This window comes from Oryctolagus cuniculus, chromosome 2 (assembly GCF_964237555.1).
Source record: "Oryctolagus cuniculus chromosome 2, mOryCun1.1, whole genome shotgun sequence".
Lineage (NCBI taxonomy): Eukaryota > Metazoa > Chordata > Mammalia > Lagomorpha > Leporidae > Oryctolagus > Oryctolagus cuniculus.
In genome coordinates, this window is record NC_091433.1 from 27,901,308 (window position 1) to 27,973,396 (window position 72,089).

Sequence of the window (72,089 nt, forward strand, 5' to 3'; positions counted from 1 at the left end):
CACACCCAGTGTTCCCATCTACTGGTTTACTCTTCAAATACAACTCAGGTCTGAAGACTAAAGCTAGGAACCAAGAATGCAATCTAGGATTCCAAAGTGGGAGACAAGAACCCAGCCACTGGCTGCTTCCAAGTCTTGTTAGCAGGAAACTGGAGCCAGGTATTGAACTCAAGCATTCTGAAATGGGATGTGGGCGTCTTTTAACTAGCATGTTAACTGCTAGGCCAAGCACCCACTCTCAAGGTTAGTTTTTATTTTAGCAGTCAGACAACCATGTGTGATGTACAATATTCATATATAGAAATCCATTTCTGGCCTTCACGGATCTCCACCGTGCTCTGGAGAAAACTCAAGGAGTGTGAGCTGCAGTGGAGGGTGGTAGAGCAGTTGGGTCGGGGGCATCTCACCTATGAGTTAGAGAGGATTTGCTTCTCTCTATACCCTGTATTAATATTCTGAAGTACTCCAATCTTGAAGAAAAACATTCTTAGGATTCTATAGGATTATGTGCCCATACCATTCTTAGCCATTGGTTTGACAAGGGTATAAAACAATTTTTCCAAAACTACATTTGTAGCAATATGGATACACAAGAATTTCCTTTTTCCTTCCTTCCTTCCTTCCTTCCTTCCTTCCTTCCTTCCTTCCTTCCTTCCTTCCTTAAGTCCTTCCTTCCTTCCTTCCTTCCTTCTTTCCCTCCTTCCTTCCTTCCCTCCTTCATTATTTGTAACAAAATTTAGCTATACCATATAAGGGAGGAAATGCAGTATTTTTCATTCTGTGTCTGACTTCTTTCATCCAACATGATGTCCTCCAGTTGCATCCATTTGGCTGTAATTTATAAAATTTGATTATTTTTCATAGCTAAATAATATTCCATTGTATATATATATATAATATTTATTTATCCAGTCAGCTGATGATGGACCTCTTCATTGATTCCAAATTTTGGCTATTGTGAACAGTGCCACTATGAAAATGATGTTGCAAGTATCTCTTTGACATGAAATTCCTCCTGGGTTTTATCACACGGTGTTATCCGTTTGAAAAGCCCCTTTGATGCTGGGTCAGAAAGAATTCCCCTAAGGAGAAGCTGATTTCTCCATACACCATTGTTGGACAGGGACAGGACTGTTAATTTGTAAATGTTAGGATATTTTCATGGTATAGTTCTAGGGTCTTCTATGTCCCTCTCCATGTGAACTTCATATGTTCCACCCTTTAACCACTTTCACAGACATAGGCTAAGAAAAGTAATCTTGTGGAGTATCGTAGAAGTAGATTTATCTTCTGCAGCTTCTTCAAGCTGTTGTATACATGTGGAGCTCATTCTTCCCTTGCTATCTATCCAGTGGTGTTTGGATGCTTGAAAGTGGCTTGATGGCCTTGGCAAGTCCAGAGAGCTATCATGTTGTCTGACAGGGTAGCTGAAAGCTTTGCTGCATGATCCATCTGGAGGCGAACAAGTCGCATTCTGTTACAAACAAATGAGATAAGGACATTAAAGACACATGGTCCAAAGAGAAATAGTAAGAGTATGAAAGTTATAGGACCATGGAGGGAAGGAAACAAAGATTTATGACACAGATGACCATTTGCACAGCAGTTAGCTGTCTAAGACCTGCCTGTTTTGAAAGATAGCACAGCTTGGCCAGCGCCTTGGCTCACTTGGCTAATCCTCTGCCTGTGGTGCCGGTACCCAGGGTTCTAGTCCCGGTTGGGACACTGGATTCTGTCCCGGTTGTTCCACTTCCAGTCCAGCTCTCTTCTGTGGCCCAGGAAGGCAGTGGAGGATGGCCCAAGTGCTTGTGTCCCTGCACCCACATGGAAAACCAGGAAGAAGCACTTGGCTCCTTGCTTTGGATCGGTGCAGTGCTGACTGTAGTGGCCATTTTGGGGGGTGAACCAACAGAAGGAAGACCTTTCTCTATCTCTCTGTCTCTCACTGTCTATAACTCTACCTGCCTAATAAATAAATAAATAATTAAAAAATTGAAAAAAAGAATTGTGTATGAATGAGAGGAACCAAAACCAACATGGGTGACAGAAAAAAAAAAAAAAAAGATAGCACAGCCAAAGAGTTTATGTGATTCAGGATGGTAAAGAATGAGGCTAGAACCTGGTTGGTAAGTCTAATTAATTCAGTGGGGAGGTTAACAAAGATCTTCTTTGCTGAGACTGTTCCAGTTGTTCCTGTGATGATTCCTGCTCTGCTGTGCAGAGTGGTAATTCCCATTAGGATGGGGAGCAGTGGATTGACTCTTTTAGATACCAAAGAATCGATAAGTGAGGGAATTGGCATGAGGGCTGAGACATGCGCAACACACAGAGTAGATAAAACACATAGGCCTGTTACACATAGCCTTGTCTAATTAGTGTGTAAGCTTTGGTAGGCAGAAGTTTCATGAACCCATGAACCTACTACACTTTTTCTGTAGGAGGGAGACATTCTGACAGGTGATATATATATATATATATATATATATATATATATAATTGGAATTTATTATATATATATAATATATGTATGTGTAATTGGAATTTTGGTTAATGGTATATTTGAAGAAGTATGTTCCAGTAAAGAATGCTGTGGTCAGAGAACCAGAACAGAGGCTATCACTGTGGGAGGTATCACTCGTCTTATCGTCTTATCTTACCTGAATATTTCACACCAGGTGGTGACAATGCAAACCTGGGCCATTTTTACCATCCTTATGGATGATGCACCATTTATCTATCTGTATGCTGCCCCAATAGGAGTTTCCCATCAGAGTTAAGTGTCTACATGACTGGTGTGTGCACCAGCACAATATTCCAGCATATTATACTAATGAGGTACTGTATATATTTGTCAGGGATGAGAGATTAGAAAGTAGCAAGGGAAGATTTGAGGGAGAGGGTCCAATTAGTGTGTATAATAACCATGAGTTTACAGAAACAGTTATTTAGAGATCCCACAGGATATTTCTGGGAAAATTTAGGTGAAAAAAGGCAGAGGATGCTGTAGACTTTAAATAGATCTTTGTATAAATAAGCCCTATAACAGGATGTAAGAGGCTTTCTTTCTTGATTTATGCTTTTCTACTAGTAAAATTATATAATATGAGCTACTGGATCTGAACTCATTCCCACAGAGAGGTTGGTCATGCCTCTCTGCATGAGCCCCATGCTTCTAAACAAATCCAATAATTACTGTAGAAGGAAATGTTGGCTAGTAGATCAACTATGGCCTGACGTGGCTTGCTAAAGGGAGGCATTAGCTAGGCATATGAATTATAAGAATACTGGCAGAAAAAGAAGAGCCTGTTGGAGGGCATTTAACTTATCTGGGCTCCTTTTAAAGAATAGGCCCACATCTTCCAGTGTTTTTTTTTTTTTTTTTTTTTTCTAGATCACAATTGTTACAGATTCTTCTTGGTCTTAAGAGAAGTACGAATTCACCATGATATGGCAGATCCAGTTGAGAATGTCAGATCCCTTATCAGTGTAGGTGTAGAAAGTAAGACAGTATATGATGCTTTTCATATAAGAATAGGTTGGAACCTAGGGAAGCCATGCTTCCAGTTTTTAAGTAGAAATTGGGTTTTGGGTTCATATAAGTGGGATAGGCTTGCATCCAGGCCCGTTACAAATCCCAGAGTCTCAGATTGCCTTTTGAGGTTGAGCTAAAGAAATAAAGTATTTGACAAACTGTTTTTTTTCTTTATCTACCAGGATATCAGAATGAAGAATTGACCTTCCTTCACTAAGCCTTGAAGAGTCTTGAAGGGGGTTTAAGAGGAGCTAGAAAGTGGGCTTGTACTATTTATGAGCAGATCAATTGGAAGAACTTAAAACCATTTTTGATTTGTTTCCTTGAAAAGTTTTACTATATTTTTCTTTAGCATCTGCTTGACCTTTTCTACTTTACCAGAAGACAACAGTCTTCAATTATAGTGGAGATACCAGGTTATCCTTTAGCATAGCAAATTCTTTGCGTAGTCTTTGAAATGAAACAGGGGCTTAGGAAGCCAAAGCAAGGGATACTTTCATTTAGGAGCATTTTGGCTAATTGTTGAGATCTCATCCAGTACAGGCATCTCTGAGAAAAAGAAAGTATTTATGTTTCACAGGATGGCATCTTTATAAAACCTATTTAGCAATCTTCCCCATCTTAAGTTCCCTTCTCTGCATGAGTTTAATTATGGATGGAGGTCAGGATCATTGGGATTATTCATAGTGCATAGCCTATAATTTTGATAGATTCTTAGGACAGGTTTTGTCAGGCTTTTTCCAGAAAACAATTTTGCACATAGTTCCTTGTTTGTCTCTTACCAAAAGGCAGTAATAGTGTAATCATTTTGTAAATTTTCAGTATAATGTCCACTGATACTGTCCATCCCTTGCTTTGGCATATCCCTGCTCTTTGACTCAGATATCACCTCTAGGTAGTATAGAGGGTTGATGTTCTTTTGCTACTGATGAGTTAAAGGCCTTAAAATGCAGACCAAATAGTGGCAGCCCTTTGATCCCTTGAAATTGTGAAGGACTTACCTAAAAATGTCATTAGATCTCTTTTAATGGCCTCTGTAGTGGATGAAGGAAATCTCTCTTGGCAGACTCACTGTCTTGAGAAGTCTGAGAATTTGAGGTCCAAACTTGACAGAATTGTCATGGACTCTTAAAGCTCCCTTCTCTCTCCAGGTAGCCGCATGGGTGTCCAAGACCAAACAGGTATATTTGGAATCTGAATATAAACTGTTTTGCATTTGCCTAGTTCTAGTTTCCTACTTAAGTCAATCATTTGCAAAATGAGCTGTGGTTCATGGGGAAAGAACATGGGCTTCAATAACCTGTCCTGGTTTGACTACTACATAATCATAAAAGGGGGATCCCATCTCTGATACAACTGCACCTGCCTGAGAATAAAATGTCATCTGACTCACTCAGCAGTTGGTGTTTAGGTCCCTACTGCTAGGACTGGGCAGAACAACAGCTTCAGTAGAAGAATCAAGGGGGTCATTTTTCTCTGGCTTTGGCATGAATGTAGCTAAGTTTAAGTGGGAACAGTGTATTCTTTTCTTTTGAGGATTTTCTAAGAGGAAGCTCTGGTATCTGAATATTCTTCTACGTGAAAGACAATGTTAGCCCTTTTATTCTAGTAGAGAATTTATTTTATGGAGGGTATGAAATATTATTTTTGTCCTAGTATAATTTAAGCAACCTCTTTTGTCAGTAAGACGGCAGCTACTATGATCTATATGGAAGTGAGACCATTCTTGTGCAGCTATGTCCAAAGTTTTGAAAAAGTAACCAACACTCACTTAACAGATTTCAAATTCAGAATTAGAATTTCTAACATGACCCTTTGTTTCTTGTGTCATATAACTGATGAGGTGTTTCCAGGTTTGGCATCCCAAATGTGGGTCATGACCTAGCTCGTGACGGCATTTAACATGCTGGATACTGTATTTTGTTCTCTTTTTCAAAGAAGTTGGCTCTAATCTGTCTTGTTCTTTGGAGTATAATACAGGGGTTTCGCTCTTTCCCAGATCTAGAGATCTATAATCTGTAATATCCTATTTTCCAAAAAACTCCAAGGATTTCCTTAAAGTTGTATGGATAGAATTTTCTTGCACAAACTTTATATTCTTCAAGGCCAGTCTCCATTCCCCGGTGGTGAGGGTATATCCTAAAATAAAATTCCTGGCAGCATATCTGTGCTTTCTCCTTATATACCTGGTAGGCATATTCTACCAGTAAGTGAAGGTACAAGATAAATGTCTAAAACTAGAGTCCTGGGGTGGGGTGGGACAGATGAGCAAGTCATCTACATATTGGATTTTCTTTCTACTGCTCCCTTAACAAGATAAGTCCTTGAGTTCCTCCTAAGGGTCATAACAAACAGTTGGGGGCTATCCCAAAATCCCTGTGGCAACAGTATCCAAATTAGATATTGCTTTAAGCATTGCTTGCTAACTTATTTAAAGGAAAATAGAAACTAAAAGGAGGTAGCTATAGATAAGCAGAAAAATTCATCCTCAAGATCTAAGATTGAAAATCACATAGTTCCACAAGGTATTTCTGCTAAGATACTGTAAGGTTGGGCATGATATGGTGAATGGATATTAGAGCCTCACCAATGATCTGAAAATTTTCAACAAATATGTATTCCCCATTTTTCTGCTTTACTGATAGAATGGCTATATTGGAAAGAGAATTGCAATCAGTTAACAGCTCATGTCGCAGAATTCACATATCAAGAGTCTTAGATCCTCTCTGACTTCTGGCTTTATAGGGTACTATTTCCAATTTGGAAAATATTAGTCTTTTTAAAATATTTTATTTATTTATTTGAGAAGTAGAGTTACAGACAGAGAAAGGGAGATACAGAGACAAAGACCTTCCACCCATTTACTAGGGAGCCAGATGTAGTGAAGGGCTTCCTAAGTTCAGGTTGAACAAAATTTGTGGTTTCAACCTGGGAGTCCTTCAATCCTTGTGGCAGATTGATGTCCAGTGGCCAAGCTTATGGCAGAGTGACCAAGGCTTTTGGAGAAGCCACATTTTGTCCAATGTCTTGTCTTCCCAAATCCAACAGGGGCTGTTTATGAGTAAACGGCCCTTCTTGGGTAGCTGTTGTGGCAGATCACCATGTAAAGCAGCTCTCAGCTGGGCCTGCCACCTATCTTTTTGTTCAATCCTTTGTGCATGCCGTCTTATCTTCCTCTTGGGCTCAATTAAAGTAGACCAAAGAGGCAGACTTTAGGATATCATTCAAGGTAGGGATGGGGATGCTTGGTTCCATCTCTAATTGTTGAAGCTTCCATCCAACATAAAATTGGCCTGAGCTAGAGATACCCTTTAGCACTATTTCCTGAACTTTAGTGAATAAAGATCTAGGTCAATATATTTTGTAAGGCCGTCTTTTTTTCAAATTTACTTATTTTTGTGAAAGAACTACACAGAAAGAGGGAGAGACAGAGAGGAAGGTGGGATAGATTTTTCATCTGTTGGTTTAGTCTTCAGATGGCTACAACAGCCAAGGATGGGCCAACCTGAAGCCAATAACTTCTTCCATATCTCCCACATGATATCAGGGGCCCCTAACATTTGGACCATCTTCTGCTGCTTTTCCCAGACCATTAGCAGGGAGCTGGCTCAGAAGTAGAGCCAGGACGTGAACCAGTGCCCATTTGGGATGCCACGATTGTAGGCAGCTGTCTTACCCATTATGCCATGATGATGGCCCCTTGCAAAGGACTTTTTAAGCCTCTCTAAAAAGGAGGTTGGATTTTCCCTGGATTACTTTCCTAAAGTTGCTAATTTGTTAAAAGTTTTTGGCCACATCTTTCTTCACAGAATTCTGCCAGTATACAGACAACATATTCCTATAATATTGTCCATGAGGAGTCATATAATCTCATTTAGAGAAACCCATTGGTAAGGTTGTATTTACAATTAGGTACATTGGGTTTTCTCTATGTTAGAAGGTTGCATAATCATGGTCATGTTCTGACACTGTCTTTCCTTGTTGTTTAAGACAGTGCTCATGAGAACTGTGCTTTTCCTGATGAGGTGAAACATGATAACCACCTTATACTTCCTGTTTATGATTTTTTTTTTTTAGGATCATCAGTAAAACTATCCACCTCTCCTTTAATTTGGTTTAGATCCTGAATTAAAAGGAGTACTTGTATTATGATGGGGAAATTTGATCTTGTTGTCTCTTGTAGGGGGTACATTTAATGACTTTTATGTTCGGGCTTTGGACTCATTTTCTAAGGAAAGGGGAGTGGCCTCCTTATCAGGAAAAGGAGGTATGGGGGGCATCTAATATTTATAAGAATTCTGTGGTCCTTTAATGCCTGAGGGATCCTTAGGTTTTTTTAGGGGTATTTTCCTATTATGTGAGTTCTTTTTGTTTCTGTCTCACAATGGGTTCTTGGCAGTTGATTAAGTAAAGCTAGCATGGCCATTTCTAGCCTACAACTCTTGCAGAGTTCATGGTCTTCTCTTATTGCCATAAAGGCCTGTGCATAGGGACCTCTGTCCACTTACCACGCCCATGGCAGGATATATGCAGTTGTAAAATGGGATTATATTTCAAGCTCCCATTTTCCATGTTGTCTGATCCACTAATGTATATTGTGGCCAGCCACTGTCACAAAAAAGTCACTTTTTTGAAGTATAAGGGTCAAGTTTTTGAGAATGTATGTCAGTAGACAGTCACATGGTATAGAGTGTAGATCTCTGATGGAATTGGAAGAGAATAGAAATGGAGTGGTGGTGGTGGAATGAGTCAGATGTTTTTTGCCCATTCCCATGAAACAAGGGGAAAACATGTATCCTTGTCTGACTTTCCTATATGGGGAAGTAGTAGCCTGCCTCAGTTCTGGACTTTCGGCTTTAGTCAGTCTTACTCTGTAGTGTAATCTTGATTAACTCTAAGTTTCTTCTTTTTCAGGTTTTTTCTGCTGTATGACTCAACCTTCACTTTTCAATCATATTCTGACCTGAAAACACTGGGCTATTTAATGTTTTCCTTGCCTGAACCTTTATCCAACCACTTTAAAAGGATAAAAGTATTTGACCTTCAAGGGCCTGGATGATGGATGCACATTTTTTCTGCACTCTTGTTTTTATTTCAAGTTCGTGCAGGTTATCATAGCTTGCACACCACGTGAGGTAGATCCCTTTCTGATCTGAGCACCCTGCCCAGAGGGGAGATTCCCTGTGGACACACTGGGCTGATCCCTAAGCCTAAATGTGACACCTGTCCTCTGAGGTGTCAAACCTACATACTGGGTACCTCCAGGGGATGGGCAGGTGAGGATAGATGTGCTGTAAAGGTGGTACCAGAATGTAAACTCAATGCAAGAAGCCATGGTCAGGAGCTGAAGATGAGAGAAATAGCACACAACCCAGCTACCAGCCACACAAATGCAGCCAACAAAGCATGACCTCTCTCAAATCTTTTTAAATTTTTTCTTCTTCCAGAGCTTGTAGGGGAAATGTTAAAGAAGTTAAGACAAATCATGTCCTGTATAAAGCCATGAGGGAGGGATCTACCAGGAACCAGATCCCGAGAGCAGGTGATTAACTCGTGTCCATAGTTAGCATTATCTGTAGTGTCAGTCTCAAAGTTTTTAAGGGGCTCCAGATCTCTTTTTATTTCCTTTATAAAATTAAAATGGTACCTGTTAAATTTTCATCAGGAACATTGGATCTCTATATATGTTATAGAATCTCTAGAATATTTATATTACAATAGCATTCTTATATAAAAACAAGGTAAGATTGTCATCATTTTATAGCCTGATAATGCATTTTATACAATCCTAGTTAACTTAAGTATCTATTGGCTCTTCAGGAAGAGGGTGTTACTCCTAAAAGATTTTCAAAGATGTAGCTAGGAATCTCATAGTAAAGAGACTCAGAAGTTTAAAACATGTGATCAAAATTGCATGAATAGATATAATATAGAAGGTGTAATATTAGAATGGTAGCTGCATATCATTTGTGAAAGCACAGACTATACAAAACAAGGAATGGACCCTAATGTGATCTATATACTTTCTGTGATAATGATGAGTTAATACAAATTAGCTGTACAATATAAATTACAAACGTGTGACTCTTCCGTAGGATGTGACTAGCAAGAAAGGCTGTGCTCACATGGGAGAAGAGACTATACAGGAACCCTTTACTTTTGGATCAATCTGAGTTGTGAACGTAAAACTACTCTCTAAAATAAATTATATCTAAGAAAATAAACAAGAAAACAGGCATGAAAGGAAGAGACAAACAAAAGTAAGATAAAAATTGAGGCAGAAGTGAGGAACACAGAGATGAGGAAGTGAAAAAAAAAAAAGCCAGATACTAGCAAGACAGCAGATGTATATTCTTGTACCTAACTATATAAATAATTACTTAAATGTAAATGATCTAGGTTTAGACAAATGAATAGTAGAGATTATCAGATTGGATTAAAGAAGCAATAACATTTATTCTGCCAACAAATAGAAGAAGAAATGAAAATTCAAATTAGCAATATTAAGATAAGAAAGCTCTCTTTTAAAATATGATAAAGGATTTTATTATAAAAACATTCTTCCATTTAATTTAAAATTTTAATAAAATGGAAGGTATTTTTTGACTGACTCCAGAACTGAAAAATATGAGAAATTAAAGTTTAATCATATAATTAAAAACATTGAAAAGATAATTAACAATTTTTAATAATGAAATTTGCAGGCCTATTGAATTCACTGTGAAAGTATCACCTAAATAAATAAGAAATAAAGCATATTTTACCAACCCAGAAGTAAAAGGTAATATATCCTAAAAAATTTTATGAGACTAGAATATCTATCCATTGTACCAAAGCCAGATAAGAATGTTACAACAAAAAAGAAACCTGTAGCTAGCCGGCGCCGCGGCTCACTAAGCTAATCCTCCACCTAGAGGTGCTGGCACACCGGGTTCTAGTCCCGGTCGGGGCGCTGGATTCTGTCCCAGTTGCCCCTCTTCCAGGCCAGCTCTCTGCTGTGGCCAGGGAGTGCAGTGGAGGATGGCCAAGGTGCTTGGGCCCTGCACCCAATGGGAGACCAGGAAAAGCACCTGGCTCCTGGCTCCTGCCATCCAATCAGCGCGGTGCGCCTGCCACAGCGCGCCGGACGCAGCGGCCATTGGAGGGTGAACCAACGGCAAAGGAAGACCTTTTTTTTTTTCTTTTTTTTTTTTTTTTTGACAGGCAGAGTGGACAGTGAGAGAGAGAGACAGAGAGAAAGGTCTTCCTTTGCCGTTGGTTCACCCTCCAATGGCCGCCACGACCGGCGCGCTGTGGCCGGCGCACCGCGCTGATCCGATGGCAGGAGCCAGGAGCCAGGTGCTTTTCCTGGTCTCCCATGGGGTGCAGGGCCCAAGCACTTGGGCCATCCTCCACTGCACTCCCTGGCCACAGCAGAGAGCTGGCCTGGAAGAGGGGCAACCGGGACAGAATCTGGCGCCCCGACCGGGACTAGAACCCGGTGTGCCGGCACCGCTAGGCGGAGGATTAGCCTAGTGAGCCGCGGCGCCAGCTAGCTACAGGTTTCTTTTTCTCTCTGTCTCTCTCTCTCTCTCACTGTCCACTCTGCCTGTCAAAAAATAAAAATAATAAAAAAAAAGAAACCTGCAGCTCAGTAATCCTAACAAAAATGATTCAATATCCCATAAATTATTGAGGAATACAATCTACCAAAATATTAACATTTTATGCTTAAGTTACCATTGTCACAGTAATGCAAGTTTAACCCATTATTTGATTTCCATTCAATGTTATTAGTCACATTAATACATTTTCACATAGAAATTTGCGTTAATGGATGTTAGTTTACAAATACTCTCCCTAAACAGCCATTCCAGAGGTCATGAAGCTAAAACTTTTATGAAGAATGCTCAATGTTCAAATGAGATGGCTAATTAAATCCACTAAAAACACAGTGAAAAGCAAAGAAGGATACTTGGAATAAGTTACCCTTTTTTGATAGTGTGCAAACAATGAAAAGTATAGGCCTGCTTGATTCTTAGGATAAGCAAAGCTTCTATGTGTTCTCTCACTCTCTGTTGTACTAACCTGCGTGTGTGTAATAAGGACCAGAATGGAGGTTTGAACAGAGAGACCCAATGATAGACTATGTCCTGAACCAACACAAATGCTTTCTCTATTGGAAATATGAGAAAAATCTGTCTTTGGCCATGATTGTAAATTATAGACTAGAATCTGTCGACTCTGTGCTTCCTTGTTCTTAAATTGAAGAGTTATTGGGCTAAAACAAGCATCAGTGAAGAGAAATATTTTTTGATATAAGGAATGATGAGTGTCTCATTTAAGATGTTTATTTTCCCAAACTGATCTATTGATTCATGGGGAAACCAAGCAAAAAATTTCAGCAATTTCTTTTTTTTAAAATATTTATTTATTTATTTTAAATTTATTAGAAAGGCAGCTAGTGAGAGAGAGGGAGAAACTGGAAGAGAGCAATAGATAGATAGATAGATAGAAAAGCACTCACACCTACCAGTTCACATCCCAAATTCCCAGCAACAGCCAGGGTTAGTCCAGGCATAAGCCAGGAACCAGAACTCAGTCCAGGTCTCCCATATGGTTGGTAAAGACTCAAGTACTTGAGCCATCATCTCTACTTCCTGGAGTGCAAATCAACAGGAAGCTATAATGGGGAGGTGAGCCAGAACTGAGGCCTCATAGGATGTGGGCATCCCCAACAACATCTCAATTGTTATGCCAAATGCCTGACCCTCAGAAATGGTTTGATTATAATTGACATGGTAATATTCTAATTCATTGGGAAACAAAAATAATAAACAAGGTCACAAAAATTTGAGAAACAATCAAACATGCAAAACTTATTCTAACTGAATCCCAGATAAAATAATCTAGAAATAATCACACACATGTGTGATCAGTTTTTCAAAAGAGGTTACATAATTTAATGGAGAAACAAAAATCTTCTCAATAAATGGTAGTGGGATAGCCAGATATAAAAAAGGGAAGATAAAATGAACTTCAGTTCTTACCTATTACATAAACCAAATTTTTCCAAAAAATTAAAATAATAAGCTTCTATAATAGATAATATTTATGGCATTAAATTGTCAAGTGTATTTTTACAAAAATCTATTTTTAAGCACAGGACTCAGTAAGCATGAAGAAAGCTGATATATGAGAAAAATACAATTTGCTATCTTCAAAAGATAGATTTAAGAAAATAAATATTATTTAAATAAATAAATCTGTTTCTAATGAAGCAAAATATGCTCCACCTTTCTCCCAGGAATCCATTAACTTCTCCATTGTGAATGGACCACTTTCACTAGCCAAACAGAAACACTGTCCACAAAACTCCATGTACGTTATTATTTATAATAATAAAAAACAGGAAGCAGCCTAAGTATCTAACAGCAAGTCAGATATTCAAAATATGATCTAAGAGGGAACAAATTACTTATACACACAGGAAAATGGATGAACCTCAAAAATGATTATGCTGAGCTAAAGAAGCCTGGCATGAGAGAACATACTACATAATTCTCATGAAGTCCTGGAATGGGAAAATTAATCTATAGTGATAGAAATCAGAATAATAATTCAACATAGTAAGCCCAAAATTGTCAGAGAATGAGTGCCATTTATTATGAGAATACAAAAATCTATATAATCCAGTCCTTGAATTTCTAAAGCCACAAAAAAAAAAAAAATACTGCATGTTTTACCTTATATACAGGAACTAAAATTTAAAGAAAAAAACAAAAATACAAAACAGAAAGAAATACCTGTGCGCACTATTACTGCTGTAAATGTAGTTTTGTCAAACTTCACTTTATATATATGTCAAAACAATAGTGAAGAAAAATATACTACTATAGTCTTACTAATCTGTGAATATTTAGAAATTTACTGTATATGGATGAAATGGCCATGTTTCCATTTGATCATTGTTTATAGCCCTTGCATATATTCCTACTTAACTTGAGTCTTTTTACTTTTTGCCTGCTGAATTGTTTATATTTTGGATCATTAAGCCTTTGACTGTAATATAAATTAAAATATGTTATCTCAAAAAAGAAAGAGAAAGGAAGAAAGAAAACAAGAGGATAGAGTGAGAGAGGGAGGGAGGTAATATCATTACTTTCTTAGATTGTGTCTATAAAAATGCAAATTAAAAATAAAGATGCATGCAAAATATATTTGATACATGCAAAATGAACATGTTATGTATGCATAGGTTATATATGTTTGTATTAATTCACAACAAGCAATAATATACAATCAATATCAAAAACATCAGTCTCGAGTCTTTTGCAATTTTGAAATTAGTTGTTTTGTTCTACTTTCAGTGGGTATCATTGCTACATATTTGATGTTCCACTGAATATAAATAGCAGCTATGTAGTACCTGAAACTTTTCCATGTCTTTTTACACTTTTTTTTCTCCAAATATTCACCACCAGTACGTGAGGGAGAAATTATGACTATTATTTGTGGCTGACACAAAAGAGGTTAAATTTTTTCCCCAAATCACACAACCAGCAAATGACCAGTTTAAAAGTCAGATTCTTCTTGTTTGGCTCTAGAACTCCTGGGCTATTCATTTCCATGTTTTCATTTACATAACTACTCACATTTCAACATATTTACATCAATATGAATATAATGTGTTTTTTAAAAGAAATAAAATTAAAACAGAATCTCATATTGGCTTTAGCAGCAAAAGCAAAGGAAATCAAAGATGTAATGTAGGTAAAACATTCAACAGCTACAAAAGGGGGAAAGGAGTCTCTTGATCATTCTGAAATCTTGTTGTGGCACAGATCCCAGAACTCTATCACTGATTTTGTTTGTTCAGCAGATCAAAATTTGGAGCCAAGAGGACTGGTAAAATTTAATTTTAAAAAAAGGATAAAAAAAGTTGCAAGGAAGGATTACACCTGCCAGCCATGGAGGACAAAACGACTGGTATTACAGAGCAAAGTGATGATTAAGGATATGTCAAAAATACTTAAGTGGTACTGCACTGTCTGAGATCAGGAAAATGTGGGAACTGATCCTCAGGAAAAAGCTGCCATTTCAAATTAGAATAGGCAGATACAGTCAACATTGTGGCTGATTTCTTTTCTATTATTCTACCAAACATTTTTTTTTTCCATCCTTTTAATCTTGTCAGTTTTCCAAGTTAATTTTATATAAATCCTCATGGTATCTCTTTGAACTATTGCATAAATGAATTATCTACTTTATTAAACAGCTGACTTTGCAAAGCTTTGACATATTAGACTAAAAAATTTAAGACAAAGGTGAGACAAGCTGAGTAAAATGGTGCTTAACATACTTGCACCATTTCTCATGATGAAGTTCCTCAGGTCACAAGAAACTCATACGTAATATATAAGAATACAATTTTTATATTTTTTAAAAAAGAAAAATCAGTATTTTTATATATTTAAGATATTAAAAAGACATCGTCACTGCTTGAGTCAGCAAGAAAACAATTATACTGATTTTTTTCCTAGCATGGGTTAGCAGATTTTAGCCCTGAACCAAGACATAGGAATACAGTTAGAAATTTTATTAAAATTTTAATGTGTAGTTCAGGTTGTTATTTTCTTTTAGTTGAGAGGCTTAGAAGAGACAGAAAGAGAGAGAGACAGAGAGAGTGCACTCATTACAGGATTTAATCCTGCAATGGCTGGGGCTGGGCCAGACCAAGGCCAGAAGCTGAAAACAATCCAGGTCCTCCATATGGGTGGCAGAAACTGAAATACTTGAACCTCCCAGTGTCCATACTACCAGGGAGCTGGATTCAGGAGCTGGAGCAGGTATCAAATTCAAGGACTCCAATGTGATTCAGGTATCTTGTCTGGCATCTTAACAGTTAGACCAAGCACACATCCTTCTTCTAAGTTATGGAGGATCAGATATAAGATATCATTTCTCCTTTTCTCCCGTATCTATTTGGCTATGGCTTTCACTTCTACAAATCCAATATTTCCTTTACTTCTAAACAATACACACAACTTTGCATTTTTAATTTTTTTAAAAAGAACCATTGTATTTATTTAAAAGATAGAATTGCAAAAGATTGGAGAGGGGTAGATTAGAGATCTTCCATTCAGTGGTTCATTCCCCAATGGACACAACAGCCAGAGCTGGGTCAAGCTGAGGCTAGGAGCCAGGGGCTTCACCCAGTTCTCCCATGTGGGTACAAGGACTTGGGCTTACCTCTACTGTTTTTTCCTAGATGCATTAGCAGGGAGCAAGATTGGAAATGAAGCAGCTGGAACTAAAACCAGCGGTCATAAGTGATGCCACTGTTACAGAAAGAAATTTAACCCATTATATGACGGTGTCAGCCCAAAATTTAATATTTATAGGAGTTGAAATTGTGATATTTGTGTTCATGGAGAGTGGTTGTCTTTTGATGTGGCACTTAAGAAGGTTAGAGTGTCTGGATCTAAAGATGAATCAGAATTAGATGCTTGTGGTACTGAATCATTACCTGTCAATCTTCAGGGAAATACGCACCCTTGCAAGGAGTGTGTTAATGGTGACCAGTAGAGGTCAAAGAAGATAGTATTCAAGGTTACTGAAGCTTGGATATTCAGGCTATCAGGAATAAATGGGGAGTAAACCACAGAACAAACTCTAGATTTTTGCTGATGCAATGGAAGCAGAAAAACAGATTTAGTTTCAGAAAAATCAAATGATGTGATAAAAATATTCTGATAAATATATCACTATGGGAAGTAGAATATATGATACCTCAATTTTTTTTTCAGAAAAAAATCATCAGATTTTTAAATTCTTGTTGGAAAAACAGAACAAAAGTACAAGTTGGAGCCATGGAGATAAAGTAAAGATAAAATGGAAAACAGTCTCTCATCACAGTCTCCCACTTTCAAATGACATTTTGTATGTATTGGGGCAAACAGAATATTAAATTGGAGTCTCTTATTTTTGTATGATAGAGAACTAAAAATTTGTTCATCTACAAACAAAAAAAGTAGCCAAAATTCCTGGCAAAGCTATTCTATACACATAATTATACATTTATATTTTACCAATAAAATATGGCCAAGAGAAAGAAAGAGAGTGCTGGTTAGAAATTGGTACCAAATGAAAATGAATGCTTTGACAATTTTCTAAACTCTTATCCTAAAGTAGTGATTTTTAGTATTTTTCAAAAGAATTATTCCTTGGAATTCATCAGGTTCTTAGCATTCCTCCTCCCTTCCTTTGTCTCTTTCTGTCTCCAATTAAAGGGAAGCATAGTTTTGTCCAGAGCCAATTAGAAAAGATATGGGCTGGACTCAGATGGGAAGAGTTTCCTGCTACACTGGCTTCAGAGAGGGAGATAACAAGAATTTTTTTTTCTAGTGTTAACAAATATAAACAAGAAGCAAGATCATTTGACAGTTGTGTTTTAATAGGCAGGCACATTTACTTCATGAATTAAGCTTCTTACAATAAATAATAAATCAGAATTTTAAAATATTGAGGTAAGGAAAAAATGGAAAGACAAAAGGTTCAAACCTAGAGTGCTGTCCGGTTAAGAACATCTAATGTGTATTCAAAGTGTTGGAAAGCCAGCACCTTTATCAATGAGCAACTGCCAGGATAATATGTGAACTGTAGTTGCAGCAAGATTCGTGTACAAGACACCAAGGTCTCTTAACAGGAAGTAGTCTTTTATTATGCCAGCATAGGCCCAGGAGAAATTTATTATCCACAATCCTGAGACCTGAAGAAAGAAGGACTTTCCCTTATCTATTGCTTTAGCCTCTTTATATCTCTTATGAGGTTACTGGTGTACATTTGATTGGACATTCTAATGTAACATGGCAGCCACGGACACAGAACTGATATAATACTGTGCATGCAAACAGTGAAGATTCTTTTTTTTTTTTTTTTTTTTTTTTCACACACACCAGCCAGAAGCTGCTGGCAAGGGCTTAACATCAACATTGTTGCTTTGTACTAACAAGCAGAACCTTACATGGTTACATATAAGCAGATAGGGACTCCTCCCACAGCTTTAATCATGGCTGTTAGCAATAAGCTTAATTAAAAGACAAAGGCCTCTGCCACACAGTTATTGGCAGGGTGCTTATGAAACCAGAGTGGAGAGGAAACATCAGTGAGGACACAAAGTGAGCAGGTGCTTGGGTGTAAGCCTCCGAGAGAGGAAGGAGATGGGCCACAGGATTGAAGTCTGGTCAACCAGCTTGGCTCCAAGGAGAAGGAACATAACTGGTAAGTTTGGAGCAGAGGGCAACAGTGTAGCCCTGAAATCAAGCCTCTGGTTTTCACTGCCAAGTGGAGGTGCTTTCCAGACTTCAACAAGGTCTCTTCATATAGCAACGTCTCCCACCATACAGGAAACCAGTGAGAACAGAGCCTAGGATGGAGCAGAATCTAACAGACTAGCACATTTGCCCATTTTCCTTTGCAAAGGATCCTTTCTACCACCTCCACGTTTAAGGTCATTCAGGAGGACATCACCAATACAACACAGCTTTAGCATCTCCCCTTTCTTGGGAGCAGAACCGATATCTTCAAACCTCTTGCTTGCTTCTATGTAGCTTGTTCCAACAGAGCCTCCGCTCCACCAGGGTGCTCGCTGGGGAACTGAGTGATGCCGCGGATCACCAGTCACACTTCCTACAGGGAACCGGCTTGCCCACCTCCTGCAGCCTGTAATAGGCGATGGAAGTTTCACCCCCTTTCTCTTAAGGTGGCTGCCCTGGGTCTCCGCAGTCGCCAGTGGGCCAGAAATGCCTCTTCTATTCTTCTCTCCGGTTTTCTGTGGCTAACTTCCTAGGGACAGAGCCCACGCTTCTATACTACCTCAATGTCTGAAAGTGGATCCTCAGTCAATACCAAGCGGATAAATAGTTGCAAGCCTTAAAATATGAAGTTTCCCTTTTTCTCTGTCTCTCCTCTCGCTCTTAGAGCACGGCTGTTCCGGATGGTTTCAATCACTACCTCTTCAATTTTACTGACAGTAATGCACAAGAAGCACTTGTGGTCAAAGTGCTCAAATTAGCTCTGCAGTGTTAAAGTGTCTGCGTAAAGAAATAGCGTGGGGAGATTTCCATTATGGTTTAAAAATGTAACTCACGGACTCATAAAATGTTTTCGCTTGGCCTTGATTCTTAAGAGGTGTTATTATATACTTTAATTTGTGTCATCACAAATTTTCACATCTAGTCAATGAGGATTTTGCAATAATTGCTCCATTCTGAGGTTGTTCATGTGATCTGTATCTATTTATATGTTAATAGAAATAAAATGTAAATGGCTGGTTACACTATTAGTAAAAGCTTTCATTGAATGCAAAGCTCTGCTTTCTTTTTTTTCTCATTTATTTATTTATTTATTTATTTTTACCCAGAAACCTTCTATTTAAGGTATATGAACTTCAGGCATTTCATGAATACAACTTTAGGAACATAGTGATTCTTCCTACGCCACCCACCCTCCCACCCTCACACCCACTCTTCTTCCTCTTCCTCCCCTATTTCCATCCTTATTTTTTACTAAGATAAATTTTATATACATAAAATTAGCTCTATATTAAGTAAAGAGTTCGAAAGAAATTATGAGATAGGTACATCATGGAATACTACACAGTGGTAAAAAAAATTAAAATGAAATCCTGTTGTTTGCAATAAAAAATGGATGCAAGTGGAAAACATACTTAGTGAAAAAAGCCAGTCCTCAAAGGACAAATACCACATGTTCTCACTGAACTGTGGAACTGATGGAGCACCTAAAAGATAATCCATAGCATTGAAATTGACACTTTGAGATGTGCTATGTGATGACCTTTGAACAGCCCTTGTCTCCACTGTTGAGAAATCTTTTTATTTTTTTGCAGATTAGCTTTCTATTCTAGAACATGGTCTAAGATTGAGCAATGTGTTATCCATTTGTTGTACAATATGTTGTACAATTTTTATCACATGATAGACACAAAACAATTAAATGAATATATGCACATAGAATATCATTGTGTACACTGGTATGCATGAAATGTGTTTTCTAAAAAAAATTACTCTGCTGTTAATATAAAGATTTAATGTAGTTCATAGATACAATTCCAAGAATATAATGGCATTTTCCTCCCTCTGTCTTCCCTCTTTCCACCCTTCCTCCTTCTTTCTTTCTTTTTATATTTCAGATAACAGTTTCTTGAAGGTTTTTTTTTTTTTTTCCCCGACTGATTCATCCCCCAAATGGCTGCTGCAGCCAGCACGCTGTGCTGATCCGAAGCCAGGAGCCAGGTGCTCTTCCTCCTGGTTTCTCATGCCAGGTGCTTGGGCACTGCACCCCCATGGGAGACCAGGAGAAGCACCTAGGCTGTCCTCCACTGCCTTCCTGGGCCACAGCAGAGAGATGGACTGGAAGAGGAGCAACCAGGACAGAATTTGGAGCCCCAACTGATACTAGAACCCAGGGTACCGGTGCCGCAGGCAGAGGATTAGACAAGTGAGCTGTGGCACCAGCCAAAGTTTTATTTATTTATTTGAAAGGGAAAGTTGCAAAGAAAGATAGAGACAGAAAGGGAGATTTTTTCCAGCATTGTTTCACTCCCCAGATGGCTATCAGGGCAATGCTAGGCAGAAGCCAGGAGCCAGGAGCTGCATCAGATTCTCCCACATAAGGGGTAGGAACCACAAACACTGGGCCACCTTCTTCTTTTCCCAGGACATTAGCAGGGATCTATATCAGAAGTGGAACAACCAGGAATCTACTTGATGCTCATATGGAATGCCAGAGTCACAGCTGGCAGCTTTACTGTGATGCCACGATGCTAATCCTAAGATAACATATTTTAATTTATATTATGTAAATATATAATGATATATTATATATGTCTTTGGGTTACAAACTCAATAGTTGGATTTCCAGATCATATATCAAGTCTATTTCCATTTTTAAAGACATTTCTATAGAGCTTTCCTCAGTGGCTGCACTAATTTACCTTCCCACCAACAGCTAGGCTAGTGGGATTATATCAGACTCAAACTTCTGCAATCAGCAGAGTGAAGAGAAAGCTGGAAGAATCTGGAAAAAAAAAAAAGTATTTACAAGCTACCTATCTGGCAAGGGTTGATATGCAGAATACATATGCAATTCAAAACACAATAGATTCAGAAATGGACAAAAGGACCGCCACTGTGACATAGTTGATACAGCAACCACCTGCCATGTGGCATCCCATATGGGCACTGGGTAGTGTCTCAGCTGCTCCATTTCTGATCCAGCTCCCTGCTAATGCTCTGGAAAAAGCAGCAGAAGATGACCCAAGTGGGCTCCTGACACCAATATGGGAGACCTGGAAGTAGCTTCTACTTCCTGGCTCCTTGTTTTGGGTTGGCCCAGCCCCAGCCATGTGACCATCTCGGTAAAAAATCAGCAGAAGGAAGATGGATGTCTGTTTCTCTCTTTATCTCTCTCATTCTTTCTTCATAAATTTTTCAATTAAATAAATCTTTTTCTTAATTTTTTTAAGATTTATTTATTTGAGAGGTAGAGTTACAGAGAGAAAGGTCTTTCATCCACTTGTTCACTCCCCAAATTGTCACAATGGCTGGAGCTGGGCTAATCTGAAGCCAGGAGCCAGTATCTTCTTCCAGGTTTCCCAAGCAGGTGCAGAGATCCAAGACCTTGGGCCATCTTCCACTGCTTTCCCAGGCCATAGCAGAGAGCTAAATCAGAAAAAGAGCATCTGCGACTGGAACTTGTGCCCACATACGATGCTGGCACCACAAGCAGGGGCATGGCCACGATGTGACAGCAGCGGCCCCAAAAAATAAACCTTTAAAAGAAAAAATGGACAAAGAACTTCAACAGATAGTGTTCAAAAGAAGAAGCACAGATGCCCGGCCAATAAGTGAATCGTGCTCAACATGATTAGCCATCAGGGGAATGCATAGCAAAAGCTTAACAAGATATCACTTCACCTGTGTCAGACTGGCTATGGTCCAAAAGACAGAAAGTATGAAAAGCTGGCGACATTTGGAGGAAAGGGAACTATTATACACTGTTGATGAATTGTCCTTTTAAAAGTTCATGGAAAATGTACATTATCTGAATTCCACTTCCATGAGCTGGTTGAAGTCCTCTAGTTATAAAATTACATATACATAAATATTTGTATGTGTTCATATATACCAGAAAATATACAGAAAATTTCACAGTAAAGATTCTACCATTTGCTTTACTTTTTTTTTTTAAAGTTAGCATTCTGGATTTTATTGGCAAATACTTATTTATTTGAAAGACAGAGGCAAAAGGAGAGAGAGTGAGATCCATCTCCCATATTCTGGTTCACTCCCCAAATGCCTGCAAAAAGTGAGGTTGGATTAGACCAAAACTGGGGAACTGAAACTCAGCCTGTATCATCCACATGGGTGGCAGGTACCCAAGTACTTGAATCATAACCTGCTGACTCTAAGATTGTTTTTTATTAGCAGGAAGCTAGAAATAGAGCCAGGATTCAAACACAGGTAGTTATTTCTGGTATAGAGTCATCCCAAGTAGAATCTTAAGTAGAGGCTAAATGCTTGGCCCTATAGTCTGCTTTAAATAGGATCAACCCTGACCTTTGAACACTGGCCATTGAAATGTTCTCATGTCACACTGTAGTGAGCCATATGTCTTTACTAATATATCTCCATTTAATTTTTTAAAATCCTTTGATTCTGGTTTTTAAATATTTTACAATTTAAATTTTTGATTCCGGTTAAATACAAGTCCATAAAACTGCATCTGAATAGAAACAAAGCCAGACAGACACATTTCAGATATAATTGAAATGATTACAATAACTGAATTTCTAACAATATTTAATTTTTTCAAATGCATACAATTTTGGATTTCAATAAAGTTTATTTAGGTAAAAAATGTAGGAAACTGATGGTTATAGTGTGTCTCTTACAGCAGGAAAAATTGATATAGTGCTTTTTTTTTTTTTTTTTACAGGCAGAGTGGACAGTGAGAGAGAGAGACAGAGAGAAAGGTCTTCCTTTGCCGTTGGCTTACCCTCCAATGGCCGCCGCGGCCAGCGCGCTGTGACCGGCGCACCGCACCTATCCGGAGGCAGGAGCCAGGTACTTCTCCTGGTCTCCCATGGGGTGCAGGGCCCAAGCACTTGGGCCATCCTCCACTGCACTCCCTGGCCATAGCAGAGAGCTAGCCTGGAAGGGCAACCAGGACAGAATCCGGCGCCCTGACCAGGACTAGAACCTAGTGTGCCGGTGCCGCAAGGCGGAGGATTAGCCTACTGAGCCGCGGCTCTGGTCGATATAGTGCTTTGAAGTAAGTTTGTGAAATGTAATACGCGATGAACGTATATAAGGTGGAATATCTTATTTTTACCTTTACGTCTAACACATTCAATATATGCCACACAGATTTCAATTCCATTTTAAATTGCAAATAAACAAATAACATCAAAGTATATACTGTTAATGTAGTGCTGATTGACATCCAGATACCAGAAAATTGACTGAAGTTTGGGTGATCAAGTAGACATCAACTTTAAAAGTTGAGACGTGACAAATAATTGTATCTATACAAAATGTGAAGGATATAAAAACATCTTATTTACCAGGAAGGACAAGTGTTGGCTTGCACTAGAATCATTCAATTAAGTAAAGAGAGGCATTTAAATGCAAAGAAAGAACTCACTTAAAAATAAATAAGCTACAATTATCAGAACTAAATTTTAGAAAGTGTTTACTTTAAAATGTACTTAGAATTAAAGAATATCTAAATTACATGAAGTAAGATGTAAGGGAAGATAATAAACAGAAACAACAAACAGAGGGTTTAGGAATGATTCCACCCCCCCCCCAAAAAAAAAGCCAAATCATAAAATAGGTAAACAGAAGGAAGAAAAATTGGTACATTGAACCTAGGAGAAACTTTGAGTACATTTCTGCAAAAGGTAAAAATAAAATGAAAGGCTTGTAGGTGTGAGGAAAAGCAAAATTATAGAAAACTGTTGTTCTTTAAGAAGAAAACTAAGTGGAAGGGAAATAAATAATACTTTATCCCTTTAAGTATTTTTTTTTTGTTCTACTTAATACTATAGTTTGAACTCTTTAATTAAACACAATTATTCTTAGGTGTTTAAATTTAACTGAGACATGATCCCTGTTAAATATAAGAGTGGGAATAAGAGAGGGAGGAGATGTACAATTTGGGACATACTCAAGCTGACTTGCCCCAAACGGTAGAGTTAGAGACATACCCGGGGATTCCAATTCAATCCCATCAAGGTGGCATGTACCAATTCCATCTCACCAGTCCAAGTGATCAATTTCTGTACACAATTTGTTGGGGAATAGTCCGTGGCAGCATTGCTAGGCGGAGGTTTTTACTTTAGGTTTTGACCGGGGGCTTTCCTACAGGCAGGGCTCTCCGGAGGCGGAGGGATCGAGGTCGCGGTAAACAACAGATGGCTCCAGGACCCCCGCAGTGAGTCTGCCTGCCTGCCTGCTGCGTGACACCTCACCTAATTGGCCTAAGGACGCGTGCCCTTCAAGTGAACAGAGACTGGATTGGTGTGCCTGATGCATGGACTCTAGCTTGCTTCTGATTGGTCACATTTTGTATATAAGCTGCGGGTGTAAGGAGGAAGGTCTCTCTCTCCTCTCCTTTCCTCCTTCCTTTCTACCTCTGTCACGTCTACATTCTCTAATAAAAAGTCTACTGAAGACCGATAAATGTCGTTCGTTCTTTTCTCACCCGAAAAACCGTCATCGCAGGCCCTGGGTTGAGTCTGCTGGCCAGACTCCCCGAGACGCTCGCGGCAACAATTGATCATAATGTTAGGACTAAGAGTCAAAGGGATCACATAAACAAGACTAGTGTCTGCAAATACTAACCTATAGAATAAAAAAGGGAGAAAACGATCCAACATGAGAAGCAGGATACACAGCAGACTCAAAAATGGCGGATGTCCTAAACAGCACTCTGGCCTCAGAATCAGCCCTTAAGGCATTTGGATCTGGCTGAAGATCCCATGAGAGTATTTTAGGCATGGAAAGCCAAGACACTCTATCAAAAAAAAAAAAAAAAAGTAAAAAGAAAAAAGACCCAGTGAATGATCTCTGCGAGTGAGATCCCAGTGGAAAGAACGGGGCCATCAAAGAAGGAGGTACCTTTCTCTGAAGGGAGGAGAGAACTTTCACTTTGACTATGACCTTGTCTAAATAAGATCAGAGTTGGTGAACTCAAAAGGCTTCCATTACCTTGGCAACTCATGACAAGAACCTAGGGAGATTAATGACACCATAAACAAGACTGTCAACTGTTAAGTCAACAACAGGAGTCACATGTACTTACTCCCCATGTAGGATCACTGTCCTTAATGCATTGTACAATGTGAATTAATGCTATAACTAGTACTGAAACAGTACTTTACACTTTGTGTTTCTGTGTGGGTGCAAACTGTTGAAATCTTTACTTAATATATACTAAATTGATATTCTGTATATAAAGAGAATGAAAAATGAATCTTGATGTGAATGGAATGGGAGAGGGAGCGGGAAAGGAGAGGGTTGTGGGTGGGAGGGAAGTTATGGGGGGGGGAGCCATTGTAATCCATAAGCTGTACTTTGGAAATTTATAAATATTAAATAAAAGTTAAAAAATATATAATTTTAAATGTCTGAGATTCAGCAATATGGTACAAATCTATAATTTCTAAATGTAATTCAGTAATAACTTAGTTTAATATGCCAAGTAACAGGATTTTAAGGATAAACATAAATACATTTTATATCTATTCATTTTTACAATTGATTAACATTTTGGAGACACTGTATCCAAGAAATTTTAAAGATGAAAATAGCTACTTTTTATTAGAAATGGACACAATTTGAGTATGTTAATCTCCCTGAAAAACTCAAGGTAATGAAATAATGAAATAATTCAAATTTGATGAGGAAATATTTGATATTATTTAGATAATAATAAAAAACCAAAATATTTAGATAAAACTAATATTAAAAAATATAGGTGCATTTTTATCAGAAACAGGATAGAAATTATAACATTATCCAAAACCCCTTAGACAATAGTAACAAAAATAAAATATTAAGGAATATCTTATAAAAAATGTATTTACTTAATGAATTTCCTATGTCAACTGTAAAGACTTATCACAAATTATGTAGATCTTTGCACATTTATTCTTTAATAGTCCTGAATGTAAGATACTACAAATAATTTTTGTTTGATTAACATCAAGCTTTGGGAAGGATTACATTGCCACTGAAGACGCTAATGGAACTTGCTTTCTGTTGCTCCAGCCAGCACTTAGCCATGCATTTCAGAATGCTGGCCCCATCTCTTTATTCAACACTAGTAAATTAGACTTTGCCTTCAGTCATTACATGACCTTCACGTTCAGTACACAAATCTCCGTATTCCTTTCTCTTCTAAAGATACGTGATTACACGCATGGCTCCCCTGGCCAGCCCAAGATAATCTCTCCTTAATTTAATTGCTGTTGCCACCACTCTTCTGGCATGTAAGGTAGCATTCACAGGTCCAGGAACTATGACTGATGTGGATAACTCTGGGAGCACATTGCAGTCGTATTAAAAAAAAAAAAAAAAAAAAAAAAAAAAAAACTTGTTTAAGACAATGCAGATCTTTATATATATATATATTTTTTTTGACAGGCAGAGGGGACAGTGAGAGAGAGAGACAGAGAAAGGTCTTCCTTTGCCGTTGATTCACCCTCCAATGGCCGCCGCGGCCAGCGCGCTGCAGCCGGCACACCGCGCTGATCCGATGGCAGGAGCCAGGAGCCAGGTGCTTTTCCTGGTCTCCCATGGGGTGCAGGGCCCAAGCACTTGGGCCATCCTCCACTGCACTCCCTGGCCACAGCAGAGAGCTGGCCTGGAAGATAAGAGGGGCAACCAGGACAGAATCCGGTGCCCCAACCGGGACTAGAACCCGGTGTGCTGGCGCCGCTAGGCGGAGGATTAGCCTAGTGACCCGTGGTGCCAGCCGAGATCTTTATATTTAAAGAGTAGTTTTTGAATACAAACCATGATATTAAAATTTGTGTTGACATTGTATTATTGAGTCCCATAATAAATCAAATGAGGAGAAACATGTATTTATTCCCATCTTCCAGAGAAGAAAAATGAGGCTCTGAGTGAGTGAAATGTTCTAGGAGTTACACGATTATTTTAGAGAATTACAAAATTGTAGGACTTTTAAACATTTACCTGGGAGCCATGCTTTTCTTTTTTTTTTTTTTTTTTTTTTTCCCAAAGGAAATTAAATTGCCAAAGAAAAGAGCTATCTGCACCTCAATGTTTATTGCAGCTCAATTCACAATAGCTAAGACCTGGAGCCAACCCAAATGCCCATCAACAATAGACTGGATAAAGAAATTATGGGACATGTACTCTATAGAATACTATACAGCAGTCAAAAACAACAAAACCCGGTCATTTGCAACAAGATGGAGGAATTTGGAAAACATTATGCTGAGTGAATTAAGCCAGTCCCAAAGGGACAAATATCATATGTTCTCCCTGATTGGCGACAATTAACTGAGCACCAAAGGGGAAACTTGTTGAAGTGAAATGGACACTATGAGAAACAGTGACTTGATCAGCTCTTGTCCTGACTGTTGATGTACAATGTAATACTTTATCCATTTTAGTATTTTTTTTTTTGTTCTAGTACCATTGGTTGAACTCTGTAATTAACACACAATTATTCTTAGGTGTTTAAATTTTAACTGAAAAGTGATCCCTGTTAGGAATTTGGAAAACATTATGTTGAGTGAAATAAGCCAATCCCAAAGGGACAAATACCACTTGTTCTCCTTGATAGGTAACAACTAACTGAGCACCAAAAAGGAAACCTGTTAAAGTGAAATGAACACTATGAGAAATGGTGACTTGATCAGCCCTCACCCTGACTGTTGATGAGCAGCTTAATATGTTATCCCTCTTAGTATTTTTTTTGTTTGTTCTACTTAATACTTTTGGTTGAATACTGTAATCAATACACAATTCTTCTTAAGTGCTGAAACTTAACTGAAAAGTGATCGCTGTTAAATATAAGAGTGGGAATAAGAGAGGGAAGAGATGTGCAATTCGGGACATGCTCAAGCTGACTTACCTCAAACGGTAGAGTTAGAAACATAGCAGGGATTCGAATTCAATCCCATCGAGGTGGCATGTACCAATGCCATCTCACTAGTCCCAGTGATCAAATTCTGTTCACAACTGATCGTAATGACAGGACTAAGAACCAAATGGATCACATAAACAAGAATAGTGTCTGCAAATACTAGCTGATAGAATCAAAAAGGGAGAGAATGATCCAACATGGGAAGTGAGATACACAGCAGACCCATAGAATGGCAAATGTCCTAAACAGCACTCTGGCCTCATAATCAGCCCTTAAGGCATGCGGATCCGGCTGAAATGCCCATGAGAGTATTTCAGGCATGGAAAGCCAAGACACTCTGGGGAAAAAAAAAAAAAAAAAAAAACCTAAATGAAAGATCTCCACGAGTGAGATCCCAGTGGAAAGAATGGGTCATCAAAGAAGGAGGTACCTTTTCTGAAGGGAGGAGAGAACTTCCACTTTGACCATGGCCTTGTCTAAATATGATCAGAGTCAGTGAACTTAGGGGGCTTCCATAGCCTTGGCAGCTCATGACAAGAGCCTAGGGTGATTACTGATGCCATAAACAAGAGTGTCAATTTGTTAAGTCAACAACAGGAGTCACTGTGCACTTACTCCTCATGTAGGATCTTTGTCCTTAGTGTGCTGTATATTGAAATTTAATGCTATAACTAGTACTCAAACAGTATTTTCCACTTTATGTTTCTGTGTGGGAGCAAACTGTTGAAATATTTACTTAATGTATGCTAAACTGATCTTCTGTATATAAAGAGAATCGAAAATGAATCTTGATGTGAATGGAAGGGGAGAGGGATCAGGAAAGGGGATGGTTGCGGGTGGGAGGGATGTTATGGGTGGGAAGCCATTGTAATCCTTAAGCTGTACTTTGTAAATTTATATTCATTAAATAAAAGTTAAAAAAAAGTGCACAGAAAACTTCAAAATTATATAGCTTAACTTTTGCATTTCTCATATACTAAATTTGAGCAGAAGTAGTTTTCAATTTTATAAAATTCTTATGAGGATTAAATTAGAAAAAAGAGATAGTGGTGAATAAAAATGCAAAACAATGTAGAATATAGTAAATACACAAACATTTATTCTTAATTCCATAATTTCATCATACCTTTTTATAATTCAATGCTCTTTGTGAAGGTCTTTTCAATTCAATAACTTTTTACACAATTATAATCATTTTATTCAGATATATTATTTTATACTACATGAAATAAATGCTGTACTACCTAATCTAAGGATATGATGACATTACACCAAATTAAAGTAGCTGGCATTATTTTTTACAGAACATCAATTTACCATATTGGAAGAAGGGTTTTGATTAAGAGATGAAGAATTATATGTAGTACATCCCATCATTTTGTTATGTCTAGCACAAGCATTACCATTTTTGCAAGAAAAAATTCAATTACATTTATTTGGACATTGATAAATTGTATCTGAAGTTCAAACAAAATTACACCTATTCTCAAAACAAATACAAAAGCAATAGCATCAACAACAAATAACAAGAGAATGATAATAACTTTTTAAAATAGGCAAGGTGTATGTATTTTTGCAGCAGTTAAGATGCCAGTTGAAATTTCTGCATCCCTTATCACAAAGCTTAAATTCAAGCTCTGACTTTACTTCCAATTCATGCTCTTCTTGATGTTTATCTTCTGAGGTAGCAATGATGGGACTGGTAGTTGTGTCCCTGCCACCATCAGGGGACTGAGATTCAGTTTCAAACTCCTGACTTTGGCCTGGCCTAGCTTAGGTATTTCAGAGAATGAATTGGAAGATGGGAAAACATTGTAAGTATTTCTTTAAATACTTCACCTTTCAAACAAATCAAATCAATATTTTTTAAAAATCATTTAAGATATTTTTGGAAACATTGAAAAATAATAGAGCAAGTCATATTTGAAAGGTAGCTTAAAGGGTGTATTATAAAGCTACATTTTTTTTTATTTGACAGGTAGAGTTAGTGAGCGAGAAAGACAGAGAGAAAGGTCTTCCTTCTGTTGGTTCACCCCCTAAATGGCCACTATGGCCAGCAGGCCAGCACACTGCACCGATCCGAAGCCAGGAGCCTGGTACTTCCTCCTGATCTCCTATGAGGGTACAGGGGCCCAAGCACCTGGGCCGTCCTCCACTGCCTTCCTGGGGCCACAGCAGAGAGCTGGACTGGAAGAGGAGCCACTGGGACTAGAACCCAGCGCCCATGTGGGATGCCGGCACCACAGGTAGAGGATTAACCAAGTGAGCCATGGCGCTGGCCCCAAAGCTACAATTTTTATAAAAATAAAAAAATATTTATTTATTTGAAAGTCAGGATTACAGAGAGAAGGAGAGACAAAGAGACATCTCTTCATTCCACCGGTTCATTCCCCAGAAGGCCTCAACAGCTGGGGCTGGACCTGATGGAAGCTAGGAGTTTCTTCTAGGTGTCCCATGTGGATAGAGGGGTCCAATCATTTGAGCCATCTTCCAGTTCTTTTTGGAGGCCATTAAGAGGGAGCTGGTTCAGAAGTAAAGCAGCCAAGACACAGATCAGTGCCAATGGGGAGTGCTGGCAACAAAGGTGGTAGCTTTACCCACTATGCCCCAACACAGGAACCAAAGCTCCGATTCTTCAATGACTATGGAACAGATACTAGAATCAACAACAAAATGATGCAAATAGAATCTTGGCAATAATTCCTAAATGCGATAGTCAGCATTTTGCAAATAGATGGTTCATTTGGTTATTTAATAAGCTGTTTGAAAATAATTTGTGAATTATTTCATGTAGTTTTGTTAAAACCCTACATCACATCATTCATTCACAATACATTTTAGTTATTTTTAATGTATGCGTGTATGTGTGTAATGGGGATATAGCTTGTGTGTGTGTATGCATTGTTACACTATTAGGAGAGTGTTGAGAAAAGGGAGTCAGTGAGAATCACTAGCAGTCATCACTAACACTAAGCCCAGAAGTTGATGTGATTCTGTAAGTCAGGGAGCCTAGAATCTGATATACTTCTGTTGTGTAACGATTTTCTGTAAGCATATATAAGAGGCTGGAGGCAGAGCTGAGCAAGGAACGTGTGTGTGCTCACTCACTGTGGCAACAGTAAAGGCAGAAGCTTTGTGTGTGTTCACCCGCCACCTTGAGAATGAAGGTGGATCCTCTTGTGTGTACTTGTCCACTGCCACAAGAGTAAAGAGTTATGAACCTGCTGTTGGCTCCACAGTTGTTTCTTGCCCTTCCCAAATCCAGACCTGATCTCCCTGAAGCTGAGCTCCTGTATTACACTTGGTGTAGCCAGCAAGATTTCGTCTCAGGACAGAATGGAGCCTTCAGCCACACTAGAAGCTGGGATTCAGAAATGGATGGGATCTTGCTCCCAGGACTGGAAATGGAAGATTTGGTGTGATGGCCAATATCTGACTGTGTATGTTCTGATATGTAGATAATATGATGTCAATCTGTGACTCTCTTGCAGATTTGGAAGCCGTTATATCGACTTTGCTGTGCCATTTAAGGTGATGTAGCTGGGCAGTCAGAAATGCAGGGACCAGAACTTTCTTTCAAATTCTTGGGAGTTTTCTGGTTGGGTAAGATGAAAGTCATTTCTGAACCAGTTATAGACAAAATTCCGGCCTTCCCTATCCATGACAATAAAGTAGTAGGAGGAGTTTGTAGGATTGCTAGAATACTTGGAGAGTGTTTATCCCTTGTCTGGCACAAATTCTCAGAGCCTTATACCATTTAGTAACAAGGGGCATCAGGTAGAAATGGAGTGAGGAAGAACAAGTAGCCTTTACAGCAGCTAAGCAAAATGTTCCAATTACCCAGACCCTCAATGTGTTCAATCCAACCCATCCATGTGAGCTTGATGTACATGTCACCACAGAAGGGTTCAACTGGAGCTTTGACTGTGGCACAAAAGGCTAAAATGGCCCATTGTGTTTTGGTCCCATTGTAGGAAGGAGCAGAGATACAATACTACTTTATTGAAAAACAGCTTGTTGCAGTGTACACTGCTTTAATAGCTACTGCAAGCAAAATGGGCACAGCCCCTGTCACTTGAAGCACCTCTTACCTATCATTGGGTGGAGAAGAGACTGGGGCAGTGAAATCACATAGTTGGATAGCACAGATGGCCACGTTAACAAAGTGGGAAGCCTACCTGCAACAATGGGGAGTTCCAAACACAAACCCGCTGCATGCTGAATCACAAGGAATTTTGAGGTCCATGACTTACTTAACTGACAGTATGCATCTCAAGGTCCATCATGTCACGGAACCAATACCCTGGTCATACTAAGCTTGGTCTGTGGATAGATCTAGTGAAGACATTCTATGTAGTGGACTGTAGTAGTTGTCTAGCCTTCCACCTGAATGATTTAGTGGGAATCAGGTAATCACCAAAGGAGTCAATGGGCTGAACTAGGCACGGTAGGGCTGGCTGCTGTCATTGTGTTCTCACCTGTTGTTGTTTGTGCCAGACAACTGTGTCTTCTATCAGGGCCTAACTGGCTGGAGAGTGACATGCCTACAAAAAACTATAGGGCCAAGTCATGTGGCAAGACATGTGGGAGACAGGACACCAAAAGAAAACCACTGTATACCATGTGATGGGTCATGTGCCCCTTGTCTGTCTGGGGAATAATGAAGCTGATACCCTACCTAAGATGTATTGGCTTGAAAAGGCCTCAGGAAATGTTGCCCAATTCTTTCATTGGTAGACACCATATACAGGACAAATGACAAAGTGGGTTACAATGAAGTCCTGGAGCCTGCCTGGAACTCACCAGGAGGTTCGAGATGACTGCAGAAAACCATATCATCTGTTCCCAGGAGCATCCCCATCATGTGCCCATGGCCACAGGAATTGTGATGTGGGGATGAATGCCCCTTGAAAGATGTGGGAAATAGTCTTTATCAGACTTTTGCCCAAATCTGATGGTTTTAAGTACATTGTCAGCTGCGTAGACACTGCTAAGGGATTACATGCCTTGGGTGGTCCTGCATGCCTTGGAAAGTCTATATGTATTAATGACCACAGGATATTGAGAGTGACCATGGAGCCCATTTTATGGGCTTAGGAGTACAGAGCTAAGCTAAAGATTTTGATATTGACTGAAAATTATGTGCACTATAACATCCCCAAGGAACTAGAATGATTGAATGAATGATGTAATGGTCTATTGTAACAAGCCCTCAGAAAGGAAGCCAACACAGGCTTCCTGGTGAAATGGATCAGGAGACTATGGACTATGTTATAATTATTGAATGGATGGCACCAGGCAGACGCACTAACCCCTGGATGGTTTGCTATATTATTCAGCAGTGCCATTCACCTGCAGGTTCAAACTACTGGAAGACAAATCAATGTGTTGTTATTGCTTTCATGGCCTGTGATCCAGGGAAACATGTAACTTTGCAGTGGTCATGGGAAATACAGGAAGCCAGCAAGGCTTGGCTTCTATGCTGTCACTGTAGGGAGCAAGAATAGGTTGTGATCTGTAGGTCACCTCATGGATAAAGGATCCTTGGACTGATGTGTTCAAGATACTCTACCCATGCAAGGTAGGGGCTACTACTGTGTTTATGAGCACACTTACATGAGTTTTATGACCAATTCCATAAAGTATCACTATGTATAGAAGACTACCCAGTAAAAGCTATGTTCTACCAAGTCTGGTAGTAAGAGTCCATGGTGACCCTTCTGCAATTTGTAGTGTTATCTTTTTTTTTTTTTTTTAAGATTTATTTATTTATTTGGGGCCGGCGCCCCAGCTCAATAGGCTAATCCTCCGCCTGCGGCACTGGCACACTGGGTTCTAGTCCTGGTCAGGGGACCAGATTCTGTCCCGGTTGCCCCTCTTCCAGGCCAGCTCTCTGTTGTGGCCAGGGAGTGCAGTGGAGGATGGCCCAAGCGCTTGGCCCTGCACCCCATGGGAGACCAGGAGAAGCACCTGGCTCCTGGCTTCAGATCAGCATGGTGCGCCGGCCACATCGCGCTGGCTGCGGCGGCCATTGGAGGGTGAACCAACGGCAAAGGAAGACCTTTCTCTCTGTCTCTCTCTCTCACTGTCCACTCTGCCTGTCAAAAAAAGAGATTTATTTATTTCTTTGGAAGTCAGAGTTACACAGACAGAAAATGAGAGGCAGAGAGAAAGAGAGGTCTTCCATCCACTGGTTCACTCCCCAGTTGGCCTCTACAGCAGGAGCTGTGCCCATCTGAAGTAAGGAGCCAGGAGCTTCTTCCAGGTCTCCCACACGTGTGCAGAGGCCCAAGGTCTTGGGCCATCTCCTGCTGTTTTCCCAGGCCATAGCAGAGAGCTGAATCAGAAGTGGAGCAGCAGGGACACAAAGCAGCATCCATATAGGATGCCTGCACCATAGGTGGTGGCTTACCCGCTATGCCACAGTGCTGGCCCTTATAGTATTGTCTTAAAATAAGTCCCTTGCCCATAGGCTACCAAAGTTCAGCATTATTGATACCACTTACTTATTTGTCTAATTACTCTTAACTTGGCAGCTGGAAATACCCTGGTGGACTGGGCACAAAGCATTGCAATGGTACCTAACTGGCAGACTGAGTATAAACCAATTTATTTCTCAGACCTGAAACTGGACTGTTCTGGAAAATTGCTACAGCCACTGACAAAAATTTGATTTGATCAGAGGATTAAATTCTTCTGACCATATGTAAAATGCTAAGGGTATAGCTGAGCATAGAACTTTTGGGTGTGCTTTTCTGCTGCTGTGACAGTAAAGGAGGTATCTCTGTGTGTGCTTGCCCACCACTGCAAGAGTTGGTGGTGGGTCTTCCTTGTGTACTCCTCTGCCATCACAATAGTGAGGCAGATCCTCTCTGTGTATGCTTTCCCACCTCTGCAAGAGTAAAGAGTTATATAAGTGTGCAGTTAGCTCCAGAGTTCTTTGGCATGTCTGAATCCAAAGCTGATCTTCCTGGAACTGAGTGCCTGCATTTCCAGGAGACACTTAAGACAATCCCCAAATTGAGCTTTTAGACATTAAACATTGAGTATTTTCTAAAATTATTTTTCTATGTTTGTTCAGGGCTTCTTTCAATAGATTCAGTGCCTCCTATTTGGAAGTAGATATTTAACCTCAATGTTGCTAGTTACCTGTCATGATACCATTTCCTCTTGAAATGGGTTAGTTTCCTGTTTTTCCATCCCTTTTTCCTTGACACCATGTTGTGTGATGGTCATGTTTTGATTATAAGTTTTTTCTCCTTTTTGTTTCTTTGTGTGTGTGTGTGTGTGTGTGTGTGTGTGAGAGAGAGAGAGAGAGAGAGAAGAAGGAGAGAGAAAAAGAGAGAGAAAGATCTTGTTTTTTTTTTTTTTTCTTTTCTTCTGCATACTTAAATAATTCTTTTTATCAGAGGGGTTTAATTAGTGGTAAATTTTTCATGTCTTGGACAATGACACATTTTATGACCAAGAAGATATAAATGGAAAGATTATATTTTTGAAAAATTCTGCTTTCCGATCAACTCATCTTCCTCCGGTGGTATCTTGGGACTGAGGGTTGAAAAAAAGAAAAGAGAACCCAACATTGACATATTTGGGATGATGTACCTGCTCTGAACTTCCAGTACCCATGTGTCTTGTTATTTAACAGAAAAATAGAATATAGAATATCCCTGAATATTCTTAGTCACCATTATCTGGGTTTGTGTGACAGAATAAAATTGTTAACTGAGAAAGCATATGAGTGTATGGATGAGTTATGTGTGAAACATATGTATTAGTTCATATGTACGAATGTGTCTGTATAAGGTTATAGATGTATGAGTAAATATTAATGGATGCATTTCAGTAGTTGACAAATATAACTTAGTGAGTCATAAGTCAATAGAAGAAAATCTCATAAAAGGGTGAATGTTGAAAATCTAAGAATGTGTAGTTTGCAGCCAAGTAGAAAAGGAAGGAATAATTAATAAATATCAGCAAGCATACTGAGCAGTGTAGCAGAGAGTGAAAATAGGTTGAAGAAAGTGGAAAATCAGTGGAACTGGCTTTATATGGTTTATACTTATACAAAATTGAGATAATGTGCAGTAAAATTATTTGTTTCATAAATGTCATTCAAATATTGCATGGTGTTCAGCATTTCCAAATAAAACTCAAAGGAGAATGCTTTCTTTGTGGTTTTCCAGCTCTATTATTCCTCTCAGCTTTAAGAATAAAATCTCTAAAACTTACCAGTATTCACATAAGATTTAAAACATCAGAAATCAAAGCAAATCTGAATAAGACAGTACTTTAATAAACTATATTGCTCAAACTTCCAATAAGAAGAAAAAGGAAGGAAGCTATGAAAGAGGGAAGAAGGGATACAGGAAGGAAGGAAGGAAGGAAGGAAGGAAGGAAGGAAGGAAGGAAGGAAGGAAGGAAGGAAGGAAGGGAAAGGAATGAGGGAGGGACGGAGGAAGAAAGGAAGGAAGGAAGGAAGGAAAGGAAAGAAAAGGAACAGAATGAAGGAGGGACGGAGGAAGAAAGGAAGGAAGGAAGAAGAAAAGAAAGGAGGGAGGGAGGGAGGGAGGAAGGAAGGAAAGAAGGGCGAGCAGAGGCAAAGGATAGGTTTGCTGTGAGGTTGTACTTTTGCTGAAAATATTTTGCAGGCGCTGTGGCTCAATAGGCTAATCCTCCGCCTGCGGTGCTGGCACAGCAGGTTCTGGTCCCTGTCGGGCGCCGGATTCTGTCCCGGTTGCCCCTCTTCCAGGCCAGCTCTCTGCTATGACCCGGGAAGGCAGTGGAGGATGGCCCAAGTGCTCGGGCCCTGCACCCCATGGGAGACCAGGAGAAGCACCTGGCTCCTGGCTTCAGATCAGCGCAGTGCACCGGCCGCAGAGCGCCAGCCGTGGTGGCCATTGGAGGGTGAACCAACAGAAAAGGAAGACCTTTCTCTCTGTCTCTCTCTCTCTCTCACTGTCCACTCTGCCTGTCAAAAAAAAAATATATTTTAAAATAGATTAGTCACTAAGATTTGGAAATATGGGACTTCAGTTTGAATATTTACTTTAGTCATTATAAATTCAGAAACTCTACAATTCCCATTCCAACGATGCCCTAACATTTTTAAATAACGAAGACCAAGAATGCTGTTAAATATATTGACTTTCATCATTTCTTAAAATTATGTGAATAGCTTCTAAAATTGACAATCAAATGGGGTTAAAGCATCCTCCTACAAGAAAGCACACAGGGAAAATGGTAAAGCCAATAGAAAACCAAAAATATTTTTGATCAGACCTCAATCACTCTACACAATAACTAACCCCAGAACATTTACTAATTTACATAAATTATCTTTGAAATAGTCTAACCTTTGAAACAAAATGAAAATAGCTAGTAGCTTTATCTGTATGACATGACTATTTCTTTATACATACAAAATAACATCAGAAATACTATATGAGAGCAAAAATTCTTAGTAGAATCTCAATCTCTGGCTGGATTTCCATCTTTGTGTACAAAGTCATTTACGGGATAAGTTTTCAAACAAATGAGATGTAAATTCTATGAATTCGGTTATGTCACTAAATTAGAAACCAGTAACGCACATAGAGGCTTACGTGCATTGAGTTGAGAAATAACGCAGAGTCTGCACATTGTAGTGCCCAGGGATTTTTTTCCTCTTCATTTTTGACGAGAAAGATGCTATTTAAGTTTGAATTTAGACAATGAAATGAAATTTATAGATTCTTCAGTGTACCTGTCACATTCTTTTATACCTACCCCAAGTGTTAAGTTGTTAAGTGGCTTTACAGTTCAAGACATGATAAACCTAAAAGAATTTTTGTAACCAAGAATTCTGTTTATCATAAATGCCCAATATAAACAGAAATTTGGACTATAATTTTCTGATGACTGATACTCAGGCTCCTTTCAAAATGCTATGCATTTTATTGTCTCCTCTGCAACCTACAGGATCAGAGTCCTAGAGTTTTTTAGTTAATGGGCTATTGAGCCTCTGCGTGCTGCCCATTCTTTAAGCATATCTTAGGAGATATTTGAAAACTCAACTTGGTACTGTTGGTAATGAAGGAATAACACAATTCTTTGCAATTCAATTATTGGTCATCTTGGTCTAAAATAAGAATTAGTATCCTCAGAGGTTATAATAGTATAACAATTAAGGCATCTACATGACACATCTAATTGATATACTGTAAGTTAGTATATAGAAACACAGTGAGCTGTGACTCAGAAGACTCTATTGCTAATTATAAAATGTTTTTAAACTAACAGAGTACTTATTTATATGTTTGTAAATGGATATTGACTGTAATACTGGTTATATTTGACAGATAATACGTTGAAGAAGAGATGAAAATTTTCTGAAATAGTAATGGTTCCTTATAAATTCAATCAATTATTTTATTAATTTTTCATCTTCATTCATACAAAGATTTAGGCTTATGTAACTAACCATATCTAAAGTTAATGGAAATACTTTTTGACTGTAGATTTTTCTTTTACTGTGGTTCCTTAAAGCCACACAAAATTGTACTATGGTCCATGGATTAAAGTAGTGTGATTTGCTCACATGAACGTGAATCCAAAATAAGAAATATGGTAATAATATTTATGATTTGTGCAATGAGACTAAAATTCTATTTTTAAATTAAGGCAATAGAGTTGAGATACTTAATTCAAGTCATATATTTATTCAGCTACTATGGATAATGCATTCTGTGATACACTTGCAAACTTTAAGCCTTATGATGAATACTCTGCATTTTGTGTGATTGTATCTCCTCTCTTAAATTTATTCTTATTTGTTTCTATTAGTATCATATTGTCATTATATTTTCATACTTATACTTTTCAAAAATGTTTTTAATATCATATCAAGAAACTTTGAAGGGTCTGAAATTTAGACTGTTTGTATACTAACAACTTAGCCCTGGATGATAACAAAAGATGCAGAACTTATGATTAGGAAATGAGAATTTTATTCCTCAGAGTATTACAAACTGCATGAGTGTTTCAGGTACATTAGTTCCCCTTGTTCCCCAAGTCTCCTGAACACAACACAGAGGAATCTGATTGCCACTGAACTTGCAGGGATTTGCATCATAACTAATTAACTCCAAATGCAGGTAATGGGAATCTTTAGAAATGGGTGACTTAGCAAATCTTATTCTTTAAAAAAAAGGGAGAACATTTTAATTTCTGAGGCTATTGGTACAATCCAAGTTCTATGAAAACACAGCCCAGATAAAGGGAATATTAATATCTTTGCTCACAAGACATGTTTAAATATGACAGACCATGAAGAATTATCACCCAAGGTATTAAATCCTGAATTATGAAAAAAGGAGCATAATATTATCCAATTTTGAGTCATTTCCATTTGCACATGAAAAATAGGCTGTAATAAACACATTTCACTGTTGTTACTGAGTCCATAATAAGCTTTCTTGGAGCTTCCATTTTGATACATGCTTCAGTATTACCTATACAAAAAGAGTGGGCATAATTAAGTTATTAGCTCTTAAAATTCTTCCTAAAGGTGGCATATATAAGCAGTGCAATTTTACTGTGTACCTGGATGATGATTTACATTGATGACAATTTTACAAATACAGAAGGGGAAAGAGTGGACTCTTATACTCCTAAGCTGATTTGGTGATGACCACCAATTCCAGTATGGTGCTTTCATAATTGTAAGTAAAAGAGTTGAAATAGAAGACAACTCTTCTTTGAAAAGAGTCTCTTCTTTAAGAATGAGAAATTGTGACTTCCTTGCCAATTACTTTCTCTGCCCATAGTGCCACAGAGATAAAACTTGCTGTCATAGCATGTGTAAATACTGTGAAATAGTCAGATCTTTGGGATAAATATATCAAGATAGGTATCATTCTCATATCATTCAGCTGTGATAACAGACTCTCACTTTCACTCCCTTACTGTCACACCTTCTTTCCATATACTTTGAAGAAATCTTTGAAAATAATATTCAAAATTGTGGCACCACTATGAGTTCTAGCCCTTGACTTTAATCAATTTTCAACACCATTAGATAAGTAAAGGTCTTGTCTTAGTTTCATATTACCATATAATGAAATTTATCGAACCACTTTGTCTTAAATATATATATATATATATATAAACAGCGATAAAATAGCACAAAAATAAAGATTTGAAAAATAAATGGATCATTACTAAACTGATGGGAAACTATTTCTTTAGCACAATATTATATGGAATTTAAAATATTTTAAAATTATTAAGCAGCTAGGCCTGCGCCGCAGCTCACCAGGCTAATCCTCTGCCTTGTGGCACCAGCACACCGGGCTCTAGTCCCGGTCGGGGCACCAGATTCTGTCCCGGTTGCCCCTCTTCCAGGCCAGCTCTCTGCTGTGGCCCAGAAGTGCAGTGGAGGATGGCCCTAGTGCTTGGGCTCTGCACCCATGGGAGACCAGGATAAGTACCTGGCTCCTGCCATCGGATCAGCGTGGTGCGCCAGCTGCAGAGCACCGCCTGCAGTGGCCATTGGAGGGTGAACCAACGGCAAAGGAAGACCTTTCTCTCTGTCTCTCTCTCTCACTGTCCACTCTGCCTGTCAAAAAAAAAATTACTAAGCAGCTAGAGCAAATACATCACAAATTGTAACTGTATGTGGTGTGATAAAATGTTTTGGACTTACTAAATACCCAAATAGAAAAATAAAGCATCATTGCTTGTTAAATGATAGGCTTTTATACATTAATTTATTACAATTGTGTCTTTTTAAAAATTTTGTGAAAGTTCTGATTAATCTACAAAGAACACCATTATATAATTTATGCAGTATAGTTTGTAGGAAGAAAGAATATTTTTAATGCACTAACTGTTGGAAGAATAATAAGATATGCAACATTAACATATTTTTCCAGACTTGTTGAAGTATAATTGACAAATAAAAATTGTATACATTTAAGGTTTTAAAAAGTTCATGAAAGGGATGGTTTGTGGTACACAGAAGATTAAGCTTCTGCTTGGGTCACTGTCATCTCATACAGGAGCGCATGGTTTGAGTCCCTGATACTCCAAACTTCCAATCTATCTTTCTGTTAATAATTCTGGGAGGCAGCTGATGATGGCTGGCCCAATTAGCTGAGTTCTTGTCACTCAAGTGTGATACTCCTGGCTCCTGGCCTTGGCCTGGCACATCCCTGGGTGTTGAAGGCATTTGGAAGTGAAACTGTAGATGGAGGATATCCCTCTCTCTCTCTCTCTTTCTCTCTCTCTCTTTAATTCTGCCTTTCAAATAAATAAATAAATATATTTTTAAAGTTAATAGAATTGTGTACCAAGTAAAAAATATGCATGGTTCCTCAAAATTCTTATGCACCAAAATAAACATATTTTAATTCTGATTTTCAATGAAATTTTTGAAAAGATCTATTTATTTATTTGAAAGGCAGAGTTACAGAGAAAGAGAAAGAGAGAGAGAGATAGAAGGAAGGAGCGAGGGAGGAAGGGAGAGAGCAAGAGAGGGAGAATCTTTCATCCACGCGTTCACTTCTCAGTTGGCCACAATGATTGGGGATGGGACAAGCCAAAGCCAGAAGCCTAGACTTCTTTCAGTTCTCTTACAGGGTGGCAGGGGCCATAGCACGATCATGATATTCCCATAGGATTAGAGGATATAATCCCAAAAGAAAAGAAAGTCATAATATCTATCACAATAATATTATTAAACAGTAAATTATATCATTAAACATTATTTCCAGCCACTCTATAATCACAGGCTTTATGTGCCACTGGCCATAATATTCAACACGTAAAAAGTAGAACGACCACTGTTCCACTGGAGCATAAACAAGACGTAAAAACAACAATCAAATCACAAAATGTTTATTTAATTCCTATACATTTTTTTAGTATTACATATTAACTACCATATATCAGAGAAAGCATGATATTTATCTTTTGAGGACTGGCTTATTTCATTAAGCATAATGACTTCCAGTTAAATCAATTTTGTTGCAAAAGACAGGATTTCATTCATTTTTATTGCTTTGTAGTATTTCATTGCATATATACCACATTTTCTACACGTGATCTTAGCCAAAAGGCAAGAAGTGATAGCATATTTTCTTTATCCAGTCATCAGTTGATGGATACTGGTTTGATTCTACAGTTTAACAATTGTGAATTGAGCAGCAATAAATATGTGGGTGCAGTAACTCTTTCATATGCTAATTTCATTTCATTTGGGTAAATTCCCAGGAGATTTAAGGATTAAAATCAAGGTGACATCATTGTTGCATTCCTTCTAGAAACTGTAAGTAAGAATTGGTTCCCTTATGTCTTTATTTTTTAATCTGTTAGAGGTTACTCACATTCTGAGGCTCATGGCCATCAATCAGCAATTGTATTAGTGTAATAATTTCAACAGTATCTGCACCTTACTCTCTAATTCTCTTGCCTTCTTGTTGGACTTTTAAAGAATTTTATGATCTTAATGAGCCTATCTGAGAAATACAAAAATAGCATTATCTCAGGATCATTGACTTTATCTACTTGTAAAGTCTTTTTTTCATAAGTGCAATTCTAGGTATTAGGATATAAATGTCTGGTAGATCATTGTTCTGCTATCCAACAAATAACTTGATAGGTTTCTCCAGAGAAACAGAACCAAAAGAGTTTGTGTATATGTCTATGTCTCTGTCTCTCTGTCTCTCTGTCTCTCTCTCTCTCCCCTTCTCTCTTTCTGGAGTTGGCTCATGTGATTGTAGAAGCTTGATAATCCCCTAATTCCCAAAATCTACAGGGTAGCTAAGAAGAACATTGAAGCTATTATAAGATATAAGCAGACTGGAGACCCAAGGAAGAGTTGTATTTCATCCAAAAGACAGTCGGCTTGCAAAATTTCTTCTTAATCCAAGGAAGTCAGTCTTTATTCTAGCCCAGTCTTGTACTGATTAGATGAGGTCAACCCCACATTATGGAGGGAAATCTAATCTATTCAAAGCCCATTGATTTCAAAGTTAATCTCATGTAAAAATCTCAGTGGAAATATTCAAAATAATACCTCATCATGGATCAGACATAGAAAATTAAGTATAACAGTACTTTTGTCCCAGTGATTATTTCTGAACACACTCTAAATATGCCATGCGTATATATAAAAAAACCTCTTGTTTTTGCATGCAGGCTTGTCAATACTGTCATTCTCTTCTACAGTAGCACAGGTAATTGTTTCTGGATAATATCATCTCTGGCTGAAGAATATTACTGTTGATAGACAAAAGTCTGTGAGGTGTTCCTAAGTCATAGTCCTCTTGTAGGTATTTTCAACACTGAAATTGCATTGTGCTATCTGCAAACCTTTATTCTATCATCCACCTGTATGTATTAAACTCGCTAATTTCACAGTATTGTGCAGAGTGTTAACTGAGAAACAGCTCATTCAATTTTTACCCTGGTCTCTCTTTTCCTAATAGGGTTTAGATAGGAATCCATGGATGGTTAAGCTCAGAGACAAATATGAGTGATGAGCATAATGCTGTACTCAGAATTTCTTCTCTTGGCTGATAATGAAAGCTTTTTACTAAGCCAAGCTTGACTGCCTGACTTGTCCTTTCTGATGATCTCTCACCCAGGATGCTCCTCAGAGGTTTATTACAGTAGACACGAAGAGACCTGTCTGAGTCCCATATATGATGGGCTATGTGACATGTTCCTTTATCTCAGACACCTTCCAAACTTTTGGAAGGTGTATAAATTATAAAACTAATCCAGTTATGTTTCAGTTGTACCATTTTAGGAAAATAAGATAGTGATTCTGGTACTACTGCCTGATAATAGAGAAAAGATATGAAGAACTTGCAATTCTGTATTTGAAAAAGGAAAATACGTGAGCAATGAACTACTTTGTCACTTAAGAAAACATGTTTAGAAACATAAAAATAAGGATCTGCTCATTCAATACCATATGACAATGTGTGAATCTCTTAATTTCAGTGTTTACTATAAGGCTGTATTTTTCTGAAATATGAAATTTCTAAAAGCTGCATAGTGCTAAATATAATGGCTGACATGCAGCTACTTTGAGTGGAAACAGAAAGAACTGAAAGAAGACAAGTGCATGACAGCACATGTGGAAAACAACAGGCAGTCTGGATCCTGTGGACCTGAGGAAGTTGAGTATATACCCACCTAGAATGGAGAAACAATGTCTTAATACGAAGGACTTACATAAGGTTGTTTAACATGTAATCATTAACGTCCTCTTTGTGAATTGAAAAAAAATTTAAAATTATCATCAACATGTGTTAGCAAATTAGTAGAATGTTCCCTGTGTATTTTTAGGCATTCCTGAATCTACCCTGTTTGTTAGTTTTGTAAAAATAAATACCACCAAACTAAACATAATCATCTGCTAAACTTTTCCTGGTTAATGTATCCATTCCTCTCTCTTAATGACTTTATGTTATTGATAAACTGCTAAATTCCATTCATATGGAATTGAATAAATAAAGCAGTTTTTTGCTAAAAACATTTTCATTTTCCATAGTTTTCTTAAAGACTCCTATTTTCATATACTCCAAAATATTTAATTCTGATTTAACATGAGTGCATCCAGAATATAAATGGAATATATTACTTACTATTCATCAAAAGACAAATATTCCCAATCAAAAATATTTGATAAAATACTAAGAGATTTGTGAAGTTATATCATATAAGCATTTAGAAACTATGTATCTGAATTATTATTTATAAGTTGCGTTACCAATTAACCAGCTGGCTTATCACAAGTTTTGGTGTATTAAATTAGGGTATTATCTGTATGACTACACAAAACTTACAATATTCAGACTTACTAAAGACAGTTGGGTTTACATTTTGATTTGTCTGAATTTTATGTAATAACAGAAAACTTTGAGAACAATAAAATAACCTGTTATATATGATAATAGATGAGCAAAGTAAAAATATACCACTGCATGCATCTATGTATTATACAAAGGGGATTTTGTTAAACAAATGAATCCACAATCATGAGAATAAAAAGTAGGTTTAGGATAGAGCTTTACATCTCTTAAATAACTGTGAACAAAATTACTTCTATTTTCAGAGAATCAGTCTCCATGACTGTAAAATGTGAGTAAAACTGTTAAAAAAAAAAAAAAAAAGAAGAAATTATCAATTCCCAACTTGACTCTCACTGGGATTAAACATGACAATAGGTCTGATCTGATTTCATCATCATTTAAAAATCATCTATTATTTTTCACTTTATGTTTCTGTGTGGGAGCAAACTGTTGAAATCTTTACTTAATGTATGCTAAACTGATCTTCTGTATATAAAGAGAATCGAAAATGAATCTTGATGTGAATGGAGGGGAGAGGGAATGGGAAAGGGGAGGGTTGCGGGTGGGAGGGACGTTATGGGGGGGAAGGCATTGTAATCCATAAGCCATACTTTGGAAATTTATATTCATTAAATAAAAGTTAAAAAAAAATGTGAGTAAAACATCCTATGGATGATGTTTGTGTTAGTCTGCTCCATCTGCTGTATTGGAATATCAAAGTTCTGGTTGAATAAAGAACAGAAATTTATTTTTTTTCTCGCTTCTATGTATGGCATGAATAGTGTCTGGTGAGGTCTCTTTCCCTGGCATGCAGATGGCGTATACTCACCACATCATCAATGGCTTCTAGGGTATGTGTCCTTGGTATCTATTCTTCTTCTTACAAGAATACCTTCCTGCTCTGATGAAAGACCCACCTTGATGAACTCATTGAACCTTATTTACTTCCTTAAATGGCCTGTATCCCAATATAATCACATTCAGAGTTAAGGATTCCATATACATTTTGGGGGACACATTCAGACCATAATCGTTTTGTTGTGGAGTAATGCATCGATACTCTGTGTTTAGCCAACTGTTTTGTTGTATTTTGATGTTATCACCTATGAGTAAATCTTGGTTTATCTGATCTGGAAGTATTACCTAATAGATTTGGTAGATTAACCAAGCAGTTGAAACAACCACTGTACCTCTTATCTTGTTACCTTCTCTGGATCTTAATTACTAGGGTTTATTGCCAAGGAGATGCACCAAACCACACTCTGTCCTCACACACCATGATGTGGTCCTTTTTATCTAGTTTCTACATTCAGGATTTTCAAGTAGATCCACTAATTCCCCTTAAATCAAGTATTTGAAGGAAGGATGAGTAATATTTCAAAAGTAAAGAAAAACTTTAAATTTAAAGAAACTAAGAAAGTGAACAAATGTTTTGTCATGCTGAATATGATATATATAGACACTAACTCACTTATGCCTAATCTGTACAGATTTGATATATGTTTATTTGCTTTTGAAAGATTTATTATTTATTTATTTATTTGAAAGCCAGAGATACACAGAAGGAAAGGCAGAGCTACAGAGAAGGAAAGGCAGAGGGAGAGAGAGAGAAAGAGAGCAAGCAAGAGAGATATCTTCCATCCTCTGGTTCATTTTTCCAAATGGCTGCAACAGCAGAGAGCTGGATTGGAAGTGGACCAGATGGGATGAGAAATGGCACCCATATGGGATGCCAGCACTGCAGGTGGCTGCTTTACCTACTATAGCCATAGCACCACCCCAAAACATGTTTGATAAAAGTCAATTTTGTGCTAAGAAAGTATCTTAGGATTTCATTCTATTTTCACTTATTCTTAACAGCTACCACAAACGTTGCTTTTTCATGTCTGAACTGTACTTACTGTTGATAAGGAATATCATTTCAATGACAGTTCTTGATTTTAAATTATTTTATGCAAATGTTGCCTGCACTTGTAGGCTTATTAATAAACAATATGTGTTTCATTTTCAGTTGCATTAATTTCTTACACCTAAAATTGCAGTTATAGCAAATTTACTAAAAAGAATTTTAGGCTATATTTTAAATGAAAAATGAAAGAAAGTCATTAAGCATATTGACTTTGGAAGGCTTCAGAATGGATTATATTTTTAGAATAACATATAAAATTGAAAACAGTTATGTATCTGGAACAACATCTCACAAATACTGTGTATGTGACTTCAAAGCTAAGTAAATAATGAGTTATGTTTATTCATAAAATGAAAGTAATTTTACATTATGCTCATAGGAATAAAATAATTTTCACAAAAAAATAATGTGATGGATTTCAGAGAATTCTGAGCTATATTTTTTTTTCCTAAATGCTATTTTCCTAAATTTTAAAAAGGATACATTTAGATTTTGAAAATTGCTTCTTATATAAACCCTACAAGTAGCTATTTTTAGGGATTATTATCAATTTAGAAATGAAACATATTGACAAATTTACCTGACATATATTACACATTTCTTCAAAAACATTTATATCTGGTCACTAATTATTGTCAGATCTAACTTCGGTTTTCTGAGAAATCTCCAAACTATCTTCCACAATGACTGTACTAGTTTACATTCCCACCAAAAGTGGATTAGGGGACCTTTATCCCCATATTTTCAATAGTATTTATTGTTTCTTGATTTCTGTATGATAGCCCTTCTAACTTGGGTGAGGTGGAACTTCATTGTGATATTGATTTGCATTTCCCTGATGTCTAGTGATCTTCAGCATTTCCCATGTGTCTGTTGACCATTTGAATTCCATCCTTTGAAATATTCCTGTTCAAGTTCTTTGCCCATTTCTTAACTGTGTTGTTTGTTTTGTTGTTGAGTTTCTTGATCTGTTTGCAGATTCTACACATTAATCCCTTATCAGTTGCATAGTTTGCAACTATTTTCTCCCATTGTGTTAGTTGCCTCTTCACTTTGCTGAGTGTTTCCTTTGCAGGGCTGGGGCTTCTTAGCTTGATGTAATCCCATTTGTCTATTTTGACTTTTATTGTCTGTGTTTCTAGGGTCTTTTTCTTTTCTTTTATTTAATGAACGCATTTTTACATAGATGCAACTTTAGGAATACAGTGGTTCTTTTCCCCATGCTACCTATCAGGCTCCCATGCCACCAAGAAGTCCTTGCCTATGCCAATGTCTTCCAGAGTTTCTCCAATGTTTTCCTGTAGTAATTTGATGCTATTAGATTGTAGGTTCATATTCTTCATGCATTTTTGAGTTGATTTTTGTATAAAGAGTAAAGTAGGGGTCTTGTTTCATATTTGTGCAGATAGGGCACCACTTGTTGAAGAGACTGTCTTTTCTCCAGGGATTGATTTTAGCTCTTTTGTCAAAGATTAGTTGGTTGTAGACGTATAGATTTATTTCTGGGATTTCTATTCTGTTCCATTGGTCTACATGTCTGTATGTTTATTTTTGTGCCAGTACCCGGCTGTTTTGATCATAACTTCTCCGTAGTAAATCTTGAAATCTGGCATTGTGATGCATCCAGTTTTGTTTCTGTTGTCTGAAATTGCTTTAGATGTTTGAGATCTTTTGTGTTTCCATTTCTGAGAAGAATGTCATTGATAGTTTCATTGGGATTGCATTGAATCTGTAAATTGCTTTGGGTAGCATGGACATTCTGATGATGTGATTCCTCCAATCCATGAACATGGAAGGTTCTTACAATTTTGTGTTTCATTTTACTTCTTTCTTTAGACTATTGGAGCTCATAACAGTTTGGCTTAGTTGCAGGATATAAAATCAATACTTTTGTATTTCCAGAAAATGCTATGGTTGAATAAGAACTTGTAAGATCCACACCATTCACCACAGCTACAAAAAAATTTAAATGCCTTGGAATAAGTTTGACTCAGGAGGTGAAAAATCTCTACAATGAAAATTACAAAACATTAGTGGTTGACTTTTCTTGAGTGGGATGAGCTGGGATGGATGTTTCATTCTCTGTGATATTTCTCTTTCCATGTGACTGTAATGCTCCTGAGCTGACTTACTCCTCCACAGGGAGAATGGATTAATGGGTAAGAGTTTGGAAGTAAATGAGCTACTTTAGAATCTTCTTGGTCATAGCCCTTGAGATTATTATAGAGCAGAAATTCTTGCTTCACTGTGACCTTTTTCCATAGCAAGAGTAGAAGCATTTATTTCATTTTATTTGATAAATGTTTATTTAAATAAGAATCAGTTTGAAAAATGTACTAAACTTCTTTTGAGTGATACTTTCTTTCCTTAGGGACTTTATATACATTTCACATGCTCCTGGTAAAGCTATTAACATCTTTGCTACTGTATAGGAAAAGTCTGCCTGAGAATTAAATCAGTGGAAAGGAAAGCGCTAAAGGGAAATGTGAAGACACAGCGAGTCATAGGGATAGCTTTGGTATCTACATTCAGAACTGTGTAAACCCAAACACAGCTTTTATTATTTTATTACTTTGATTTATAAAAATAAGAATGATTTTTCCTGCTTTGAGTTTTGTCTGGTTCCTTACAGTTCAGAGTTGTGATTAATATACAGATTGAGGTTAATAGCTGTCATGAAAGGGAGGGAAATGAAAAAGAAACAGTATGGAATTAAAAAGTCAATGGTAGTTTATTACATATAGGGAAAGAGGAATATGAAAAAGTTATACAACATCTGAAGTTTCAGAATGATGGCAACAATGAGCTAAAATAGGAAACAAAATAATGGGAACATCTTTATGGAGTTTTATGTCTGTAATGAAATTAAGGAATGAGTTGGACAGTTATTCTATGATGACTTGAAGGTAGTTAAATTTGGTGATTAGACTTTAAATGAGAGGTGTACCATGGCAATATTTATCTACAAGCAATTAACAGAGTTATAGGTGAAGGCATGAATTTTGTTCACTTAGGAAGAACTTAACCTAAGAAAAAGCATGCAATTGAACTAGAGAAATATTTATATTTAGGGATGGATAAAGATAGACAAAGCATTTGCAGAGACAGACTGGGAATTTTAGCGTTACAAAAGGAACCACAGGGAAGGAAATGAGCATTTGTTGAGGACTGAATATAATGTTTTCAAGTACTTTCCACATCATCTCATTTATCCTCAGAATTCTATGAGAAAGACATTACTATCATCATTTTACTGTTGAGTGAACTAAAACTTGGCAAGGCTAAGAACATTGGCCAAGTTCCTGAAGCCAGGAAGGGCAAAGTTGGAATCAAACACAAATCGATCTGACTCCAAAATCCATGCTCTTTCTGCCACCTCCTGCTGCTTCGCTCACTAAAGGAGTGTACTGTTATCAGAGCCAATAAAAGATTAACTGCCAGGAAGTGTCCAAGGCCAAGTGCTAGGGAAAGCATTAATAGGATGCAGACTAATTTGAGATCAACTAGTTCTTCTATTATCTTGTAAATGGGGAAAGTGAAGTTAAATGATTTTTCTATAAATGTACAATTGACTAGCATAATAGCCAGAAAGAGTACTCAGGTTTCCTGATAGCTAATACAATGCTACTGCCCATCATCACATTCTGCCTCCAACATAATCATTGAATCACAGTATATTTAATAATGCTAAGGCCTTTAAGTAGACTTAGGCATCAGCATCATTTCGATTTCTAAGACAACTCAAGTTATACCTTAGAATTTCTTAATTGAATTAATAATATGGCATAAATGAACTAAGAATATACAGCCCAGGGACCAGCACTGTGGTGTAGTGGGCTAAGCCTCTGCCTGAGGTGTCAGCATCCCATGGGTGCTGTTTTCAGGTCCGGCTGCTCCTCTTTCCATCCAAGTCTCTGCTATCCCTGGGAAGACAGTGGAAGATGGACCAATTGCCTGGGCTCTTGTACCCATGTGGGAGACCCAGAAGCTCCTGGCTCCTGGCTTCAGACTGCCCCTGCTCCGGCCATTGTAGCCATTTTGGGTGAGAAGCTACAACAGAAGACCTTTCTCTCTGTCTCTCCCCCTCTCTGTCTGTAACTCTACCTCTCACATAAATAAATAAGAAATCTTAAAAAAAGATTATATAATCCAGAGAAAGGATGAACTTCACTGATGAGTCCAAGAAAAATCTATCTGACTTTGATACTTCAGTTTCTGGTTTTCTGATAGACAATAAAACATATGATAATAAAATTTCTTAACTAACAAAAAGTGAAACATGCATTGCAGCATTGATAATATACAAAAGAGAGACAGAATGTGGAAATTTCATTAGTCCTCAATTTGACTGTGGGTGGTACACCATATATAAAATCACCATGTTAATGCTAATAGCTATGAAGGAATTTTTTAAAAAAGTAATTAAATAGAAAGAGATCGTGGTTATGGTGGGGGAGGACATGGGGCAGGTTTATTCCTTTATAGAAAAGTCAGACGAGGCCACTCTGAGTTCAGGATGCTTAGAATAAGCCAGCCATATGATGATTTCCACGGAAATGGTCAGAAAAAAAAAAAAAAAAAAAAGGAAATGCCGCCTTTGTGGCCTTCAACACTGGGATTTCATATAGGCAAAGGTTTGCATCCTACGTGCTCCACTTCCTACCCCAACTCCCTTATAATGTGTCTGGGAAAGCAGCAGAGGCTGGCCCAAGTGCTCAGGTCCCTGCAACCACATTGGACACCTGGAAAAGCCCCCTGGCTCCTGACTTTGGCCTGGCCCCATTCCAGCTATTATGACCATTTGGGGAGTGAATCAATGGAGGGCAGATCTGTGTGTGTGTGTGTGTGTGTGTGTACCTCTCTCTCTCTCTCTAACTCTGACTTTCAAATAAATAAATCTTTAAAAGAGAAAAGGAAAATGAAGTAGAATACTATTATTATATTTGAGGAATTGTCAGTAAATATCATGCTTTCTGACTTGAGGGAAGATTGAATGGGCTTTAGTTTACTAGGTTGTTCCTGAAGAAAGAGGAATTGTGGCAGCCTTGGAGGTCAGATTAAATGCACCCATATAGTCTTATCACTTTTATCAAGAAGATGAAAATGATCACTCTGTGTTTTACCAGGTTGCATTTTCCCAAGAAAATTCTTCAAAGTCCATTGTGGTCTCTTATTTTTTAGGGTACAATCCAGAAGACCAGGATCTAAAGGTCAAAAAAATAAATTATGTTTCTAAGAGTAAAATCAGCTTTTTGGTTCACAAATTAAGATACTGAGAAAATATGTATGCATCCTAGAAATATTCCATTCCTGTTGTTAAGACAAAAATATAAATCAGTGGTTCTCAATATTTTGTATAAGTGGACCTCTTAGACAAAATGCTTACATTATCTCTCAAATGAGTGATTCGATCAGTGGGAGAATGGGGCCAGAGCCATGGCATGGTGGGTAAAGCTGCTGCCTGCAGATCTGGCATCCCATAAGGGCACGGGTTCCAGTCTTGGATGTGCCACTTCCAACCCAGCTCTCTTCTATGGCCTGGTAAAGCATTTGAAGATTGCCGAAGTCCTTGGACCCCTGCATCCTTGAAGGGGCCCTGGAGTCATGTGAGAGATTCAGAAGAAGCTCTTGGCTCCTGGCTTTGAATTGGCTCAACTCTGGCCCTTGCAGTCATTTGGGGAGTGAACCAACTGATGGAGAACTTCTCTCTCTTTCTCTGCCTCTGCCTCTCTGTAGGCCTGTATTTCAAATAAATAAACAAATCTTTAAAAAAAAAAATAAATGGGAGAAAAGTCTATGTGTTTTTAAAGCACCCCAGATCTTTCAAGGACTTGGTTAGCAATTCCTAATTCATGGCATCATTGTGCCTCTTGAATCAGCTGCCACTTGCATAACCAGGCTGTGTAACAAATAGTGTCTGCTTATTCAGATGTAGTCAGATGTCCTACTACGGAGACAATTGAAAGCTCAGGTTCTGTTCATAAAGATTTGGTGAAACATTGATCAATAATTAATAGTTTAGTATCTATAGATCTGATTTCTTTTTGAGGAAGGCCCCACATTGAATGAATGCTCTTTTTTATGCATTCAGTGTTCTTGCTGAGCAAATGTTTTACTCGCACTCAGACTCTACTCATTGAGAGAAGGTTGCTGATGCAGAAGCAAAGTCATGTGTATATGCTTTCTTCTAAATGGTAATTTTATATTAAAGTTAAGAGACCTGTATGGTGGGCTGTTACAAAATGTTGGCCCCTGAGAAGGATGATTCCATGTCTTTTAAAATGTGATGAGGATGCACTTGTGGAAGGAAATTAGAAGTGGACTGCATGTGAATTTTTTCCTGGGGAGATTTCTCTGAGGGGCATTGTGACACAGATAATTCATTTTGAAAGGCAGAGAGACAGAGAAAGAGAGGCTTCTCATCTGCTTGTATGCTCGCATAAACCCACAATAGCTTAACAATCAGTCCAGGTCTCCAAAGTGATACCAAAGACTCAACTACTTGAGCCATCATCAAACACCAGGACGTGTATTGACAGGAACTGGGGATTGGAAGAAGAGCCAGAACTTGAACCCACTCAGTCCAATGAGGTTTGTGAGAATCACAATTCCTGCACCTAACATTTACAGCCAATTTGTTTTTGGAGAAATGCACAGAGAGAGAAAGCTCTTATCTGCTGGTTCACTCCTCAAATGCCAGCAATTGCCTTGACTCAACCAGTCCTAAGCCAGGTCTCCCATGTGTATTATAGGACCCAACTACTTGAGCCATCATTAATACCTCCCACAGTCTGCATTAGGAGGAAGCTTGAGTCAGGAGTTAGAGCTGAGTAACAAACCCAGGTACTTCAATGTGTGAAGAAACATTTTAATCACCTTCTTAACTACTAGGCTAAATACCTACCCAGCAATATTTTTAATAGAAAAACTATTTCACATTCTTATGTGTTATGCAAGACATTATCCTTAACAATTTATCCAGCTGCTGTGTTTAACTATGTTTCTCTGTATGAAAACTTGGTGATTAATGTGAATAATGTAATAACACAAGTACCACTTACGTACTATTAAGTTAAAGAACTAAGTTCACTATTCAAATGCCTGGGGATTATAATATTTTCACATTATCTTGTACCATTCAGTGTTTGTATCCAGCAGATTTCTTTAGAGATCTCTGATTAACAGTATTATCCTCACAAAGATTAATATTTTATTAGCTGTATTTTTAACAGTACCCAGGAGTGTTGGGAATTGTTTTTAAGGTTAAAAATGAGTGTGTTTATACACCTTCTCATTGGAGACCTAATTAGCTAGGTAATTTAAATAGCGGAAGTTGAGAATTTTATAAAACAGAGAACAAGTGGCTACTTTATAATAATTTTCAAAAGAAAAACACTCTTAAAATAGTGCTTGATTTTATGAATAAACTATTTCAGAAAATGTATAGTTTAAGAAGTATTTTTCATATGTTTCTTTTTTAGAAAATATTTATTATTTATTTGAAAGTCTGAGTTTTTAATAAAGAGAGAAACAGAGAAAAGAAAAAAAATTCCATCCATTGGTTGACTCCACAAATGACCACAGTGGTCAGAGCTGGGCCAGGCCAAAGCCAGGAGCCAGGAGTTTCATCTGGGACTCCCATGTGGGTGGCAGGTACTCAAAAACACTTGGACCAGCTTCTGCTGCTTTTCCCAAGGCATTCACAGAGAGCTGATTTGGAAGTGGAGCAGCTAGGATACAAACTGGCTCTCATATGTGAAGGCAGCATCTCAAGACAGCAGCTTTACTGGCTATGCCAAAATGTCAGTCCCATATACATTCTTAGAATTAGGTAAAACTAACTTTGGAGGCCAGAAGAGCCTATGACCATAGGACAATATTCTACAAGATGATCATTTAATTTCTTCCACTTAGTAATTATGAAAGGATGCATTTAATCTATTTGTTTTACTGGTAATATATTTGAATTTATTCAAGCTAATGTGAATTCCTTGAAGGAATGCAAAGGATGACAGAGGTAAGCCTACAAGGTCAAAAAACTGGAGGTCAAGGCATCTTCCACTCAGCATTATTAGTATCACCAAGAGCGAAATAGAGGTTCAGATGTGGCTATTCATATTCTGAAGGTACAGAGATTGGCCTGGGTTGGACAGTAATCTCGAGGTTTCATGCTTTGGAGAGAATAACTCAGGCTCACACTTTGAGCTCTCAATGCCTTTCATTCAACCAGTAAAGTCATGTGGAGCTGACTTCTCAATTGCACCGGAAACTAGAACCTTCCCGCATTAGGGATGGGGTGACTGGATTCTTAAATTATATTATTTCATAATATTTTGGATTTAATGGCTCTAGAAGAATGCCTTTTGTCTATTGAAATGAACAGACACAGTTAAGAAATACAGGAATCAGATGAATGAAGATCAAATTACCACTTTTATTATTGATAAAACTGTGTGGGAAACATGGCAAGTCAATAGGATTATTTATTTCTTCTCCAGTTGAATTTCTCCCCCAATCTTTCCCACGTAGGAAGAATGTGTCATGTCAAATTCACCATAGCTTGGAGAGACACAATAGACTCGTATTTTTTCTGCTGGCCCCCAGGTCATAAACTGTGAGCACAGGAGTTTCCTCCCACTTCTGGTGAATTCCTTCTAAAGAAATGCAAAGATTACAAAAATCTGGTTTTTACTCCAATGGAAGTTCCTCCACATGGATACATGAAATAACAGATATAACATACTCCTGACAACTGGTGAGATTTCAGTATGTAATGTACACAGAATCATATTTTTCTGTCCTCTAAGTTGTGTTATTTTAATAAATGTAAAAAGCCTGATAAAAAAGATTACCTTCTGCCAGAAATAAATTGATAGCATAGATACAAAGTAAGCGACTGATTTAACAACTGCCAGTTTTCTAGCATGATTTTCCTATATTATATAACACATCAAGTATACAAAGCCAAAATTAAGGGCGGGAGAGTTCTGCTACCTTAATGCCCTTTTCCTCTTTGGACTCTGAGGAGAGAGACTGGAAAGTTATTCTAGTAATTTAAATTATGGACATGACTTTTTATGGTGTCAGCTGAGGCTGTCATCTCATTTTACATAAAACACCAAACAGCTATCGGAAGTTAATGAACTTTCTTTATTAGCATACCAGGAATATTTAAACCAGTGATCTAGAGAAAAAGAGCTCTACATATGTGATCATAAATTTTGGAGTTCCACATCACCTTGATTAATATTGTCCACATGATTTGAAAGAATTGTATTCAAATATATTTATATGTTGGTAAATTTTTGTGGCATCTTTTATTATTATTTTTGAAAGGAAGTTAAACAATTTTATTCATTATAATTACTGGCATAAGTTCCTTTTTATTTTGTTACACAATGTTTTACAATTATATTGCTACATATCACTTAAAATAAGATGTTGAATAATATGTATGTCATATAAACACTTTTATAAATATGAAATGTACACATTTTAAGGCTTAATATTCAAAAAGTAAGCATATAAATTCAATTGCCACTCAGATTAAGATATATTACAACACGAACATCCAGATATACTGTATCCTGATTATTTACCACCCAAATAAACATTATTTTGGCTTTTATATTTATAGATTACTTTACCTGCTTTTGAACATCATGTAAAAGGAACTATAGAATTACATGTAATGTAATGTTTTGTATTTGTATTTGCTCCACAATACTTCTGTAAAACATATTTATGATATTGTGGTTAATAGTTGTTCTTTTCATTATTGATATTCTATCAAACATTTGTTTTTTACCTTAATATTTATTTGTTTATTATATATTTTTCCTTAACATTTATTTATTTTTATGTATTATTCTAAAGAGAGAGAGGGAAAGAGAGAGAAATAGAGATCTTTCTTCCTTTAGGCTGAGCCAGCTAGAAGCTAGGAGCCAGGAACTCAATTTAGGCTTTCTCATGGGTGACAGGTACCTAATTATTTGAGACACCATCACTGTCTCCCAAGACATACTTTAGCAGGAATCTAAAGTTGGAAGGGAAGCTAGGACTTGAACCCATGAACTATGATATATGGATTGTGAATGTTCCAACCGACGTCATTACCACTGTGTGAAAACACAATTCCTATTCTAATTTTGAAGGTAATACTCACATGTTTTGGTTCTGTACAGTTTTCCACTGTTAGTACGTACTTTCTTGTTCTTGCAGGGAATATGTGCGCTGGTTTCCACTGCAAATGTGCTGAAGAGCCTTTGGTCAGCATGTATGCCTATTTCTACATCTATCCTTATTGTCTTTGTTCCTCTTTCAAGGTTTTATCCTACTTATAACATTGTCCTTTTTATAAATAATTTCTATTTTATCCAGATGTATTGCATCAATAATTCTAAAGAGCTGAAATAATATAGCTTAAACCTCTCTCACAATTCTTTCATGTAATGCTTCAGAAATAGTGTATTTTTATCTTGTGAATCATTTTATGGATAAAATTCCATCTTTTCATATCCTTGAAGACACTTACACTAAGTAGTATGCAATCACTGAAAACTTTCAATATGTGACTACATTGTTACTTTTATAGACTCTTAGGGATATGTATGAAAGCCCTACTTCTAGAGGAATTTGTATCAAATGTATGCATTTGCCATAATCAACTGTAAAACTAGGCAAAATATATGGAATATCTCTTTGCAGGTATTTGACAAGAGAAAGGTAAAGATTGTTAGTCTTAAGTATCCTTAGGGAAATTAAAAAACACAGAAATCCTGGTGAAATTTTCAAATCAACAGCCTGGTCCCAAACCCAGAACAATACATTTCTTAGGCAAAAGAAACTAACACCGGATATAAGGGACTCGCTGGACAGCTGGAATGTGTGAGACAAAATATACAAAGATACTCAGAAATCAGAATGAAATTATTGGGCAACTATTAATATATCTAAGATTAAATTTTGCCAGGCCAAGCAGGGAACAGCTAATAGTTGTTCATTTTTTTATTTTTAATTTTATTTTTTTTAACTTTTATTTAATCAATATAGATTTCCAAAGTACAGCTTATGGATTACATTGGCTCCCCCAGCCCCCCAATGACGTATTTAAGATATTTACTTATTTGAAATACAGGATTACAAAGAGAGAGGGAGAGGGACAGATCTTCCACCTGATGGTTCACTCCCCAAATGCTTGCAGTATCCAGAGCTGGGTGAGTCCAAAGCCAAGAACCAGGAGCTTCTTCCAGGTCTCCCATGTGGGTGGCAGGGCCCAAGGAACTGGGCCACCTTCCACTGCTTTCCAGGCATATTATCAAGGAGCTGGATGGGAAGTGGAGCAGCTGGGACTTGAACTGGCTCTCATGTGGGATGCCAGCATTTCAGATAACAGCTTTACCTACGAAGCCACAACTCTGGCCCAGTTGTTCCATTCTTGCTGCTATAACAGAAAACCATTGAGTGGAAAAGCTTATGAACAACAAAAATCTATTTTTCACTATTCTGGAGGTTGAGAAAACCAAAATCAGGGCACGAGCTGGCTCGATGTCTTGTGCTATGGTTTAGAAAAGATTTGGCTTCCCAAACGAATGTAGACGTTTAAACCTCAGAGTCTTAATGTGGAAGCTAATGGATTCATGTTAAGGAATGACGGATTAAGGGTGAAGATGTGGTCTAATTACTGGCTCTCAAAGGTGGGCCCAATGTGATGACTTGTAGGTCAATAGAGGTTTGCCCTCAGAAGGTAGTTCTCATGAGAGAGCTGGTTATATAAGAAGGGCATGCATCTCTGTTTCCCAGCTCAGGTGTTTTCCCTTTTCTGTATGTGTTCATCCATTAGATGCCAGATTAATGGGGCCACCTGACCCTGGAAGGTGAACTTGCAAACTGGAACCAGAAATAATCTTTCTTGCTTCCTAGGAAGCTCCTTGCAGGTATTAGCACAAGTAATGAAAAACTGACTAAAATGTCTGGTATTGACCTGCTTTCTGGTTCATAGTGGCACCTCACAGCTGTGTTCCTCATAGGGAAAGGGACAGGCGGTTCTCTAGGATCTCTTTTGGATGGGCGCACATTTTACCTATGAGGGCTCCACATTCATAACCTAATCAATTTACTATGACCTCACTAATGCATTCACATTAGTGATTATATTTAATACATGAATTCTGGAGAACACAACCATGCAGAACAAACGAGAGATTATGACTAAATTGTTATCTCAAGACTATTCCAATTTGGAGAAATGTTGGAAGTGGCAGCAGAGAAATCTTAAATTCTGCAGAAAATCAGGTGGTACATCAAGACATCAAGAACACCATAACTTATCAATAGAACTACTTATAGAACTACTTGAACTTTAAATAAAGGGCTATTCTAAACTTATAACAATAAAATCTAAAAGCAAAATTGATGTTCAGACAAACATAACTGATTGTCAGAAAAATATATTAGTGTTTCAAAAAAAAATATTTTAAGGTCAACAATGTAACACTCATAATTGTTGCCATATTGCAAAGAATTTATATGCCTGTAAAGAACATGGAATAACATGACATGGGTATTTAAGAAGACAAAGTTAATAGGAACAAACTCAACTATCACACAAATGACAAAATTATAAGACAAAAATATTCACAAGGCTACTATTAATGTTGTGAAAAACTTTGTAGTTTGCAGAATACTCAGATCAATAAATCGCATTCCATATTGGAGTGGCACTTCTGATCCCAAATAAACTGCTTCCAATCTAGCTTCCTGTTAATGCATTTTGAAAGCAGTGGAAGATGGCAAAAGTACTCATGTCCCTGTCACCTATGTGGGAGACCTGGATGGAATTCTTGACATCTGGATTCAGCCTGGCCTCGACCTGCTATTACCATCATTTGGGGAATGAACCAGAGAATGAAGGCTTGCTCTCTCTCTCTCTCTCTCTCTCTCAAATATACAAATAAGTAAGTAAGTAAGTAAGTAAATATTTTTAAGATGGGGAGATTATTATGTGTGGGTCTTACCTAATAAATTAGGTTTTAAGATGTTTTCATTTTTCCACAAAAAAGTGAGAAAGCATCCATCTGGGCTTGAAGAGGAGAACTTCTGCATTGTACATATGCCGACAGAGGAAACAAATGATGTGGAACTGTTTACAATCTCAAGGGCCTGATGGTGGCCTCTAGATGAAAATTAGTAAGAATTTAGAGTATTTGGTCATAAATCTCAAGGAAATGAGTTTGTCTAATGGCATGAATGACTTTTAAAGACGATAGCCTCTTGATGATAATATACTGTATTTGACTTCCAGATTGGAATCTTTTGAAATTCTCAGCATAAAATCCAGCTAGCAATTCAATGAATCATGACCTATGGAAAATTGCAAGTTGTTTTAATTTGGTAAATGTATAGTAATTTGTTGCATAATAGTAGAAAATTAATAGATATTTATATTAAAATATTGGTGAGTAGATAAAGGGAGAAACCCAGGAAAACTTTGCAACTGCTGAACAAAATAAAAAGACATAATAGCTGGTATTTCAAGCTTGATGAATTTTGCCAAGCAAAAAACTAAGAATTGCAAAATTGAAAACAGGACTCAAAACGAAGCAGACAGAGCAAAAAAGACTAAACGTGTTGAAAAGAATGTGTTTACAAATGCCAATATGTGTGTACACATGAGATATCCAACACTATTATAAAACAGGTTTTTGTTAAAAGATTTTAGGCAGTTATGGGTCAACATAAGTGTTCTGAGCACAATTAAGGTATACTAGTCTAAGCCAAGATGTTCTACAGGTTAGATGTATGAAGTGCATTTTTAAATTTATCTTTGATGATATTTTAAATTTTTGGTGAGTTTATATTGGTAAATATATGAGATTTTGTTATATATATAAAATATATAATTGGATTCATACCAAGATATAACAACTAACATTACAATTTTAAAAGACAGATCTTAGAAACTCAAAACAATCCAAGAAGGGTACGCACGTGTCATAGCTTTGTGTATCATTGTAGAATAGCTGAAAGCTAATGAAATACAAATTAATGAATGGAAGGGATTTATATTGGAGGAGAAAGGAGAAGAAGAGTGAAATGTTAACAGACTGGAAAGAGCCTGGTAGATTTAAGAGACCAAGAGAATACTGATGTGAATTGCGCATAATTTCAAGAAAAAAAAAAAGAGACTGAACTTGCAGAAGGTGGGAAAAGGTCTGACTAAAAGACATAAACAGCACTATCAAGCAGAGCCCCCAATTGACTGGTTAATTATTGTGAACTTTATCTTCAGAGCAATAAAAGTCCACAATAAAGAGTCTGGATTATTTTTCTATGGCCATTGCAATAAATTACCACAGATTGGGTGGTTTAGAAAATGAAATTTACTCTCTCACACTTTTGGGAGCCAAGCATCTGTAATGAAGTGCTGGAAGCTAACCACCAAGAGACTCAAGGGGAGAATACATTCCTGATATCTTTCTACTCTCACAGCTATTGGTGTTTCTGTTGTCTGCACGTCACCTTTTATCTGTGTGCATTTCTAATCCCCTCTTTAAATTTTTAAAAATTTTGAGATAATATATTTTTTAAAGATTTATTTATTTATTTGAAAGTCAGAGTTACACAGAGAGAGAAGAGGCAAAGAGAGAGAGAGAGAGGTCTTCCACCTGCTGGTTCACTCTCCAATTAACAACAATCGCCAGAGCTGTGCCGAGCTGAAGCCAAGAGCCAGGAGCTTCTTCCAAGTCTCCCATGTGGGAATTGGGCCATCTTCCACTGCTTTCCCAGGCCATAGCAGAGAACTGGATCAGAAGTGAAGCAGCCGGGACTCAAATCAGCATCCATATGGGATGCTGGCACTGCAGGCAGTAGCTTTACCCACTACACCACAGTGCTGGCCCTGAGAAAATATATTTTCAATTTGCCATGTAGCCAAAGGATTAATGTTCCACTAAGCAAAGCATTCAGTAAACAAACAGCAAAACACCAAAAGACCAGACAATACAGGTTAATTCCTTCATTTCAAAGCCTTTAACTTAATTCCACAGGCAGAATTTTTTCCCATATAAGGCGACGTTTATGAGCCACGCAGATGAGGATATGGACATAAATGATGAGTGTCACCAGTCAGTCCCATAGGCATTCTGATTCACTTCTGCATTTGTCCCGTGTCTGGGCAAGAAGAAAGTACAGCTTTTGTCACTTTTGTCACTTTTGGTGCTAGCAAGAAAGGCCTACCACTAAATCCTTCACTAAGAAAACTCCTCTCAGCCCACCATGAGACCACAATTACAAATCTGAAGTCAGTATACTTTTACTGCTCTCTCAAGCCATTTTCAGACCAGCTTTGGAGTTTTTCCTTGTCTCTTCAGATAGGTTCATTAAGAAGAATAAACATATGTACATTCTCTTACTGTTCATGTGTTTGTGTGTGTGTGTGTGTGCTCGCATTGACTCTTGACATTCAAGCATTTTTACTGAAGAATCCATTGTCTCTGTAGAGTGATGAAAGCAAATTAAATGCTTGGGGCTGACACTGTGGCATAGCGGGTAGAGCCACCGCTGGCAGTGCAGACATTCTATATGAGCGCTGGTTCAATTCCTGGGTGTCCCAATTCCAGTACAGCTTTCTGCTATGGCCTGGGAAAGTGGTGGAAGATATTCCAAGTGCTTCGGCCCCAGTTATCAGCAGTGAGACCCAGCAGAAGATACTGGCTCCTGGCTTCAGATCAGTGCAGCTGTGGCCATTGTGGCCAATTGGGGAGTGAACCAGCAGATGGAAGACTGCTCTCTCTTTCCTCTCTCTCTCTCTCTGCCTCTCTGTAACTCTGCCTTTTAATAAATAAATAAATCTTAAAAAAAAAAAAAAAACAAAGTAAATGTTCTGTGTCCAATAGGAATGATCAGTATGTGTTATTAAAATATTATTTCAGATTTTGTAGACAAAAATATTTGTGAGTGGTGGGATGGAGTTAGTAAAACTGGAAAGATGATAGTTGCTTGGTCTAAGATTATATTATTGGAATAGAATTTAAGAGCCTGAGGTAATTCCAGAAATAGCATCAAAAAACAAAATCATGGTGACCTGTATGCACGTCCCTACGTGAAAAAAATAAATAAGGATATGGAATGTCCACGGAGACTTGTCTGTGTACGGACTTGTGGGAGATGAGGCTGGAAAGGTGATGAAGAAGATCCAGGTACACACCCTGGGCAAGCAGTGTGACTGTTTACCAGTCTGAGAATGTGTATTTAGATGGAAAATTTCTGGATGGATTCATCATTTAGAAAAAAAATTGTTCAGAATGGTAGAAATATTTGAGATGGATTCTATTGGGACTTGGCTGTACATGGGAAGGGATGAGTACAAGTATGCTGAAAAAAACAAAGTTTTGAATGAGGGTAGCCATTCCAGCTTCAGGAGTACTTACTTTTGTGTTTAGCCACAGCCTGCTTCCCATTACCATGTAATTGATTCAAGTCTATAAACCACATTGTTTCAATAAGTTTATAAACTCCTTGAGGTCATGGCCTCAAATTATGTTTCTCTCAGTTGAGAAACACAACAAAGAATTATTAAATTCTTAGTGAACACTAGTTGAATGAAATTGAATCAGCTCAGCAAAACACTGGTTATAAGGATAAGAAACCTCAATTTTAAACCTTTCAATTATTCACTTTTACACACGATCTTCTAAATATCCATGGTAGGGGCAGACTGTTCTAGTAGTTAGGATGCCTGCATACTATACAGAAGTACTTGAGTTTTATACTCAGCCTTTGCTAATGTTTCTTGTTAAGGCAGACTCTGTGGTTGCTGTCCACCCACATAGAAATTAGATTGGATTGAATTGCTGGCTCCCAGTCTTAGCCTGGTCTTATTGTGAGTATTGTGGGCATTTGACGAGTAGAAAAGCAGATGAGTATTCTCTCTCTTTATCTCTCTCTCTCTCTCTCTACTTCTCAAATGGATACCTTTTAAAAGTTCACGAAAATGTGTATTTTGAAAAGTTGCGGGGCTGGCACCATGGCTCACTTGGTTAATCCTCCACCAGCGGTGCCAGCATCCCATATGGGTGCCGGTTCTAGTCCCGGTTGCTTCTCTTCCAGTCCAGCTCTCTGCTGTGGCCCGGGAGTGCAGTGGAGGATGGCCCAAGTGCTTGGGCCCCTGCACCCACATGGGAGACCAGGAAGAAGCACCTGGCTCCTGGCTTCGGATCGGCGCAGCGCCAGCCATAGCGGCCACTGAGGAGTGAACCAACGGTAGGAAGACCTTTCTGTCTGTCTCTCACTGTCTATAACTCTATCTGTCAAATAGAAAAAAAGAAAGAAAGAAAAAAAGTTCCTTGGATTTCAAAAACTTATTGTGCCAAAATAAATATTTAAATTTCACTTTTCTTTTTCTTTTGTTTAAACACTATTTATGATTTTTTCATTTATTTGAGAGGAGGAGAAGGAAGAGAATCAGAGGAAGAGAGAGTGACAGAAAGAGAGATAGAGAGAGAGAGAAAAATATATATAGAGAGAGAGATTTTGTCTACTGGTTCACTCTCAAAACACTGTCAACAGCCAGATCTGGGGGGGCAAGCCAAAACCAGGAACGGGTAACTCAATTCAGGCTTCCTTTGTGGTTGACAGGGACCCAACTACTTGAGTCATCACCTGTTGCCTTCATTTAGCTTGCATTAATGGGGAATTACAATTGGGAGTGGAGCTGGAATTCAGACCCAGGAACTCTGATATGGGATATGGGCACCCTAAATAGTATTTTAACAACTAAGCCAAACACCTACCTTCTCTACAAACTTTCTGAAATTCTCGTAGACATTGATGTCAAAGTTTCAATTTGTTTTCCAAAAATGCTGTTTCTTTAATAGTCAAATATTTGTTCTCAAGAATAAAAATGAACTTAGTAGATAAGTTTAAACATGCTTAGTAAAATTTGTGATTGAAATTAAAAGTATGGATTATTTTTGTATTTCATATTTATAAAAAACATTGATGATAAGATGATGATTATATAAATACATTTAAAATTTTTGAAGATTTTAATTCCTTTAGAAATGTTGATAAGGTTTACCATCCTTCCTCGATACTTTTAATGTAAAGATTGAATCCCTGAGCTGTTCATATTATATTTGTACACATTCTGTAGGACTTTATGTATAGTCTTTGTATGAAATATTCAGTAGCGGATGACTACTTCAAGTGACTGCTCATGTTCATACACTACATCCAGTATGTTTGCAATTAATCTATATATTGTTAAGAAGCACAGTGTTCCAGAAGCTTTTGTATTTTTCTTTAAACATATATCTAAAAGAAGTCTCAAATGCATTAATATAAACAAATGCAAAATTAAGAGATTCAGATGAATGTTTTCAAATTTGTGTCCTATGAAAACTGAGCTGAAATGAGGGAAACTGAACAGATAATTTTTAGATTAAAGTAAGTCAAAACACTTGGAATACCCAAAACAATTTCCTTGTCAAAGAATTTGCAGATGAATTAGAGTGCTTGTCATATTAAAATTTATTTTAAACACTTTGAAACCACCAATTATTTTATATGGTTCATTTTATTCAACTTTTTAATTGCTCAGTTTTCATATACAGTCATTATAACATTGGATAGGTGACTTAGTAAAATTAGTGATTTTACCACCTCTGCTACCTAGGATACAGCTTAGTCTCTTTAAGTGACTAAAACAAAAAAACCCACAGACTTATGATGTCATAAACAATAGAAAATTAAATTTTCTCAGCTTTGGAAGCTGAAGAGTCCAAGAACATGGCAGATTTATTGTCTGGTTTGGCCTGCGTTCTGGTTCATAAGTGGGACTTCCAGGTCTGTCCTCATATAATTGAAGGGGTAAGGCAGTTCTTGGAACCTCTTTATCTGGGACACTATCCCATTCATGAATGCCTTGCCTCCCCTAGCCAATCAGCACACCATTGGATTAGGTGAAGAGTGCATGGTCTGACAAGTGGGGGACATGTCTAGAATTTGAAGTACCCTATGAAACAGAAGTTTTAAATATATATATATATATAATATATTTTTTAAAAAATACATTCATTTGAGAAGCAGGAAGTGAGCAAAAGTGAGAGCGAGAGCAAGAGCAAGAGAGAGAGAGTGAGATCTCCCATCCACTGTTTCACTCCTCAAATACCCACCATGACTAGAGCTTTGTCAGTCCAAAGCGGAAATCTGAGAACACAATCCAGGTCTCCTAGGTGCATGGCAAGGACTCAACTACTTCGGCTATCACCTGCTGCATTCCAGAGTTCACATTAACAGGAAACTAGAATTGGGGGCAGAGTCAATACTCAAACCCTGACATTCAGATATGGGATGTGGCCTTCCCAACATAGTGCCTTAACCAGTAGGCCAAATGTCCCCTCTGTGTATATAACTTCTTAAGGAATGTATGGTTCAATTCATCATGAAGGGCTTAATTCCACAGCTTTGCATCTCAAAAAAATTTTGAACAGTGAATGACATTGAGGATAGGCAATATAGTGTGGTATCCATCTCCATAAAGTGTGAAAATCAGCACCCTCAAAGAAACTCAAAATTTCTAATCTGATCATTATTATGTATGCATTAAGTATAAGTGAATTATAATGATGATTAATATAAGACTGGACATAAATTTGACTTTATTTTATCAAAATTTGCTATAGAATAAATAAATAAAAAGTTCAGGACCAAGATAGATATTGTTTTTTAACCAAGAGAAGCTTAGATAGAGGTAATCAGAAAGGAAGTAGCTGACAGTAATAATGGTAAATTATTTGAACTTCAAACACACTGAACAGCATTTAAAGGTGATATATTAATTTTATCTCTGAGAAAAGCCAGGGCCACAGCTAATAATTTCACGTCATAAAACTAGTAATGTTTGGAGTGCATGGCTTCATTTACCCCGTCATGTGTCACTTCCAACACAGCATGCTCCAGTATATGACACAAGACATAGAAGGTTAACATAACAAACTGTAAGAGACTTAGATATTCATTGTGTTATGGGCATAGTTGTGTACCTTCCAAACTTTATATTTCACGTCTCAATCCCTAGTACATCAGAATATAACTGTATTTGGCATAAAAATATTTTCTTTAAAATTTTTTCTCTGTTCATTTGAAAATCACAGTTAAGAGAGAAAGGGAAAACTGAGAGATAAAGAGATAGAGATAGGGACAGAGAGAGAAAGAGAGAGAGAAAGAGGGAGAAAGAGAGAGAATCTTCCATCTGGTTCACTCTCCAAATGGCTGCAATGGCCACAGCTAAGCCATACCTAAGCCAGTAGCCTGAAGCTCCATATGAGTCTCCCATGTGGGTGCTAAGGACCTGCGCACGTGGGCCATCTTTTGCTTCTTTCTCAGCCTCACTTGAAGGCAGCTGGATCAGAAGTGGAGCAGTCTGGACTAGAACGGGTGCTCATATGGGATACTGGCAAAACTGGCAATAGCTTAACCCCGGATGCCACAATGCCAGTCCATGGAGTTTAAACCTCTAAGAGTAATGAGGTTATAGGTCTTTACAGTAACTCCTACTCTAATATGATCTGTGTCTTCATAAAGAAGGAGAATCACAAGGAACGTGTGCATACCCAAGGACACAGGGATACGGAGACTCTGTAAGTCAGGGTGAAAGATATTAGGAAAAAATAACACTATCAGGACTTTAATCTTAGAGTTCCAGCCTCAAAAAAAAAAAAAAAAAAAAAAAAAACTTTGATAAATTCATTCATTTTGTATAAGCTACTCAGTTTATGATATTTTGTTATAGCAGCCCTAGAACACTAACATATATTGTAAAATATCTATGTTTGCAACTGAAATCATCATGAAAATGGAAGATGACACTGTCAGGGTTTCAGGGTTACTTCTCCAATTACTATTTGCTTCCATTTTTGGGTTCCTTTTTTTTTTTTTTTTTTTTTTTGACAGGCAGAGTGGACAGTGAGACAGTGAGAGAGAGAGACAGAGAGAAAGGTCTTCCTTTACCGTTGGTTCACCCCCAAGTGGCCTCTGCGGCCGGCACGCTGTGGCCAGCGCACTGTGCTGATCTGAAGCCAGGAGCCAGGTGCTTCTCTTGGTCTCTCATGCGTGTGCAGGGCCCAAGGACTTGGCCATTCTCCACTGCACTCCCGGGCCACAGCAGAGAGCTGGACTGGAAGAGGAGCAACCGGGACAGAATCCGGTGCTGCAACCAGGACTAGAACTCAATGTGCCAGCACCACAGGCAGAGGATTAGCCTATTGAGCTGCTGTACCGGCCCCATTTTTGGGTTCCTAATCACTGAATTAAAAGACTTCTTTTTCTCTTTATCCCTAAATACGAATTCCCTGGTGATTGTTTAAAACGTGTCATGTGTATCTACTGAAACATATGTGTATCTAATGAAACACATATTCTGTGTAATGTTTCTAATTGCTTACTAAAGTCCTTTCCAGTTACAAAATCTTTAATTTTTAGGTTTTTTAAAAAAGCTATAGTTTAGAAATAGTTTTTACTCTTAAAATATATCTTGAAGGATCAGTGTAAGAATTAGTTAAAAAGGATTGATGCAATCAAGGTTTCATTATCATTGCACGTAAAAACATGTCCTAAATGATCAATGCATTATTCCATCTTGTGAATAAACAGATATTGTACTAAGTATAGACTAATGGAATGATGTGGTATGAACTAAGACAGTAAATGTAGCTTTTCTTTTACACAACTGTCTTTTAGACATTGTGTTATAAAGAATGAGAAAAATTTATTCCATAAACATGTTTCTGAGAAGTGTATAGCTTAGAGCAACTAACTGCTCTTAAGATTTGTGAATCTCTTGTTGTCAATCCCCTGCTCAAGCATTAGGATTTAAGACACAGCTGTACGTGTTTATCAGGATTATTTGAACTAGATCTACTCCTCTTGCATGTGATTTGAACACAAAGCTCATCATTAGTAGGCACTTATTTTATACAAAGCACTAAGCAAAATAATCTTTTTTACATAAGTATAGAGTTTGAGAAGTCATGATTATTCCCTTAGGTGAAAGGATGAAGTTATTAAAAATAATTTTTGATTCTAGCTAGTTATATTCACTGAGTAATTAATTATCCACTCAAAATTAAGATTGCTGTTCAATTCTGAGAACTGGCTCCAACAGCAGAAATGGTCTGTGGATAAGTTTTCTAAAATGCTAAAGATATTTACTACTCAGTTATTTATTCTTCTCTATATCTCATCTATCTTGATAGTTTGGGAACCTAAATATTTAAGTGTAGGGTAGAAAGTTAATCTGGTAAATATATAGAAGGCATCCAATAGAATGACAATACACTAAAGGAACTTCTTAACTCCTTGTAGTTGAAAACCAGAGTTGCTTAAATTAATCAGTTTAACTGCCTCTTGCCTGACTGGCAGCCAAAAGAGGAAGTCTCGCTGTCAGAGAGGAAGGTATGAAGGGTTGTTCCAGCGTGATATCCTGTTCTTGGCAGAAGCAATGTGTTCACCGCAGGGAGGGGTGATTAGTTCACTTAAGAAGGAAGCTGCTTGTCAAGACTGATAGATTAAGAAGAATGAAACCTGATAGAACAAGGGACCAGGAGATACTGCCCTAAAGGAAACTGAGAGAAAACAAATACATCTGAAGTATGGATTTGTTATTTGTATAAAATTCCTCAGAGACATGAGAAAGCATCTAGATATAGTAAGTTTTAGCTTTGTACAATTTCCTAGCTGGAGTGTAGTGTCAATATTCTGTAGCTATTCCTCTCATTTTACGTGTGAGGACCCTAAAACTCAAAGTAACAGAGGCTGGCATGGGACCAATCTGAAATATTCTTATTTCTGAGTTTTTGACAATGAAAATCTCATGTGTAAGATTTAAAGAATTATATCAATGTTAGCTGTTAATAATAACTAGTTTTGGGGAACTGTTATTTTTTATAGCCTTACCTTTTTGTCAGTAATACTGGATCCTGGGGCTTGTGTTGTGGCTCACTAGGTTAAGGCACAATTTGGGATGTCTACATACTAAATTGGAGTGCTGGCTACTTTCTCAGCTACTACATTTCCTATCCAGTTCACTGCTGATGCACCAGGGAAGTAGTGCTTGATGGTTCAACTGCTTAAGTCATTATAACCCATGTGGGGATCTCGGGTGGAGTTTCTGTCTCCTGGCCTCTGCCTGGCCACCATTTGGGAGTGAACCAGCAAGTAGAAGATTCTCTCTCTCTCTCACTCTGTGTGTGTGTCTGTGTCTGTGTGTGAGTGTGTGTGTGTGTGTATCATGCTGCCTTTTAAATTAATAAATCTTAAAAAATAATAATGTAAAAATTCGTATTTAACTTAAGCACCAATTAGCTGTTCTATGATGACATCTCATGTTTTCCTGGTATTTTTCATCCTTCAATGTACTATAAGTTACAGCAGATGTCTATTAATGGGAAAACATGGAGGCTTAGTTAAATTAAAATTCATAGTATAGGGGCCAGTGCTGTGGCTCACTTGGTTAATCCTGTGGCACCAGCATCCCATATGGGCACCAGGTTCCAGTCCTGGTTGCTCTTCTTCCAGTCCAGCTCTCTGCTGTGGCCCGGGAGGGCAGCGGAGGATGGCCCAAGTGCTTGGGCCCCTGTACCCACATGGGAGACCAGGAAGAAGCACTTGGTTCCTGGCTTCGGATCGGCGTAGCTCTGGCTGTGGCAACCATTTGGGGAGTGAACCAATGGAAGGAAGGCCTTTGTCTCTCTCTCTCTCTCTCTTACTGTCTATAACTCTACCTGTCAAAAAAATTCATAGTATGAAAAAAATACCAATAATTACATGATGTGTGCTCCTATTTAAAGCAAACACAGTTAACTTCTCTGTTTCTATGAAGACGACAGAACTAATATTGTAGTAGAGCTTTGCAAAAGGAAGGTTTTGGAAAACAATATGTATCCTCTATCTCTTGGGGAGAATGAGGTACTAAGTAGAAGTATTTGGTTATGCTTAGTTATCAACTACTTTTAGAAAGATTTTATATAATGTCTATAAAGCAAGGCATGGAATAAAGACCTAACAGCATGATAAATGGTGTCAGCCTTTATTATGAATTCAGTACAGAATTATTAAGGTCTTCATCTATGTGTCAAACATAATGCTAGCAATAAAAGCACAAAGAATGCTTGCAAGAGGGCAGAGGAAAAGTAAGGAATAATTACAATTCACTGTGGTGAGCCCTAAAATCCAAATGGTAATGAGTATAATTGTTGACACACTATGATATGTAAAGAGCTTTAACAAATGTGACAATTGAACTGGAAATTTATAAAAAAATCATTTAATTATTAATAATACATTCGAGGTAGAAACAAAAGACTTTAGAGGAGTGAATAAATGTGAAGAAAGCTAATTCTTTTAGATAACAAACATAAGGTTTTGGTAACAATACTGCTTAACTATTCTACCAAACTGCCTCAATGCTATTTTTTAATCATTATTTTATTGAAAAGTCTGAGTTTCCAAGGTGGGCATGGGGGGAGTGTTGAGATCTTCCAACTCTTGGTTTACTCCCCAGAGGGATATAATAGCCAGGCTCAAGCCAGGAGCCAGGAGCTCACGGATGGCAGGGAACCATGCACTTGGGCCATCCTCGCCTGCTTTTCCCAGTTCATTAGCAGAGAGCTGGATTGGAAGTGGAGCAGTCAGGATAGGAACTGGCTCCCATGTTGAGTGCCAGCATCACAGGCAGCGGCTTTACCCACTGCAATGCCAAAATACTTCTCGCAAAGTTTTCTAAAACAAAACTAGCTTGTCTTTTCATGATGCATCAGTCTGTTCAATAACTGTGAGGCAAAATTTCCAATTGACACATTTGATTCATGTCACATATACTACCCAGTGTTTGGAAAGGAGGCTCAAGACAGCGATTCCATGGAATTAGAGATCAGGTCTGGTTTATTGGAGACCTTAAATCACAATAAAGATTACTCATCTGCAAACTTTTAAATTAAATAATAATGTTAATAAATTAATAGTAATAATAAAATTAGAGAGGAAAAGGTTAAGAAAAGCAGTAGAAAATAATATCAGGACAATGTGAGCAGAGTGCAAATTGGGGTTAAATAGGGAACAACTCAAGTCACGGTGAGACCTATAACCTGTATTTGTTATACACATGGAATTATTTTAATTTAAGTATCTCCTGGACACATTTGTTGTTATTTTTCTGTATAACAGATGTTAAAAGTTGTCATGAAATATGACTTTTGTAAAGAAGAAATGCTTTATAGGCCTAATTTTTTTATCATGTAAAGGCTATTTTGACAAGATAGTCTTCCAATATTAAAATTACTTTAAACAGTAGCATTTTTACTGATATATACATGCTAAACTTGTTGCTCTCTTGCAAAATAGTGATGATCTACTAACATTTCCCCTAATATATGCATGCTAATGAGCACAGGTGTGTAGAAGCCATATGGACACACTTTGTGTTTCATCTTTTTCATTAATATTGCATTAAATTGTACTACAAAACTTCAATAATGGTATTTTTCCATTCTTAGATAGTTTTGCTTCATCAATATTTCAAAAACAATGCCACGATTGTTTTCTATTTAGTAGTAAACAG